Source organism: Aethalodelphis obliquidens, unplaced genomic scaffold (assembly GCF_003676395.1).
Source record: "Aethalodelphis obliquidens isolate GAN/ISIS:26980383/991018 unplaced genomic scaffold, ASM367639v1 scaffold43, whole genome shotgun sequence".
Lineage (NCBI taxonomy): Eukaryota > Metazoa > Chordata > Mammalia > Artiodactyla > Delphinidae > Aethalodelphis > Aethalodelphis obliquidens.
The window spans coordinates 8,233,807-8,302,217 of NW_020837987.1; the positions used below are offsets into that span (position 1 = coordinate 8,233,807).

General features: G+C 56.1%; 3 protein-coding genes and 1 long non-coding RNA gene across 8 annotated transcripts; 2 read left to right on the forward strand and 2 right to left on the reverse strand.

Annotated features, from left to right (window-relative positions):
- The first annotated feature begins 304 nt into the window (after window positions 1-304).
- Window positions 305-46,683, forward strand: PAK4 (p21 (RAC1) activated kinase 4). 4 transcript variants are annotated; one of them, XM_027079502.1, is made up of 11 exons: window positions 25,726-25,858; window positions 29,447-29,620; window positions 35,091-35,164; window positions 36,491-36,748; window positions 39,584-40,045; window positions 40,238-40,678; window positions 42,037-42,170; window positions 42,396-42,522; window positions 43,635-43,760; window positions 45,013-45,147; window positions 45,671-46,683. In XM_027079502.1, exons 4-11 carry the CDS (start codon window positions 36,545-36,547, stop codon window positions 45,824-45,826), a joined length of 1,785 nt encoding a protein of 594 aa, XP_026935303.1. In that variant the 5' UTR covers window positions 25,726-25,858; window positions 29,447-29,620; window positions 35,091-35,164; window positions 36,491-36,544; the 3' UTR covers window positions 45,827-46,683. The 4 variants fall into 4 exon arrangements, with proteins under 4 accessions (XP_026935301.1, XP_026935303.1, XP_026935304.1 ...); XM_027079503.1 differs by lacking the exon at window positions 29,447-29,620 and adding an exon at window positions 27,481-27,641 and having other exon boundaries at window positions 25,727-25,858; XM_027079500.1 differs by lacking the exons at window positions 25,726-25,858; window positions 29,447-29,620 and adding an exon at window positions 305-458.
- Window positions 22,570-25,550, reverse strand: LOC113605852 (uncharacterized). The gene is made up of 2 exons (XR_003427378.1): window positions 25,125-25,550; window positions 22,570-23,203 (listed from the first exon to the last, which is right to left on the reverse strand). It is a non-coding gene; the product is annotated as an uncharacterized LOC113605852 (long non-coding RNA).
- A 12,142-nt stretch (window positions 46,684-58,825) lies between the features above and the next one.
- Window positions 58,826-62,066, forward strand: NCCRP1 (NCCRP1, F-box associated domain containing). 2 transcript variants are annotated; one of them, XM_027079260.1, is made up of 6 exons: window positions 58,826-59,117; window positions 59,718-59,780; window positions 59,866-59,917; window positions 60,555-60,650; window positions 61,225-61,363; window positions 61,490-62,066. In XM_027079260.1, exons 1-6 carry the CDS (start codon window positions 58,826-58,828, stop codon window positions 61,628-61,630), a joined length of 783 nt encoding a protein of 260 aa, XP_026935061.1. In that variant the 3' UTR covers window positions 61,631-62,066. The 2 variants fall into 2 exon arrangements, with proteins under 2 accessions (XP_026935061.1, XP_026935060.1); XM_027079259.1 differs by having other exon boundaries at window positions 58,832-59,117; window positions 61,225-62,066.
- A 1,878-nt stretch (window positions 62,067-63,944) lies between these two features.
- Window positions 63,945-64,367, reverse strand: SYCN (syncollin). Its single transcript, XM_027080365.1, has one exon. The coding sequence runs from the start codon at window positions 64,365-64,367 to the stop codon at window positions 63,945-63,947; it is 423 nt and encodes a 140-aa protein (XP_026936166.1).
- Between the last annotated feature and the right edge of the window lie 4,044 nt (window positions 64,368-68,411).

The window sequence follows — 68,411 nt, forward strand, 5'->3', positions numbered from 1 at the left end:
CTGTTTCTGGCCATTATTACCATTACTGCCTTCCACCCACTAACTCCTTTTGAGGGAAGGTGGGAAGTTCTGTTACCAGAGGATAGCCATTTTCCCCTTTAAGAATCCAAGTGGGCTGGGAGCCAGCCTCTCCGCACCCTTTCCAAATTTTCCAATCCCTGCTTGGCATTTTCCGCCCGAAGGTCTCCGATTGGGCTATCAGCACCAATCAGAGGCTGGAGCGGCGCTGCCCGGAGCCCAGCTCCGCCCCTGAGCGGGCCCTGCCCCCGGCCCAGTCAGCCCCGTTGCTATGGGGACTGGTGGACGGCGAGGGGGGAAAGCCCCGGATGTTCGTTGGGGATGCAACATGGCGGCGGCAGTGGCCGTGGTGGCGGCGGCGCAAGAGAGCTGAGGGCGGCGTGAGGGAGCCGATTTCCGGGCCGAGCAGCTAGGCCGCGAGCGACTGCGGTGCCGAGCCGGTAGGATAAGTGGTCTGGCCACGGGATTGGGGTGCGCCGGGCGGTTGTAGAGCGTTTAGGCGAGTAGGGGGCGGGGCCGCTGGGGTCAAAGTTCACTTGTGGAGGGAAGGGTCGCGTCCGGGGGGGTCGTGGGTGTACGCTGAGCGGGAGGGAGGGAGGTGTATAGGAGGTCAGAGGTCAAACTAACGAAGGGGGCGTGGCGAAGGGGGCGCAAAATTCGAAATTTGAAGTGGGAGTTCGTTGGAGGGGCACGGGGTGGATGTCAAAAAAGGGGGGGTCAAATTAATAATTTGACGGGAGGATGTGCCTACGAGGGTCAGAGGTCACCACCGTGGGGGCGGCGGTTGGAGTTAAGGCAGCAGCCAGTGGAGCAAATGTAGGAGACTTAGGTTGGGGGGCATCTTTATGAGATCAAAGGTGGGGCGTGACCAAAGTGAGCAAAAATCAGAATCTGATGGCCCGACAGATGATGTTCCCAAGGGTCGAAAGTTAAAACCCAAGTGGGACATATTGCTGGAGAGGAGGGGTAGGACATTCAAGAAAGAAATCAAAGGTGCTTTCTGGTGGGGGAGAAGGAAGCCCCCCTCCCGCAGATAATGAAAAGAATTCCAAGCACTCATAAAGCACTATGTGTCAGACCCTGTTCTAAACTCTTTACACGTATTTAATCCTGACCACAACCTTATGGGCTTGGTGCCATTATTAAGAGGCCAAGTGATTTGCCCAGGGCCACCTCATGAGTACGTTTTGCAGCTGAGATTGGAACTCTGGAGTTCTGGGCCCAGAGTTCTATGCTCTGCTGCCTCTCAAATACTCATAATGTTAGTTAATACTTAATGAGGGCTGACACTGTGCTCAGCGCCTGGTCTTATTGTACTACAATCTAGATACACCCACTTTACAGCCACAAAAAGTGAGGCTCAAAGAGCTTCTGGTAAGTGATGGAGGCAGATTCCAGGCTGGATCTGAATGATTCCAGAGCTCCTGCCCCTGGTCGCCACACTGTAGATTGCCAGAGGTCTGTTCGTGGAAGCAGGGGGCTGGGCAAGGCTGGGCCGCTCCCTGGGCAGGAACAGATTGTCTGTTTGGCCTCGGTGGAAGGGTGTGATCTGGGAGGAGAGGGTCCCCTGGGCCGATGGGATGGGGTGTTTGTGGGTGGCCCGGAGTCCAAGTGAGTCTGGCAGGCTCCTGTCTGGGGAGGGTGTTGTTGGGTGGTACCCTGTACAAAGTTGGGTGTTCTTTGTCCTTAAAACCCCAACCTCTCCTCACGATCTTCAGTTACTGCCACCTCTTTTCCTCCTGCTCTCTCACGTCCCTCCCCGAGGTCCAACCACACTGGCCTGTTTGCTGTTCTTCAACTCTGTAGGCTTATGCCTGCCTCCAGGTCTTTGACCTTCGTGTTCCCTCTGCTTGGAATCCCTTCCCCACTTTGCACCCTCTCACTCACGAGCCACTCACTCACAGCCTGACCAGGACCACCCTGCCCCCAGACACTGTTTTGTGGTATTTTGGCCGTGCTGTGTGGCATGTGGGATGGTTCTCGGACCAGGGATCGAACCCAGACCTCTGCAGTGAAAGCACTGAATCCTAACCACTAGGCCACCAGGGAACTCCCAACCGCCCTCCACACACACTCTTTATCTCACTATTGTTCTCTCCCAGCCCTTCACTCGGTCTTTAACTTATTTATCAACACGCAGTTTCTTGTCTGCCTCCCACTAGAATGTGGGCCCCTCACGGGCAGGAATTTCTCCATGTTGTTCTTTCCCTGAATCCCCACTTGAATCACTGCCTGGTCCCTGGAGGGTGCTGGGTTGGTGGTGGTTGAATGTCGGGCGTGGTGCTGGGTGCTGAGTCTGCAGCAGCGGACAAGACACACGGGCCCCTGGCCCCTGAGGGCCCTCAGTGTCCCTTGGTGGGAGCTGACTGGAACCAGACCCCTAGCCAGTGATACATGGCTACATCTCTACCAGCAGTGACGTGGCCTGTGAGGACATGGTCAGAGGACCAGGAGAGTGCCCAGACCCTGGGCCTGGTACTCTGTCCCTTGGAAAGTCCCCTGGGTAATCTCTGAAGGATGAGTAGGAGGAATGGGAAAGGGTGCGCCAGGCAGAAGAAAAGGCGTGAGTGGAGGTCAGGGATGCAGAGTTGGGGGCTTGTCGGCAGCATGTAGCCTGTGTGAGACCCCTAGGGTTCCTGGCCTTGGAGGAGGGTGGGCAGTGGAGCAGGGGCAGATGAGTAGCTGCCCTGTGTGTGTGGAGCTCCGAGGCAGTACTGGGGAGTGGTTCAGAGAAAGGACGCTGGTGCAAGGATGCCTGGCTCACATTCATCACTCACAGGCTGTGTGACCGTGGGCAAGTCGCTTAACTTTTCTGGGCCTCAGTTTCCTCCTCTGCAAAATGGGCACAACAATAATGACTACTTCATAGAACTGCTGTGAGGATGCAGAGCATAAAGCGCTTGGCCCGAGGCCTAGCACACAGTAGGTGCTGTGTAAGCTCTGGTCTTGAGGCCGCTGCTGCTACCGCTACCTGAGGAGGGCCTCAGAGGTGGTGGCCGGGCCTCTCTCCACCTGCCTCCTGGCTTACTCTGGGAGCTGCCCCTCCCCCACCTGGCTCTGGCAGGGTCACTGGGTGGGTACAGGGCCAGGCAGCCCTATGAGGCCAGCCAGCCTCGGTCCCTCACGGCGGCAACTCGCTCAGCATCTCAGGGCTTAGCACAGATAATGGGGGAATTATAGGGCTTTGGCACTAGACATTCGGCCTCCTGCCCCATCACTTACCAGCCATGGGACCTTGAGCAAGTGATTTCTTATTTGCCAGTTTTGTTCCTGTGATACATTTTTAGACTAGGGAAAAAAGTAGAGCTCTCAATGTAGCAAAACACCCACGCTTCCAGTGTCCAGCCTGGGACAGAGCACACAGTGGATACAGTTAAAGGCCCCTCTTCTCTGCCCCGCCCTCCCTGCCTGTCCTCCCTCCCAGTGGTAGCCGCTGGGCTGGATTTGGTGTCCAGCCTTCCTCTGCAGGTTTGCCTACTGTTCCTGCCCTCGGATGGATTCACAAACAATAGAGTAATAGCTCTCAACCCTGGCTACATACTGCAGTCACCTGGAGAGCTTTCAAAAATACTGCTGCCCAGGCCCACCCTAGAAATTCTGGCTTGGGGTCCCTTGGTCTGGCGTGGGGCCAGCATCGGCACGTGGTTCTGATGGCCAGCCAGGGTTGCCCAGTGTTTTACAGTTTTACAGATCATATAAAGCGTACCACAGTAAACAGCCTGCTTCTTCTGCTCTGCGTTAGTTTGGCTTTTTCTCCATGTGGACGTGTGTCGGTCTAGAGCAGGTCATTCGTTTTCCCTTTCTGCGTTTTCTTTTTGTATTAGTGACACACAGGAGTTACCCATTCACCTTTCGGTGGCCATTTAGGTGGTTCCCACTGGGACTGTAACAAACAACACTGCAATGAACATTCTAGACATGTTTCCTTGTGTACCACGGCCAGAGTCTCTCTCAGGTATATGTCTCACAGTGGAAATGCTGGACCTTCCAAATTGCTTCCCTAAGCATTTGTACCAATGTGCTTCCCAGCAGTGCTTGAGGGTTCCCTTGCCTCCGTGTCTGCTTCGGGCAAGTCTGCGGCCCTTGCTGAAACGATTTACTCAGCCATGAGGTGGTAGGTTTCATGCCACCTGCCTGCCCCCCTCACCCTAGGCTGGAAACAGGGGCATGGTTCATGTGACGGGCTTAGCTGGGGCCTGACACCTGCTGAGCCCTCACACCCAGAGGAGAAGGCAGGCTGGGCTTTGACCTTCGCCGTCTAGGGTATCCAGGACAGTGGCTGAAACTTTGACCCAACTCTCCTTGGGGATCATCTCCCAGGGCTGACATTTGGGAAGGGAAACGGTACTGACTTAAACCTCCTCAGGAGGGAGGCAAAGAGGAAGGAGGTGCAGCTCGGAAAGGGATGGGCAAAGCCTTGATACACTGGTGTGTGTCAGATCTTTGGTCCCAGTGGTGACCAACACGGTCCAAGCCCTGCCCTCATGGGTTACAGGACAGTGAAGGAGATAGACCTGTCCCCAGACGGTGACAGCCCACAGTGGTTGGTCTGGGATAGGGATGCACAAGCAGAATGGTTAGGGCTGTGATGGGGGACGCACAGGGACTGTAGGAATCCGGAGGAGGCATCTGACCCAGCCTGGGGAGCCAGCACAAGGGCTTTCTGGAGAAGGAGACATCTGATTGATGAGAGGGAGCCAGGCCTGGGAAGAGTTGGAAAGAACAGAACAGGTAGTTGGTATGGAAAGTGCAAAGGCCCTGAGGTCCAGAGGAGCTTGGGATGTTCAGTTCCCACCAAGGAAGCCAGTGTGGCAGAGCTGGCAGTGAGGTCAAGGAGGTGGGGAGGTGTGGCAGATACAGCAGGGTGTGACAGGCTGGGGTGAGGAGTGTGGACTTCATTCTGTGTGTAATGGGAGTCATCGGAGGGCTTTAAGCAACATCTGCTTTGCCTTTTATAAAGATTGCTCAGGCTGCCATGTGGGGAACAGATCAGGGAGGGTGGGGGCCGGGAGACCTGAGGGGAGGCTGCCGGGATAGTCCAAGCAGAAGAGAGTGGGTAGCATGAGGGTGGCGGTGTTGGAGGGTCCCGTGTTCTGGCCAAGATTGTGAGTCCTTTAGCCGTATGGACTCATTTGATCTTCACAACAACCTATGAGGTAGGTACTGGTATCAACTCCTTTTTAGAGATGAGAGAATTGAGACCCAGAGAGATACGTGACCTGCCTAGGGTCACACAGCAGGCACGTGGCAGAGGCAGGACTTGAACTCCAGGCCTTCAGGCTCCAGTGCCCTGCAGTGTTTTGGAAGTGGTCTTGGTAAGACAAGGTACTTCCTGTTCTTCCAGGCTCCTGTTTAGATAGAAACTCTTCGGGGGCCTGTTCAGCCTGGGTGGTTTCTGGGCACTGGGTCCCTACTTCCCTCACGACCTCCCACAGCCCCCTTCCCTTTCGTGTCTACTGCCTCACCCCTCCTTGTCCTGCTGGCTCACAGTGAGCCAGACTTCCTGGCCAGACGCCGGTCGGGGTGTCCCCAGCAGCTGTTTCTCCCATCACCCAAGCCGGGCGGCCACAGATGCTGCCAGCAGGAAGCAGCCTCCTTCCAAGTCACAGCCAGGGAAATGGGACCCTTCCCGGCCCAGCCACCCATCCGGGGCTGGGGCTTATTGTCTGCCAGCAGCCTTGGCCCACAGGAACGCTGGTGGAGGTGGGCAGGGAGGGTCAGAAGGGGAGCTTTCCCGGGTCCCAGGGGAGCCAGCTACAGCAGATGTGTCAGAAGCCACCACTCACTGCAGCCTGTCTCACGGGGCCCTCTGGTCCTGCCCAATGGCACCTTCCCTGCCAGGGCCACGCATTCCGCTCACACGTCCCTCAGCCCGACCCTCTACTGGAAGAGCCAGAGCACCCCCGGGCCTCACCTTCCTCACCTGTTAAATGGGCTGTCGGGGGGATTGGAGGAGACCGTGCTGTCGAGTGCTTAGCACATTACCTGGTACATAGTAAGCTCGTGGTATGTGTGCCCCTCTGGGCTGCAGCCTCCTGTTCGCCTGCTCCCAGCCCCTCGTGACACCGTGCTAGCCGCCAGGTCCCTGAGTGCCAGGCGCCAGATGTGTGCTCTCTGAGCATCCCGCCGTGGCGCGGCCCGGAGCCCTGAGGAGGAGGTGTTATTAACCTCATTTCTCTTTTCCTGCATTTTAATTTTAAGAGGCCCATTTTTGCCCTGTCTGCATGTATTGCCTATTTGCAGTTGAGAAACCACGCACAGCGCAGAAGGGTATATACGGCGATAGGTCTCTCTCCCACCCCGCCTGTCTTCGGGCCCCTTCCCAGAGACAGCGTTGCTCCTGGTTTCTTTTCTTTCTTGGGGGTTTGTTCTGCACGTGTTCTCCCCCGCTTTTGTTTTTGCTCACGTGGAGCCGACTTCCCATGTTTGTATTCTGTCCTGCCCCTTGCATTTTTCACTCTTAAGTTCTGTGTCAGGATGTAGGGGGCTTCCTCGTGCTTTCTGTGGCTGTGTGAGGTTCCATGGCATGGTGTCCCCCCACACGCGTGTGAGCTGTGGGCACACCTCTGGAGGTGCTCGGGGGTCTGAGATGCGTGCCCCGGGAGCTCTGCTGGCAGTGTCCCAGCCTGCCTGAGAGCACGCTCCTGTTTGCACCCCACTCCCAGTGTCCGGTGGCGCCGTGGTCTCCTCACGTTCTCGCCACGTGGATGGGTGTTATCTGATACTTTGACCTCTGCCAGTCAGGCAGGTGCCACAGTAAGTGGTCCTTATTGTGGTTCTGATTTTTAAAAATTATTCTTGTTATTTATTTTATTTTAATTTTGGCCGTACCATGTGGGATCTCAGTTCCCCGACCATGCCCCCTGCCGGGGAAGCACAGAGTCTTAATCACTGGACCACCAGGGAAGTCCCCTGATTTTAATATGAGTAAAAGGGAGCATCTTTGTGTTTGTTGAAAGCCCTCTGGACTTCCTTTCCTGTCTATTTGTGATATTTTTGCTTTCCCTAAAAAGAGGAAACTGAGGCATAGGCTGGAAACCCCACAGTGAGTGAGTGGCAGGTTTGGGACTCAAATCCAGGCCTGCCTCGCTCCAGTCTGGAGCTCTTAACCTGTCGGGTGCAGTGGAGATTGAGGGCATAGACTCTGGAGCCAACTTCGCCACTCTTAGCTGTGTGATCCCGGACAAGTCAGTTCACCCCTCTGTGCCTCCGCGTCCTCATCTATAAAATGGGGATGGTAATGATACCTCCTTTACAGGGTTGTTTTGAGGATATAAATGCATACTCATCAGACAAAATGCATAGTAAGTGTTCAAAGACGGATAGCTGCCAGTATTAGTACTCACAGTATTACTCTATATTATTAGTATTAGCAGGCACTGTTTTGTGTGCTTTGAGTGAACGAACTTGTCACATCCTCCTAGCAACCCCAAGATGTAGACGTTCTTGTTTTTTTGGTGGTGGTTGTTTTTTGTTAGCGGCATGTGGGATCTTAGTTCCCGGGCTCCCTGCAGTAGAAGCCCAGAGTCTTACCCACTGGACCACCAGCGAAGTCCTAGATGTAGATGTTCTTATTATCCCACTTTTAAGGGGAGGAAATGGAGAACCTGGGAGACCAGCCTGGTGTCAGAGCCAGCAGGGCTGGGGTTTGGCCCCGGGCTCCCCCTGCCACCCGCTAACTGAGCGGAGGGATTAGAAGGCTCCTGCCTTCCCAGCTGGCTGCAGGGGAGCTCTGGAGGGCACACCTTGGCAGGTGGGGACGCCGGGCAGGGGCCCCACATAGAGAGCCTCCCTCCTGGGCCCTCTGCTCCCACTCCAGCGCTCTAGCCCGGCCCTGGAAACTCTGATAAAGCGGCATTGTGTGGCAGTTTCGGGCTTGCTTCCCCTGGCGGCTTTCAGCCACTCCCACACATGGGGAAGCCGCCTGAGCCTCCTCCCCCCTCCCCCGCCCCTCCTGCCAGCCCTGCACGCGAGTGCTGGGAATGGGGAGGAAGTAGGGCATTGCGGGAGGGCTGGGCTCCTACTGTCCCCAGGTGAGGACAACCCCCCAAGTCCCGTGCGCAGGTACACGCTCTCTTTCTCTCGCTTTCTTTCTCCCTAGGGACCCCTCCTCTGCTGCCTGCAGCCACTTCCCCAGCTCCCTTCCTCCAAATCTGGCCCCAGATTATTTGTGTATTTATGTACCTTGCTGATTCCACCTCTTTAAACCTTCCACAGTGGTGAAGGGTAACATGCCTATAGAAAAGTGCATCAGTGCCCATGTCAGTTTAACAGGTAATTATAAGGTGAGCAGCATTTTCACCACACCTAGGCGAAGACTGCGAACACAGCACCCCAGGAGCCTCCCATGCCCTCTTGACCACAACCCCAGTAGAGGCCACCTCCCTGACCTTGGGGGTCACCAGGCCCCCGCTTTTCCAGAGGTTTTACTAGGTGTGCATCCTGAGTTATAGCCTGCCACCTCGCCTGCCTGGGGACTTCACATAAAGGGACTCCTGCAGCACATCCTCGTCTGGGTCTGCCCTCCCTCATCCTTGGTCTGTGAGGCACAGCCATGTGGTTGTGGGTGTGAGTGGTTCATTCGCCCTCGTTGCTGGGCAGCCTGCTAATCATAACTTACTTCTCCGCCCCTGCTGCGCGGGGGTGACTGTGCTCTTTCAACACATCTGCTGGGACCTGTGTGCATGCACTTCTCCAGGGATCACATCCGGGCTGCGGTGCTCAGCTCAGAGGGTCGAGTCTCACCCCCTTAGCAGAGCCTGCCACGCAGCTGTCCAGAGTGGCCGTAACTGCGCGCCCACCCAGCAGCGCTGCTCGTCCTCCCTGCACTGGGTCTCTCAGACTTTGTAACTGACCTTGGAACACTTTATATTCTCTTCTCCTACAGAAGTAACATGTGTGCTTCTTATCGCTGAGATGAGTCCTCTTGTCCTTTTCTCCTCCCCGGGCTCCTATCCAGGCCAGCTCTTACCCATCCCACCTATGGGAGTCCCATGCTTACTCCTTGATAAGCCCTGTGCTGGGGCCCCGGGTGCCAGGACCCGGAGGTGAACACAGCAGGCTCCCTCGCTGGGCTCAGTCTGGCAGGCGACCCAGACCTTGACCAAAGAGTGATGCGGAGACAGGTAAAATAGACCAGACTCCCAAGCCCCATCTCCTCCCAGCAACCCTGCCTCGTTCACGGGCACCCCATCCGTCCTCTCCGTGGGACCGGGAATCTGGCGTCATCCTGGCCCCTCTTGTCCTCATCCTCCACATCCACGATGTCAAGAAAGCCGGCTGGCGCTTCCCTGGTGGTGCAGTGGTTGAGAGTCCGCCTGCCGATGCAGGGGACGCGGGTTCGTGCCCTGGTCCGGGAAGATCCCACATGCCGCGGCTGGCCCCGTGAGCCATGGCCGCTGGGCCTGCGCGTCCGGAACCTGTGCTCTGCAATGGGAGAGGCCACAGCAGTGAGAGGCCCGCGTACTGAAAAAAAAAGCCGGCTGTTCTGCCTCAGATTAGACCCCAGCGCCTCCCACTCCTTGTTGTCTCCGCCGTTCCAGCCGCCCTCCACTCCTGCCTGGGCCATGTGGCCGCCTCCTCACTCCCCCGCTGCCCCCACAGTTTGTCCCCGTGCCCAGCCAGGGGTTCCCTGCCCTGCTGGGCGCCCTCCCGTGGCTTCATCTCTTTTGGGAACGCCTCCAAGGCCCCACAAGATCCTGGCCCAGGTTCCCTGCTCGCCTTCACTCCTCTCCTGCCGCCCTATTCCTGGAACATTCCAGGCTGGTCCTGCCTCAGGCCCTCTGTTCATGCTGCTCCCTTGTGTTTGCAGTACCTCGCATCCCTGCATCCAGGAAGATCTCCCTGACTCCTGTCTACAGTAGTGCCGTCACTCTCTCTCCCCACCTTCCCCTGCTTGGTTCTCCTGGTCCACTCACCGTCACTACTGATCCTTAGTTATGACTGTGGGCGTGTGGGTTAGTGTTCCCTCGGCCCGCCCCCCCCCCCCGCCCCGCCCCGAATGACTTAGCTTCAAGGCGGTGGGGGGGTATTCTTGCGTCCCTTGTTGTATCTCAGGGCTTGACTTGTAGTAGTCGCTCAGTAAACACTGGTGGGCCGAATGAACGAACAAGCCATAATAAGCGGAGAGTGTCATTGCCAGCGTGTATGATGTGGGGGGTGTCCCTCCCCCACCCGCCCGCCCCACCCCCAATGTGAGAATTACAGGGCAGGCTTTCCTAAGGAGGAATTGCTGCTTGAAGGATGAGCTCAGGGAGGAGGAGGGTGACTGTCGAGGCTGAGGGAGCTGCCTGTGCAGAGGTTCCAGGCGGGAGAGCGCGGGGAGCCTTCCAGGAGCTGAAGGAAGACTGGCATTCTCCCACGGCTCTGGATTCGAATCTCGGCAGCCACTCGGGCCTCTTCGTGTCTCAGCTTCTTCCTCTAGAACTGAGGTTCCTCTGCGTGTCCTGGGGCTTGTGTAAGGTTCTGCTCCTAACATACGTATCCTAGTGCCTGGCATAGAAATGTGAATGTGATTGGTTTATTACCCTATTTTCCAACAAATACTCTGGAGCGCCTGGCCCTTTGTGGCCTCCGGGGACACAGTGGTAGATAAACAGACCCAGTTGCTACCCAGATGGAGCCTGTCTCTTGGACTCTTAGCCTTCTAGCCACACCTCCGACCTCCCGGGTCAGAGGCAGGAGAAGGCCTGAAAAGACCTTGGGCCTGGGGAGTCCTCATTCCTGAGGCTGATTAACAGGGAGAACTAATCGCGGGTTTGCACGTGCCAGGCCCAGTGCCCGCACACAACTCCCACGCTGTTTCTACTCAGTCCTTCCTGGAAGGATTCAACCCATTTCAGAGATGAGGACGGTGAGGGTGGCACCAGTAGTGAGTAACCTGATGTGGTGGTATCTCCTCGGGGTGTTGGAGCAGCTTTTCACGTGCTCCTCAGACATCTGGAGCGCCCCTCCTGTGAATGGCCCACTCGGGTCACTTGCCTCTGTTTCCTCTGGCTGTCTGTACTTTTTTTAACCACTAGACCGCCAGGGAATTCCCTGTCTGCATTTTTATTTTGAATTTCTGTGAGTTAAATTCTAGATTCTGGTCAAGAACATGTGTTTCCTAGATGGTACTCCTGCCTTCTCTCAGTCCATGGCCTGTCTTTTCACTTTTTTTAATGTTTATTATTTATTCACCTGGCTGCATCAGATCTTACTTGCAGCGCACGGGCTCTTCATTGCAGCACTCAGGCTTCTCTCTAGTTGTGGCGCATGGGCTCTCTAGTTGAGGCCACGGGCTCAGTAGTTGTGGCTTAGTTGTCCTGCAGCATGTGGGATCTTAGTTCCCTGACCAGGGGTCGAACCCACGTCCCCTGCATTGGAAGGCAGATTCTTAACCACTGGACCGCCAGGGAAGTCCATTCACTTTTTTTATTGTGTCTTTTGATGAACAGAAGCCTTTAATTTTAATGCAGTCAGTTATCACCCATTTCCTTTATAGTTTTATAGTTCTGCTTTTCACGTTTAGTTTTCCTTTGTGCTAGAATTGGAGTGTGTGCGTGTGGTGTGAGATAGGCACCCAGTTTCACATTGTCCATCTGGATCCTCAGTCATCCGTGTGCCATTTATTACAAACCAGCATTTCTCCCCTGCCACCTGTGTCATAAATTATCTCTCTGTATAAGTGGGCCTGTTTCTGGGTACTTTCTTCCTTTCTTATGCTTGGTTTGCCTATTCCTGGGTCAGTACCCCACTGTCCTAATTTCTGTAGTTGATAGTAAGTCTCGCTGGTGTGGAGAGCAAGCCCTTCCACATGTCCTTCTTCCCGAGTGTCTCGGCTATTTGACTTTTCATAATTCCATTTAGAGATGAGACAAGCATCTTGCCGCACACACAGACGTGACATGGAGTCTCCCAGTCCATGAACGTGGTCTGTCTCTCCATTTATGTATGTCTTCTCTGATGTCTTTCAGCAAAGTATCGCACGTCTCCAGCCTGGGCCTTGCCCGCCGCTTGCTGGATTTATTCCAAGGCGCTTTGTGCTGTGGCAGGGGGAGCCTGCGGCCTCCTCTCCCACGAGGCGCCGTGTTCACTGGGCTTGGCTCTGCTGGGTGAGGCTCTCACAGCAGAGGCAGGAGCCCACCTCCCCCCTTCCCTGCTTTCTCCCTGGCACCGCCCCTGGGCCCTGGCAGAGGGCAGGCAGGGTGCCAGAGAGGAGGTTGTAATTTTCCTGAATGATTTCAAGGGCTAATTAAAGGTTTTCCTTGACTAATCAGCTTACAGTTTAATTATCGGGAAACAGGCTCAGGGATGCAGGAAGCAGCAGTGCTGGGGTCTCCTTACAGCGTGGCGTGAAGGAGCCAGGGTCCAGCCCTTACCCCGTAGCCATGGCAGGATCTGGGGGTACCCCGGCACCCCCAGGAGGCCAGCTGCGGTTCTCCATCCCTGGGAGAGAACGGGGTGGAGTGCAGCAGATGCCGGTGAGGTCAGAGTGGGTCCCTGCCCTGCTTAAAATCCTTCTATGGTTCCCACTGCTGGGGCGGTGGGGGACCTAGTCCCGCCTCTGGTCAGCAAGGCCCTGCCCCCCTCCCTTGCCAGCTGCACTGCAGCCTCGCTGGCCTTTTTTTAGTGCTCTCACCTCATTTATTCTTTGGGTCCTGGCCTAAAGGTCACCACCTCTGGGAAGCCTTCTCAGGCCACTCCTGCCTCCAGAGCAGGTGATAAACTCTGCCAGCCACAGGCTGGCTGTCAGTGTCACTCCCTCCACCACTGATAAGCGCTTCACCCCTGGGCTGCGCCCTGTGGTCCAGCATTGGGGTTGCGGAGGACCCAAGAGGAGAAGGGGTTCAGGATGGGCGCTCTGAGGAGAGGGCTGGGCGCGGGCTTCAGGCCCGGAGGACTGAGTGATTGCTGAGGCCTTCCCGGGGGCGGTGGTTGGCAATCTGGCCAGTGACCTGACCAGGGAAGGGCTCTTGGGAGTTTGTGAAAGGGGCGGGGACCTGGAGATGGCCGTGCCAGGCCTGGCTTCATTCCTTGCATTCTTCTGCAGGCCCCAGACTCCCGGTGGCTACGGTGGGGGAGGGTGGGCAGGCAGAGAGGGGGGCCTCCTGGGCACTCACCCTGCCCCGCCCTTTCCCTTTCAGCCCCTAAGGCCTACACCCCCATCAGTCTGTCTCACTTTACACCACCCCTCGAGGACGCAGGCCTGGGACTGTGTGTCCAGGCCCCCCACCCCTAATCCCGTGCTCACCTCTGGCCACACATTAGGGTTACCTGGTGCAGGCATCCATGCGGGGGTCCAAGGTCAGACCATTTGAATCCGAATCTCTGGCTGTGAGGCCTGAGCATTGGGTTTTGTGCGGTTTTTTCAAGCTCCCTTGGTGACTCTAGTGCAGTTCTGAACCGAGATGAGAGCCACTGGCTTGCAGAATGATAGGAAACATATATTAGCTTTTGCGATTTCCGGGGTTTGGGCACTTTCCTGGGTTTCTGACATGGCGTGATTAAGTCATGTCACCTCCATAAGCACACTGTAGGAAGATATGATTATTATTCCCATGTTACTGTCAAGGGAGCTGAGGCCCAAAGAAGGCGTCCGTGCCTGGTGGTGCAGCCTCTGTTGCTGTCCTGTCTTCCCATCCCTGGGCCCTCCAGACCTCTGTCTGAGCAGCTATCTCTCTGTCCCCGCCCCGCTCCTGTCTTTCTCTACCTGTGTCTCTGCCTCCTATCTCTCTCCCTCTTTCCCTCAATTTCTGCTTCCCTCCTCCCCTGAAGAGGCTTCCTTAGCTTCCCTGTTTAGAGCCAGGATCCTGCTGAAGCCACAGAGGGGAGATGGTTTCTACAGGCCCAGGACAAGAACAGGAAGGAGGGCTTCCCTCCTTCCACAGGCTCCCCCTGCCACACACACTCCAGCCTCCTTGCTTCTCCTGGCACCTGGCGTGGGAGAGGGTGGGAGGCAGGGCACCCATCCCACTGATGGTCAGGGGCCGGGGGTACTGGGGCTGGCTCTGCAACCTTGCAGGGAGGACCATCCAGAGGGGTGGAGCCTAACAAGTCCCGTGGGCCCCAGATCTGGTGTTGTCATCTGTTGCTGGTTGCCATTTCAGGCTCCCGTGGGGTGGCTCCTGGTTTAATTTCAGGAAAGGTTTGTGCTAATATGTGAATATTGCATTGCAGGAGCCGTTATTGTTTGATGGGAACAAGGGGGACCAAGAGTCCAGTGCCCCTGTGTGTCCCCACTCACCAAGGGCTCCCTGGCCTCCTCTCCCTGACCCCTTCCCAGCAAGGGCTGGGCATGCAGCTCCCCCGCCAGCCTCACCCACCCCCAACAGAGCTTCCTCTGTGACCTGAGGCCAGGCCCTGAGCCCTGGCTATCTCTGCACTGGTTCCCATTTGGAGCCAGAGGAGAAGGATTCTTGTTGCTTCCCAGGGTAGCTGGGAGAATTGAGTCAGCGTGTGTGTAACACTCAGCACAGGGCTGTCATCATTATGTCATTCTGGTTACTGTTGCCGTGATTACTGTTACAGTTATTAGAGGCAGGATATGTGTTTGGATTTAGTAATTAAGGTTCACGGGGTGAGCGATCCTTAATTCTTCACCTTTATGACTAGGTCACATTTCCTTTTGCAAAACATTTAAAACCTTTGTATAATGGAAGTGTCCACACATGCTCTGAAGAGTGGTCTGATGCCCTCCCCACGTCCCCGTCCCCAGCTTCAGCGGTTATCAGTCACCACCAGGCTTTTTCATCTGTGCCCCATCCCCACCTCCCTGATTCTTTTGAAGCACTTCTCAAACATCATAGACTTCAGCCATAAGTATCTCAGATTTTTTTTGCCTATGAGAGATAAGGAATCCTTAAAACACACAGGCACACACATACACACACACACAATACCATTGTCACAGGAGAAAAAGAACCAGTACTTCCTTAATATCCTCACATTTCCCCAGCTGTCTTATCATCCTTTTTCATGTGTTTGTTTGACTTGGCATCCAGACAGGGTCTGCTTTGCGTTCGGTTGATAGGCCCCTGAAGGCTTCTGTAGTCCATAGGGTTTCCCCTGGCGGCTCTTTCCTGTGCTTGCTTATTGGGTCGTCAAAAACCCTGGTCCTCTCTCCTCTGGAAGTTTCCACACTCTGGATCTCACTGATGCATCTTTGTGGTGTCATTTCACATGTTCCTCTGTCCCCTGTACTTCCTGTATATTGGGCCTTAGGCCTAGAGGCGCTACTGGATTCAGGTTCCCTTATTTCATAGGCGGTGCTCTGTGGGACCATCAGGCCAACATTTGTGTCTGAGTGACTATTTTAAAATAAATTTAATTAAGTTTTTTTTTTAAGTGAGTGGATTGAAAAAAAAGTTCTTAAGTCACTCCTAGTAAGGCTGGTACCCAGCTACAGCAGAGTGGAGCGGGAGGAAGCCAAAGGCCTGACTTGCAGAATGGCCGGGGCCTGGGAGCAAAGGGCTGTGTGTGAGCCCCTGGCTTCCAGTGAACTATTGTCATAAGTGCACAGCTTTGGGCTCCTGCTTTGCTGGGACCAGAGGCGCCCAGCTGAGAACCGTCCCTGACCCCCAGCCCCACCCCCATCCTTCAGCCTGGCCTGGCGGTTAAGCTTTAGGGACTCCTGCCCCAGTTCTGCGCTTGGCCAGCAGGGCCACCCTGGGAAGCTTTCCCATCCCCCACGGGCTTCCTCCTCCGTAACATGATGCTGGTAGGGGGACCACACCTCCCTTGGAGGGCTGTGGTCAAGAGGCCTGGGCGCCGGGAGCTGCTGTTCTTCTGCATTTAGTGTAGACTCTCTTTGACCTCAGCCAGGCCACTCTCCCCTTCCACCCTTCCTCCCTTCCTGCCACGCCAGCCTCCTTGGCCAGCCTCCTCCGGCATTCTGGAATGTGCCAGGCAGACTTCAGTCCTCGGGCCTTTGCAGTTGTGGTTCCTTCCACCCTGAAAACTCTTCCCTGGATCCGCACGTGGCTCCCTCACTCCCCTGCTCTTGCCCAAATGCCGCCCCCTCAGAGACACCCCTCCCCCCACTGTCCCCTCTCCCACTCGTTACGGACTTTTTTGTTTACTTGTGTGTTGTCTTAACTCCGTCTCACTCACTAGGATGTCATCTCTGGGAAGGAGGGACTATCTTACTCACTGCTGTATCCCCAGTGCTTAAAACAATGCCTGGCACATACTGAGTGCATAATAAAGAATTGTTGAGTGCGGGACCGAATAAGAGCCTTGAACGGGACGAATAAGAGCCTGAACGTGGTTAAGTGAGTGCACTCTGGCCTGGGTCACACCTGCCATGGAATCCTGGCTCTAATACATGCTGTGTGACCTTGGGCCAGCACCTCCCCTCCCTGAGCCCCACTTTCCTCCTCTGCAACATGGAGGCATTCACAGCACCCTGCTCACCGCCTCGTCTTGCACTAGTGTGGTGCGCGCACGTAAGGCTCTGTAGCTGGCCTCGCTGGTGTCCTCTGTCTCCAGCGCAGGGCACAGGTGAGCCACCTAGGGCTGTCCCCACCATGGGGACCCTACCAAATCTTAACTAACTCCTTCCACTCTGGGTGACCGGCTGTGGCACCCCAGGGTAGGGACGCCGTGGATAGATACTTCCCCGTGGCCAGAAAGGCTCCACAGGGAGTGTGATCCACGCAGGACACCAGAGTGCTGGGCATGTGCAGAGACCTGGGTGTTGGGGCTGAGGCTGAGTCTGGCTGCTTCCAGGCCTTTGTCTCCTTTGCAGGAAACAGCCCAAGAGCTGCAAGGGGCCAAGGGGGGCTACTGCTCTGATCGCGGCAGCAGTTACAGCCTTGGGAGTGTGTGAGTGTGAGAGAGAGAGAGAGATGGACAGAGAGCGAAAGAGACTGTCTGCGGACACCTGCAGGTATGGAGGAAGCTTCCAGCTGTCAGAATTGCTACCCCTGGTGTTTCCTGCACCAGAGTGTAAAATATGACACGTGTACAGAAAACTGCGTGAGACCTCCCTGTTCAGTCTAGTGAATAATCATAAAGCACACGCCCTTCTAACGACCACCAGATCAAGAAGACAAGCGTTGCCAGCACCCTAGAAGCCCCCTCCTTCGTGTGCTCTTTCCAGGTTTATCAAATAAATTCAGCCCTCTTTTCTTCCTTTTTTTTTTTTTTTTTTTTTTTTTCTGTTCTCGGGGCCCTCTCCTTTGTGGCCTCTCCCGTTGCGGAGCACAGGCTCCGGACGCGCAGGCTCAGCGGCCATGGCTCATGGGCCCAGCCGCTCCGCGGCACGTGGGATCTTCCCGGACTGGGGCACGAACCCGCGTCCCCTGCATCGGCAGGCGGACTCTCAACCACTGCGCCACCAGGGAAGCCCTCTTTTCTTCCTTTTAATTGTTGCCTGTTCGTTTGTGAATCATGAAAGATTACAGTTGCCCTCAAGAGATCAGAGAATCACCTGATGGACTCCCTTGGGCCTGTTGCCCAGCTAAGAGAGAAAAAACGCTTGCCGTGGTTAAAGTCCCCTGGGTCCCCTCCCGCAGGTACTCACTGTGCTTCCTTGTTGCTTCCATAAATAGTATCCCATATTGTTCTGCAGGTTTTAACACTGTATGTAAATGGCTCCAGACCGCCAGCACTCAGCTGCAGCTTGTTCTCAATAGGGTGGCTAAGTGAAGTCGCATGCTCCCCAGCATGGGTCAGATGGAAGCCTCTCCCCATAGCCAGATGAAAGCATCCCTGCCCCGGTGGAGCCGCAGGAGGGTGCTCTGGGGCTCCTCTCGGCTTGCCACCCCCTGCTCCAGCCGGGTGTGACGCCTCTGCCTCAAATGAAGGTGGGTAGTCCCTGTCCAGAGACGGCACTGCCAGCTTCCCAGGTTGACAATTGGGATTCAGCTGTAGGCCCATGACCTGTAAGGGGCCTTCCCTGACACTTGTAAGGTGTGAAGGGGGTTCTGGTACCATCCCAGATCTGTCACTTCCACGGAGGGGCCTTCCCTGGAGAAGGGTGAGACCCCCCCATACACATGGGAATGGATTGGGGGCTGGGTGCAGGGAGGGTCTCTTCTCTTCCCCTGCCTCCTCTGCCCCTCTGCTTCCCCTGTTAGCCAGTCTCATCCAGCCTTTCATGGAGAAGCCCTGTGGGGTGGAGATGACTATCAAAGGCTCTGGATCTGAAGGCCTGGGTTTGCTACCCAGCTCCGCCACCTACTAGCTGGGTGACCTTGGGCTTGTGGCTCCACTCCAGCCCCCCTCGGCCTCAATTTCCCCATTTGTAAAATGAGATTGTTACCAAGGTTATTTTATCCATGTAAAGCACTCAAAAGAGAGCTAGCACATAGAAACCTCTTAACAAGTGTTAGCTGAGAGTATTATTGTCATTATTGTCCCTCACTCTTTCACTGTGTGCCTCCTCTGAGTCCAGCCCTGTGCTGGCTGATGCCTGGGACAGGATGGTGACCTGTCTGCCCGAGGCCCTGCCCTCATGTCCAGTGATGGGAGACAGACACAGCACTAAGCAGTGACAGCCCAGAGTGACCCTGAGGAAAGCACAGGCCCGAGGGTCATGGCTTTGGTGGAGGAGGCCCCCCCCGAGAACTTGAAGCAAGCCCTGGCTCCATCCTAGGAAATCAGGGAAGGCTTCCTGGAGGAGGAGACATCTGCGCTGAGGGCTGTAAAAGGAGTAGGAGTTAGTGTGTGGAAAGCTGTGCATTCCAAGGAGAATGAATCGCATCTTCTAAGGTGGGAAAGGGTCTGGCATTTTCAGTAAATTATTAATATATTTTTTAAATTATTAATATTTTTAATTAAGCTTTTTATTGTGAGATCATTGTAGATTAACTTGGACGTGTAAGAAATAACACAGAGAGAGCCCCTGTACCCTTTACCCAGTTCCCCCAATAATAACATCTTGCGAAATTATGGTTAGTACAAGACCACAACCAGGATATTGACACAGATACAGTCAAGATATAGAACATTCCAGCACAAGGATCCCCCCGATGCCTTTTTATAGCCACATCCCCTCCCTGGCCTGTCCCTAACTCCTGGCAAGCACTCATCTATCTGTTCCCCATTCTTATTATTCTGTCATCTCAGCGTTACGTAAATGGGATCATACTGTACGTCCCCTTTTGGTGTTGGCTTTTTTTCACTCAGCACAGTTCTCTGGAGATTCATCCAGGTTGTTGCCTGTGTCAATAGTTCATTCCTTTTTCTTGCTCAGCAGTGGACGTGCCATAGTTTATTGAACCATTCACCCATTGAGGGGCATCTGGGTTGTTTCCAGTTTGGGGCTATTAGAAATAAAGCTGCTATAAACAGTCTCATACAGGTTTTTGTGTGAATGTAAATTTTCGGTTTTCTGGGACAGATACCCATAAGTGCAATTGCTGGAAAGTAAGGTAGATGCATGTTTAAAGGAACTGCCAGACTGTTTTCCAGAATGACTGTTCCATTCTGCATTCCCACCAGCAGTGTATGAGCGATCAGTTTTTCTGTGTCCTCACCAGCATTTGGTGTTATCACTATTTTTTATTTTGGCCGTTCTAATAGGCATGTAATGATAACTCATTGTGCCTTTCATTTGCATTTCTCTAATGGCTAATGATGTTGAACATCCTTTCATGAGCTTATCTGCCATCTGTGTATCCCCTTTGGTGAAATGTCTCATGTCTCCTGCCCATTTTCTAATTGGATTGTTTGGGGTTTTTTTTACTGTTGAGTATGGAGAGTTCTTTATCACTTCTAGATATTAATCACTTGTCAGATATGTGCTTGCAAATATTTTCTCCCAATCTGTGGCTTTTTATCCTCTTCACGTGGACTTTTGCAGAGCAGAAGTTTTTAATTTTGATGAGGTCTGCTTTATTAATTTTTCCTTTTACGGGTCATGCTTTTGGTATCAAGTCTGAGGACTCTGTGCTTAGCCCTAGATCCTGACGATTTGTTTGTTTTCTAAAAGTTTTATAGTTTCACATTTTATATTTAAGCCTGTGATCCATTACGAATGAAGGTTTGTGCAAGTGTGAGGTTTAGATGAAGGTTCATTTTTTAGCATAGGGATGTCTGATTGTTCCTGTACCATTTGTTGAAAATGCTGTCTTTCCTCCGTTGAATTGCTTATGCTTCTTTGTCAAAAATAAGTTACCACAGTGAGATACCACTTCACACCTACCAGGATGGCTATTATCAAAAGAAGAAAGGAAAATAACATGTATTGGTGAGGATGCAGAGAAATTGGAGCCCTTATGGATTGCTGGTGGGGATGTAAAATGGTGCGGCTGCCGTGGGAAACAGTTTGGTGGTTTCTCAAAAGGTTAAATATAGAACTACCATATGACCCAGCAATTCGACTGCTAGGTACACATCCAAAAGAATTGAAAGCAGAGACTTGAACAGATATTTGTATACTTTAATGTTCATAGATGCATTATTAACAATACCTCAAAAGTGGAAACGATCCAAGTGTCTATCAACAGATGAATGAATAAACAAAATTTGGTGCATACACACAAGGGAATATTATTCAGCCATAAAAAGGAATGAAGTTTTAATTTATGCTACAAGGTGGGTGGACCTTGGAAACATGCTTAGTGAAACAAGCCAGACATAGGAGAAATATTGTGAGATTCCACTTACGTATTCCACCTAGCGTAGGCAGATTCATAGAGAAGGAAAGTAGAATAGAGGTTACCTGAGGCTGGGGGGAAGGAGGGAGTGGGGAGCTATTGTTTAATGGGTACAGGATCTTTTTTGGGGATAATGAAAAAGTTTGAGGCATAGGCCTTGAAGGTGGTTCCACAACATTGTGAATGTATTTAATGCCACTGAAGTGTACACTTTACAAATGGTTAAAAGATAAATATTATGTATATTTTACCACAGTGAAAAAAATCAATGTTTTAAAAACCAGTTGGGGGCTTCCCTGGTGGCGCAGTGGTTGAGGGTCCGCCTGCCGATGCAGGGGACACGGGTTCGTGCCCCGGTCCGGGAAGATCCCACATGCCACGGAGCGGCTGGGCCTGTGGGCCATGGCTGCTGGGCCTGCGCGTCCGGAGAGGCCACAGCAGTGAGAGGCCTGCGTACCGCAAAAAAAAAAAAAAAAAAAAAAAAAACCAGTTGGGTATATTTGTAAGGGTCTGTCTCTGGGTTCTCTATTCCGTTCACCGGGCTCTGTGTTTATCCCCACTGTCTTGATTACTGTGTTTATCCCCACTGTCTTGATTGCTGTGTCTGTACAGCTGGTCTTAAACTATCGGGGAAACTACTGGGGAAAGTGGTCTTCCCGTTTTGTTCACCTTTTTCACAACTGAGTTCTTCTAGGGCCTGGGCCTGGCATTTTTGGAGCCCCTCTCGCACTCCCTTTTGTAGAAGATGGCACCAGGACTTACCTACTTTCAAAGTCACCCTTGACACCTGCCTTGCCCTCAGCCCCCCGTATCTGACTCATCAACAAATGAGTTGCTTTTTTGGGGGCAGACATAGCTCTGGTCTGTGCCCCTCTCTCCGTGTCCAGCCATACTGGCTGCTTTCATCAGTCTCCTGGAACACTGCTTCCGTCTCATCACTTGTCCGCACACCCTCTCAGGCCCCCTTGATCCCATCCTCCACAGACAAGGCAGCCAGAGTTACATCTCCCAAATACCAGCCCGTCCTCAGCGCCTGCCTCTGCTCCCCCGCCTCCCTGGTGGCCTGGCTCCTGCCCTGCTCCAGCCTGGCTCCCCCACACTCTCAGCCCTCCAGCCACCTGTCTCCGCTGGAATTTCACACTTCATCAGGCGATGCTGGACTGCAGGCCCCAGCGGGCAGGGGCCATGCTGCCCCGTCACACCAGCTGGGACTGGACTTGGTGCATGCGCATTGGATTTCTATTGACAAACTCCATGAATGTGGGAAGGAGCCCATGGTTGGGGGTGGTGGTGGGGAGATGAGGTTGGAGACGTGGGGATAGCTGGGGTGGGTTTACAGAGGTCTCCCTGACCCTTACAGAAAAACAGGCAAAGGCTTTTTTTTTTTTTTCCGGCCATACCACATGGCATGTGCGATCTCCCCAACCAGGGATCAGACCCGCGCCCCCTGCACTGGAAGCACGGACCCAGAAAGTTCCAAAATAAAACTTTTTTTTTTTTTGGCCATGCCGCGCAGCATGCAGGAGGCAAAGGCTTTGAAGAGACACTTAGCAGAAAAGGAATTGTGGTGCTTTTATAAATATGAAAGGATGCACAATTACTAAGTACAAAAACGCAAATGAAAATTAGGCCGAGAGGGGCCAGACTTCACCTGTCTGACTGCGGAAGATGGGAGAGTTTGACAACACCCTGGGCATGAGGCCGAGGGAGGGGCTGAGAACGGGCGACTTGGCAGTGCTGAGCTTTGCCCGGCAATCCCACTTGTAGGCATTTGGCCCACAGACATGCTGGCACACCTGTGAAATGACATCTGCACACGGTTATCGTTGCTGCACCGTTTGTAAGAGCAAATGCCTGGAAACCACTGACCTGGCCCCATGGGGACTGGCTCAAGACATCGTGGCCCTTCCACACAGCTGCTAAAGCAACAAGGCTGTGCTTTGCAGAGATGGAAGCATGGAAAGATCACTAGACATATATATATTTTTTATTTAAAATCCTAATTTTAAATTATTAGCCTACCTAAGGCATAAATGTATAGTATGATCAGTTACTTTAAAGGGAAAACCCACGTAACCCCCGCCTCCATTTGAAGACACAGATGGTTCCAGCCCCCCAGAAGCCCGTCCCAAGCCCTCTTGCCCCCCGGAGGCAGCTTCTCCCCTGATTTTTGAGGCAGTCGCTGCCTTGCTTTTCTCTTTGGTTTTGCTACCTCTGTATGCTTCCCTAAAGAGCATATTTCATTTTGTCTGGTTTTAAACTATTTCTGAACAAAGTCCTAGGATGTATCGGGTTTTGTTTTGCTTCTTCTGTTTAATATTGTTTTTGATGTCCATCCAACGTAGCTGTGGGTCATTCATTCTCACTGTTGTTTGCTGTTCCACGGAGCTGGTAGATCACAGTTCATCATCCATCTCCTGTAGACGAGCGTTTGTGTTGTTTCCAGTCCCTCGCCGATTCAGACTGTGCTGTGTGAACCTTCTCATGTGTGTCCCTGGGTGTAGACGTGGGAGAGCACTTGCCAGGTCCCCAGTGTGTCTTCACCTCGACTGGATACTGCCAAATTCCTCCTGGTGCCAACGGCGCAGAGGGGCCGAGGAATGCTGTTGGCAAAAGCATCGTACGTGTGGTGCGCTGCCATTTCTGGCTGTTTTAAAAGTGCGTAAGCATCTCTGTGTGCGCGCGTGTGCACACACACGTGCATAAGCTCTCTCAGAAAGAAAACAAAGAAACTCCAGTAGAGGTGGCTCCAGGGCTGAGCTGGGGTGGGGCAGGGCAGGAGGGCATCGTCCTGTCCCTGTTTTCCCTTTGGTGCCATTGGCTTTTGAACTATGTTCCATATTATAAAGGGACAGAGACTGAGACAGAGTGAAGGAAAGGAAAGGGAGGGGATAGATGAAGCCTAAATGTGGCAGAATGTTAATAGTTGAGAATCCCAACGATGGATTTTATGGGGGTTCATTGGTTTAGTCTCTAGCTTGGGGTGTGTTTATAAAGTTTCGTAATGAAGATCTGTTCCGGTGTGAGAGGCTCTTGAACCGACCTCTCCTTGCCCCTGAGGCCTGTCCCAGGAGGATCCCTTGTTTCCAGTGAGACGTCCTCCTGGAGGAGGGGTGCTCCCTCCTTCCTCCCCCCTCCCCGGTCCCTTCCCTTGGGACCTAGTTTCCCTGGCTGGTCAGAACTGCCCAGTCCTGACCGCCTCCTTCACCAGAGCCCAAACCAGCCGGTCTGGTTTGGGGAGCCCGCCCCATTTGGCTCTCCTCTGGGTGGCTGCCTGACAGGTGCTCCACCCTGATGGGGGAGGGGGCGGCCTGGGATCTGGGGCGTGGGGGGGGGAGCGGGAGGGGCCAGACCTGCCCTGCCGTGGCCCCAGGCCTGGCCGGGAGCCCCTGGCTTAGTGAGCAGGTGGTAGACAGAAGGGGGTAGGTGGGATTTCCAGGCCCTTGGAGCCAGTCAGTCCTCCTGGTCCCCGTGGTAAAGTCCTGGAGGAGTCGGTCTGGGGCAGAAGCTGTGGTAGGGTGCCGGAGCAGGGGAGTGGGAAGGACCCAGGCACCTCTGTCCACCTGCCGCCCGGGCCACCTGCTCGCTCACTGTTCTCCCTGGGCTGCCCGTCAGCCGAGTACCCGCCCAGGGCCCAGGACCCTGCTTGAATCTGATCATTGCTGCCGCTCACACGACCACCACCCCCCACCCAAGTCAGGGGGCAGTCCTACTCTTCTGTCCGCCCCCAGGGCAGGCAGTTTGGTCGGGTTTGTTCACTGCTGAATTGCCAGGGCCTCCGACAGGCTTGCCTGGTATGTGCCAGGAGTGGGGCGAATGTGTGAACCAATGGGGGAGACAGGTCAGGGACGGTGACAGCCTGAGGGTCAGCGCGGGGATGGAGCCCGGGGTGTCAGGGAAGGCTTCCTGCAGGAGGGGCTGCAGTAAAGGGATGAACTGGGCAGCCCCGGCCCCTGCCCCCCACAGGGGAGACAGAAAGAAACAGATTTCGTGCCAGGAGCTGTGCCCCGGGCCAAGGAAGGCTTCTCAGAGAAAGTGAGATCTGAAGCGGGGAGAAGGTGTGAGGCAGAGGTGGGGTGCCCGTTCTAGATTCCCTTTCTCTGAGCGTCCTTTTCTCCTGTTCTGCGATAGGGGTTCTGGGCCCCCTAGCCTCCTGCTCAGAGTGGCTGGTCTAGGACACAGGCACTGGGACAGACGGCCCACTTGGGCAAGTCACTCGGCCTCTCCAGGCTTCAGTTTCCTCTGTTGTAAAATGGGCCTGATAAAGTACCTGCCCATTTAGGGCAGTGGTGAGCTAAAATGACTTAATGTGTGTCGATGCTGAGAGGAGGACCTGGCCCAGAGGAAGTTCTCTGGAAAGTTGGGCCACTTATTTTCAGAAAGGTTAGTTACATCCTGGCAAGACAGCCAGCATAGCGACACAGGAGTCCCAGCCGTCCCCACCTTTCCCTCTCCACATTCCCGCCATCCAGCCCCACTCTCACGCCTAGGTATTTCCGTGGCATGGGGGTGGCGGCTGTTTACCGTGATCTCCCCTGGTGAGGCCGCAAGTCTCGGGTTCATCCTGATGGGTGAGTGGGGCAGAGCAGCAGGGGCCCCCTTCGTTGCACCCTCTGGGGCTCTTACTGGCATCGCAGCCTGGGTGTGCAGGGAGAGGGGGACACAGCAAGCCCCGGATCTCCAGCCACCCTCCCCGTCAAAGAGGCCACTCATCCCCCATCTCTGTGTCCTGCACCACAGCCCCAGCCAGTGTTTCACACCTGGCTGCCCCGCCAGCCACTCTCGGGCACTCAGCCCCATGCTGAGCCACTGTTTCTGGCCCCTGGCACCTGGCCTGGCATAGGGAGTGAGATGGGGGTGTGCGTGTGTGGTGGGAGACTGACCCTGCCAAAGCAGGGGCTGTGGTTGGGTCCCCTGCTCCTGTGTCCCTGCCCAGCCCTCCCTCCGCTGGGACAGTTGTGGGCCCCACGGCTCAGGCTTTCCAGGCTCAGCCCCGCCTCCCTCCGGCCCTCCCTTCACCCTCCACCCTTCCCCTCCCCCTCCCATGGGCTGGAGCCACAGCCAAGCTCAACTCCTGCCAGGGCAGGGCCGCGTCACCAGCCGCTGCCAGGGAGGCCAGGGCGCAGAGCCCAGCCAGCTCACCTCCGTGGGCAGGGGAACCCCTTGATCCCAGCTCCCTGATCTTTCAGCTGGAAGCCTCTGTCTGCCGGCCTGCCCCACTGCGGGTGGCCCAGGACAGAGGGAAGAGGATGGTGGAGGTGAGCTGGCCCAGGCCTTGGGGAGGAGCGGAGGAGGGGGAGGGCTGCCTGGGTGTGCAGGAGGGCAGTCCGGACACAGGGCCACCTGAGCCAGCGTAAGCACGTGCGCCAGGGGCCACACCTGTCTTGGGGCCAGGGGCGGGGTGGCTGTGTGTGTGCCCGTGTGGGCGGTGGCAGGCGTCTATCTGCTGGGGCTTAGCCCACACCTCGGCGCGGGTCCCCCCGAGCATGTCTGTGGGAGCGCATTCCTGGGGTCTGGTCTGCATGGAGGTGTTTCCAAGGGGTTGTGCCTCCCTGGGCCACTGGTGACCCTGGGGCTGGCTGTGGGCATGCCTGGGTCTGTGTGCGGGTCTCATGGTGTAACTCTGTCTCAGGAGCGCTCCTGGGTGTGTGGAGGGTCTTGGGGTCTGCCTTCCTAGTGAGTCCAGCCATACAGAGCATTTGTGGGGCTGTGTGTGTGAGCATGTGGCTGTGTTTCTAGGTGGTGCCTAAAGTCCGTATCATTGTGTTATTTGGCTCCCGCAGGATCCTTGTATGTGACTCTGGGTCTCTCTGGAGTCCCTCCATCTCAGGGGTGAACGGGTCTTTACGTTGTTTGTGGAAGGGCCCCGGGTCCTTGACTTCTTGGGGTCCCAGCCGTGGGTCCCCAGTGTTGCGGCCCTTTCGTTCTGAGAACTTCCTCTGAGCCAGGCCCCTCTTAAGACTGCTTTCCCCACCTTCTCCCATGACACCTCCCAGTTGCCTCCGGCCCACTTACTGAGGCTCGGGGTGGGATGTTCCCTCCTGTGCCCAGGCCCCTGTACAGCTGCCAGCAGGGTACCCGGGTAGTGTGGGGCAAGCGGCTGCTCCGTCTCGGGCTGCTTGGGGACTTTTCCATGCAACCAGTGTGTGTGTTCTCGTGTTTCTGTGGTTGTGTGGCTGGATGTCTGTTTTGCATGTCTGTGTCAGTCTCTGAGGACAGCTGTGCACTGTGGAGCGACTTCATTTGCTTCTGTGTCTTGGGGGTGTGTGTGTGTGTATGGCGGGGAAGGGCTTAGGTTGGAGGGGCCTGGGAGGCCACTGGAACCTCTTTTCTACCTGTTGCCCCCTCCCTCCTTCCTGCCCCACCTCAGGGGAGGAATGAATGAAGTCGAATCTGATTTCCCCAGTCCCTGGGGGCTCGCCCACACTCTCAGGTTTGTTGTGGCATCCATCCCCACCCTGGGCACCTCTGGGGGGTGAGGGACACCAGCAGTGCCCTTTGTGTCTGTGCTCTATTGAGCCTGGCCAGGCGGGGAGGGGGCACCTGAGCCTGGGGCTGCCACAGGAGCCGCCTGGCCTCCCTGGGGGCTTAGAGCACCTCGGGGTAAAGGAAGCGCCATCTGTGCATTCAGCCACTCTCTGAGCTGTGCCTCGCCCTGTGCTGGGCAGGGCCGGGGACACAGGGTGGCTAAGAGGGCCCCAGGCCCTGTCCTTTGGGAGGGCAGGGGTCATCAGAGCATGATGGGGGCCCATTATGCTCCCCCATCCCAGCCCTGGAGAAGGACGGTCTTAAACAGAGGTAGTCAGACTGGCACATTTGCTCTGGGAGACCGTGCTCAGCATCCTCTGTCCTTTACTTGTTCCTTCCTTTATTCGTTCAGCAGTAGCAGCAGCAGTGCCAGTAATGATAACAGCAGCTAGGCTGTAGCAGTGAGGGCCCACTCGGCGGCAGGCGCTGTTCTGAGCGCTTGGCGTGGGTCATCTGGTTCGCTCGTCCAAACACTCCCAGGAGATAGGGACCATCGTTACCCCCAGTTTGCAGGTGAGGACACGGAGGCCCAGAGTCACTTGCTCACGGGCACACAGCTTGGCAGTGGTGGAGCGGGCACGAGCCTGGGCCATCTGCTCTTACTCGTCGGCTGCCTTCCGAGTCCTTGTCCGGCACTCAGTGCAGAGGCCTGCTGAGGGGAGGATGGCGCTTACGTGGCCAGAACACGAGAGCAGGCTGCTCGTCACTTCCCACATGCGACTCCAGGCCCTGCTCCCCAAGGCTCGGGTGGCCCTCGATCTGTGTCTTTTCATGGGCTTTCACCCATCGTGGGGAGCGCGGATCTCTGGCGGCACACCCCCTGTATGATGTTCTTCTTGCTTCTGGCCAAAATGTACCACCACTTCCTCCAGTTCCCAGCCTAGGCCGTGTGGTGGGGAGGGCCTGGGGAAGTGGGCTCACAGCCGGGCGCTCCTTGTGTTTGGAACACACACCAGGTTATTCACTGAATAGCTGGATTCAGTCTCTAAAGAGGCTCAGTTCCGTCACAGGCATCAAGGTCAGATTTCCAGGCAGTGTGGACAGGCCTTGGGGACTCCTGGCCGCCCTCTGCCCCACCACCCTTCCCTGCACCTCCTCAGGGTCCAGCCTCATCGCTTTGGCGATGACATCACTCATTCGTTGCACAGATATTTACCAGGTACCTGCTGTGTGCCAGGCCCTGCTCTAGCTGCCAGGGGTACGACAAGAATGAGACAGACAAAGGTATATAATGCCAGATGATAATAAATGCCACAGAGAAGTATAAAGCAGGGGTGCAAATTTTGTCAGGGGGTCAGGGAAGGCCTCCCAGAGGAGGTTTTCTTTGCACTGAGACCTGAAGATCAAGAAAGGGGAGCCATGCAGCTCTGGGCAGAGGGAACAATGGGTGCAAAGGCCCTGAGGCTGGAACAAGCTTGATGTGTCCAAGACTGCAAAGGAGGAGGCCAGCGTGGCTGGGGTGAAGTGCAGGGAGGAGATGGGGTCCCTTGGTGGCAGGGCCCAACTGGGCAGGGCCTTGCTAAGTCACGGTAGGGAGTTTCATCCAGGTGGGGAGCCCTGCAGAGTTTTGTTTAACATTTCTTCAGATTCCCTGCTAACCACAGCAGCCTTTCTGATCTTGGTTTTGGTCATCGGAAGCAGAGTTGTCTCTGTTCATGTTCCTGTCCCATAAACCTCTGAGGTCCTTTGTCTGGAGTAGAAGCTTTGGCTGGAGCCAGGGCTGCTGGGAAGCGGGAGGCTTAAGGGGGCAGTGACAGGCCTTCTCCGTGGGTCAGTCGACGCTTTTGTGCCCTGGCGCTGGGCAGCCCTGGGCAGTGACTTCTCCTCTCTGGGCCTCAGTTTCCTAGTTTGGGAAATAGGAGGGAAGAGGACTCTCCACCCACACACCCAAGAACAACTGGGAGGGTTCACCGTGGCCTGGTCTGCATGCCTGGTGCAGGCATAGGCCAGAGTCAGCGCTGAAACACGTGTGTCCCCTCCATCCACCCAGCAGCCACTGAGGGGAGACCTGGGATCCAGCCTGTAACCAACCAGAGCATTGCTCCTGCCTGCGCCGAGCCACCGACTTAGCAGGGAGACAGCAGACACAATCATAACCATACAACATGTTAGGTGATGCTAAGGGCTGGGAGAGAATGGACTGGATGCCAGGATGCCAGGCTCTGGGGGATGCAGCGACGGGCAAGACCAGACCAAGCCCCTGCCCCCGTGGAGCTCACGCTCCAGCTGTTGCAAAAGGTGGTGTCAGTCCTCAGCAATCCTGCCGTCTCAATCTCTACAGGGTGCCCAGAACCTGCCTATTCCTTCCGCCTCCACAGGCTCCACGTGGTCCCGTCCACCCTCTTCTCCTGCTGGACTGTCGCATCCTCCTCCTCCCAGGTGTCCCTGCTCCTGCCCTGCTCCCACACGCAGCCACCGGGAGCCTGTGAACACCTGAGTCTGGCCACATCCCTCCCCTGCTCAGAACCTTCCTGTTGCTCCGTCTCACTCAGGTAAAAGCCAGAGTCCTGGGGATTTCCATGGTGATCCAGTGGTTAAGACTTTGCCTTCCAATGCAGAGGGTGCAGGTTTGATCCCTGGTCGATCCCTGGTCAGGGAGCTAAGATCTCACATGGCTCACAGCCAAAAAACCAAAACGTAAAACAGAAGGAATATTGTGACAAATTCAATAAAGACTTTAAAAATGGTCCACATAGGGCTTCTCTGGTGGCGCAGTGGTTGAGAGTCCGCCTGCCAATGCAGGGGACACAGGTTTGTGCCCCGGTCCAGGAAGGTCCCACATGCCGTGGAGCGGCTGGGCCCATGAGCCATGGCCGCTGAGCCATGGCCGCTGAGCCTGCGCGTCCAGAGCCTGTGCTCCGTGACGGGAGAGGCCCCAATAGTGAGAGGCCTGTGTACCGCAAAAAAAAAAAAAAATGGTCCACATAAAAAAATTTTTAAAAAGCCAGAGTCCTACGCACGGCCCACAAGTGCCTACACAATCTGCCCTTCTCTCTCACCTCACTCACCCGGCCCCAGCCACTCGGCCTCCTCTCTGCTCTTCGGCCACATCAAGCACGTTCCTGCCTCAGGACATTTGCACTGGCTGTTCCCACTGCCTGGGTGCTCCTCCAGCTACCCACAGGGCTCCCTCTCCTCTCTCCACTCGGGTCCCTGCTCAAGCGTCACCTCCTCAGCAAGGCCCTCCCTGACCACTTCACTGAAAATTCCCACCTCCCCTCACCCTCCACACCCTCCTGATCCCTGCTGTATTTTTCTCCTCAGCACTTACCACCTGACTTACTAGCTATTTTTCTGATTTATCTCATTTATTGACTGTCTCCTTTCCCCTAGGATGTGAGCTCTGCAAGGGCAGGGATATTCCTGACGCTCCTGGCGCCTCTGCCCCAGGCCTGGCAGAGATCAGTCCTCGGTAGACATTGATGATTGGATGGAGGGGTGGGGGGCTGAGTGTGATGGATCATTTGTGGGTAGAGTAGGTGTTTGCCAAGGAGGGGCTTGAGCACATGTCAGTCCCAAAGCGTGAGGCAGGGTCTGGGGACAAGGTGCCAGAGGGTTCCTTGGTGGAACTAGGCTCAGGGCAGGAGGAGAATGGGGGGTGGGGGTGGGGGACACGCAGGTGGGCCGCAAGAACTGAGCAAAGGTGTGAAGGAGGAATGGTGTGGGGTTTCGGGGGGCAGCGAGAGCCTGCCATGGGCTGCCACGTTAAGACTCCCCCTCCATCATCAGAGCACCGCCCAGGGAGGTAGGCGGTAAACTGAGGCAGGGAGGGGGCTTCTGGAGCTGGTGGGTGGAGATCACGGCAGAAGGGTGGGCGGGAACCAGCGGTGGAAGCGCTGAGCGCAGGCTGGGACCAGTGAGCCCTTCCTCATCGCCCCCTTCCTGCTTTAGTTTCATTTTGGTGACGAGGAAGGGGTGGCCGTGGCCCCTGCCGCATCCTCTGCTCTGCCCCTGCGCCCTGGGGCCCTGGCTGAGTCAGCTCCCTCCACTGCCGGGGTGATGGGGGGACAGCTTTATTCAGGGCTGCTGGAGCAGGTGGAGGGCAGGAGGGAAGGAGCCCTCTACACGCGCACGCACACACACTCCCTTGACCGTGTTGTCACACCAGCAGATCTGGCTCTTCCACGTGCGCTGACTTCCTTGGTGGGGAGGGCGGTGCCATTTTCGTGTCATGAAAGGTCTGATGGTGGAACGTGTGAGCGTGGGGGTGACTGGGAAATTGGAAGCTTTTGCTAGGACAGGTCGGAAACTGCCCGTCCCGCATGTGAAATAATTCAAAAGACTTTTTTTTTTAATTGAAATAAACATTTTAGAGTAGGATGGAAATGTGCCTGCATTTGAGGGATCAAGCACTGGGCTTCGGAGGCATCTATGCCCCGGCTGGTGGCTGCAGGCTGCACCCTGTGCTCCTTTGTGCCGTGTCGCTGGGGTCACTGCTTCACCCTCTGCCTCTGAGTTCCAGGCGTTTCTCTGCCAGAGTTTCACAGGTACTGCCTGGGCAGAGTCTGAGGTGTCTGAGCAGGGGTGTAGCATAGCGGGTACAGGCGAATGTGTTCGTTCACCAGGTGTTCCTTGAGTGCCTGCCACGCAGTGTTGTAGGCATTGGGGTACAGTGGGGAGCAAGACAGAGGACAGGCCCTGCCCTGGTGGAGCTGACATTCTAGTGGAAGAAGCAGACACTGAAGAAGCTCACGCACGCAAACACATACACGCACAGTATATGGTGAACGCAGTGAGGAAACATAAAACAAGGAAAGGGGCAGAGAGGGTGGAAGGGCAGGAACAGGGACATGCGTGTGCAGACGTGGGTGGAGGGAAGGAGGGAGGGAGCCATATGGAGGTCACTGAGAAGAGAGTTCCAGCACGGGGTGGGGGGGGGGTTGTAAGCTGCCAGTGCAAAGGCCCTGAGGTGGGGGCATGTCTGACGTTTGAAGAACAGTGAAGAGGCCAGAGTGGCTGGGGCAGAGTGAGCGAGGGGCCGAGTGCGAGGAGAGCTGACGGGCAGATCTCTCAGGACCTCGTGGGCCACGGGGAGGAGTTTAAGGATGTTGACTCTGTAGTGGATCAGACTGTCTTCCAGGCCCACCTCTGCTTGGTGACCTTAGCGAGAGATTTCACCTTTGTGAGCCTCAGTTTCCACATCTGCAAAATGGGAGTGAAATAGCCCCTCCACCTAAGTGCCGGGGAGCCGGTGAGCTCAGCATTGGCATCTGCGCAGGGTCGTGGGCCCCCCATGGTGGTGGTGCTGGTGGTGGTGGTAGGGGTGTGAGTACTGGGGCTAGCCTCAGTAAACCGCATTTGGGGTGGGGACTGGTGCTTGGACAGCTTTTCTGCTGCAGACCGACAGGCCAAAGGCCCGTGGAAAGGGCGAGTAATTCCTTATTCCTGGGTGGGGGGTGGCGGTGGTTGGAGCCCCACTTTGTGCTGCCTCCCACACTACCGCTGGGGGCCTGGGCAGGTTGGAGGAGCTGGGGACCCTCACCCCCAGCTGGGGTCAGGACAGGAGAGGAAGAGCAAGGTCTGGGTGTGGATAGAGAGGGTGGAGAAGGAGGGAGGAAGGGTTGGAGGCCAGGACCATGATGGTAATGACAAAAACAGAAGCACCACCGCAGGACAGGTGGGTAAGAGCCTGGACTTCGGTCCCCGACTGCCTGGGTTCAAATTCTAGGTGCCCTGAATAAAGGATTTCCCCTCTCTGAGCCTCAGTCTCCCCACCCGTGAACTGGGGATGATGAGCGTGTCTGTCTCACAGGTTAGCGGTGAGGATGGAATGCGATTAGACACAGGACACCAAGCAGACCCGGGCACACACGAGTCTCCAAGGACGCACCTGCCGTAACTCTGAGAACTGGCGGGGCCCGGGCTCTGTGTTAGACAGGGCTGGAGTCTTGTGTCCACTCTGCTTCCCAAGCTGTGTGACCTGGGCAAGTGGGGTGCCCTCTCTGTGCCTTGTCTTCCTTGTCTGTAACACAAAGCCCAAAACGGCCCCTTTGTCTGGGGTCGGGCGTGCAGATTAAACGAGGGACTCCAGGTCAAGTGCTTAGGAGAGGGGCCGGCACAGTAGGTGCTCCCTAAGTGTTGGCTGCTGCTGTGATAGTGACCGACATTTACCGCGCGCTTCCTTGCTGTGTGCGCTTGGCCTTGGGGCCATCAGTGCCTGGGTTCTCTGTGACTCCTTATAAGAACTCCAGGAAGCAGGTACTGTCATGGTCCTCTTTTAACAGAAGAGGAGACTGAGGCACAGAGCAGCTGAGCTGCTAGCCCAGGGCCATGCAGTGAGCTCCCACGGTGGGTCAGCTCACCCACACTTCACAGGCAGAGAGCTGGGCTCTTGGCCCTGAGCTGTCTGACCCCTAAATTCTGGGCTTGCCTGAGAACCCCAGCACCTACTCTTTGCCCGCCTCCTCTGCTGCTGGCACAGGCCCCTTTATATGTAGCAGCTCCTCTCCCTTCCGTGGCCCCCATAAAGTCAGGAGCTTGGGGACTTGGTGGGAAGGGGGGTTTCTGGTCGGGGGAGCCGGCAGTGCTTGGAGCTGCCCCAGGGTGGGGCTCCCGCCTGATCATTATAAACACGGTTGGTTCCTCTGTTTGTCCTGCCCTCCATGCAGCGCCCAGAGGGAAGGGCTGGCCCCGGGCAAATATCCGGAGGTGTGCCCCTCTGTCCCCTTCCCCTTCGGGTCACACAGGCAGCTGGGGGCGGGGCTGGGGGCGGGGTGCAGAGGTGGCTTGGGGGTTTGCGGCAGGGCTTCTGGGTCGGCTGCCCTGTCTTCCAGGCTGCCTCCTGCCCACCCCGTCTGGATCCTGAGCCCCTCCCTCTCCTGGGTTTAGTGAGGGGTCCTGTGGCTAACCCTATTCGTGCAGAGAGCTTGGAGCTGACTTGGGGCCCGCAGATCCTGGGCTGGGGGGCGGAGGATGGGTAGGCAGAGTGAGAGAGGCCAAGGTGAGGAGTGAGGCTGGGCCCAGGGCCAAATGGGGGCAAATCTGGGAAGGCAGTGAGGAGGTGGTGGGACATGGTATACACATCTGGAGGGATGGAGTGGAGTGGGGAAGATGGGGGAAGGTCAGCGGGTAGGGATGAGGCTAGGAGCTGGAACTGGGAGAGAGTCGAGGGCAGAGAAGCCTGGAGAGAGGACAGGGTAGGTCAGGGCCTCTGGCAGGTGGGCCAGGAATGGAGGCCTGGGCGGGCGGGATAGGCAGCGTTCCGGGGGCTGGAATGCGGGACTGCTGCTGAAGGGGCTCCTGGCTTGCAGGGTAGAGAACGGGCTGGGGCAGAGGGCCCCTCACCCTGGCCAGGCCTGTTCCACCCCAGAGCAGGCAGGGAAACTGGACCCCTGGGGGAGCCCTGGCTCTGGTCACCTGCTGGCCGAGAGGCCCAGGCCAGTTGAGGCAGGTTGGCTGCTGGGTCCCCACCCGCCTCCCACAGGGCGGCTCCTGCTGCCAAACCGGTTCCCCTGGATCACTGCCCACTGATGGCCCTACCTCTGGCCTGGGGATGGCAGCCTCTTCGTCCTTACCTCACAGAGCTGCTCCGCGAAAGGATCCGGGAGTGGAACCAGGGGCTGCAGGGGCCGCATCCCAGACACACGCAAGCATCCTTGCTAGGTCACGAGACTCACTGAGCTTGGGGCCGACCCTGTGCTGGGCACTGTGCCAGGCTCTGGGGAGCCAGCCATAAACCAGACAGAAATCCCCACCCAGTGCATTTCCCCTAGTTCTTTGGGTCTTCGTTCACACGGGCCCTCTTCTGGGAAACCTCCCTTATCCCCAGCCTGCCATCCCTCCAGGCTGGGTCTGGCACTCTGTGACCCCAGCGCCGACCACTCTGGGCTGTCAGGGGCTGTCTCAGTCACCGCAGTATCCCTAGCACCAACCAGCGCAAGGCTGGACACAAAGGAGTGAGTTGTTGCTGAATGAATGAACGAACGAATAATGGACAAATGATGTTTTCTTCCCACTTTACAGATGAGTAACCCGAAGCCCCAAGAGGAGACGTCTCGTGCCCAAGGGCACTTCTAGCACAGCCAGCATCAAACCAGGTCTGTGGGACTCAGGGCCCATGTGCGGGCTGGGGGGCAACACCTGGGCCCCCTTCCCCAGACATGGCTAGGAGTCATCCTAATCATCAGAAGGGCAAATGCCGCCGGGGCCCTCCCTCCGTGTCCCAGCCCTGCACCCAGCTCTGCTCGTATTAACTCATTAATCCTCCCAGCAGCCCTGTGGGGGCTGATCCAGCGCACAGACAGGTTAGGTCACTTGCCCAAGGTCACACGTAGTAGGCGACAGAGAGAGATTTGCACTCTGGCCATCTGGCTCCCCACCCATCATTTCTCTGGTCCCCCTATGGGACACCACCATCACACATGTCCTCTTCGGCCCCTTTGGTTTTTAAATCAGCTCTCATTGAGCATTTACTCTGTGCCGGTGCTGTTCTGAGTACAGGACTGGAGACCACAGGCCCTAAAGACAGGGACTGTTTGGTCTGTTAGTATCTGTTATGAAGTGGTTCTTTCCCCGCTCTGATCTTGGTGAGGAACTTCCCTCCTCTGAGCCTCAGTCTCCTCATCTGTAAAGTGGGCATATAGCAGTAAGGCTGCCTAGGGGTCACGCATAGGACAGGGGCTTGGTAACCATTTGTTGAACAAGTAACCAAAGGTATGTGGTGCTTCCAGCCCAGAGTGCAGGCTGGAAAAGCAGGGATAGTGTCAGCTGGCCTTCAGGAACCAGTCACTGAGCACATACTGTGTGCTGGGCGTGGCTGAGACAAGGGAGTGGGATGCCAGGAAACTGGGCAGGTGAGACCTGGCCTGGGGCATGAAAGTCTAGTGATGGGGGTTTTAAACACTGAACTAGTAAACACAAGACTGAGCAGCAGAATTTCCAGAAGTTAAACATGCTATGAAATGTGATGGAAGGACAGTGGGGAATGGGGACTCCTTTTCTTGGGGTGTTCAGGAAAGGAGTCACCAATGACTGTGAAGGAAGGGAGGGAGGGGACCATGTGTGTGGATACTGGGGAAGAGTATTCCCCACAGAGGGAACAGCCAGTGCAAGTCCCTGAGGTTTGGAAGCCAGTGTGAGTGAGAGGGAGAGATGAGAGCAGAGAAGTGATGGGGCAGGTCGTGTGGGGCGGGCCACGGGAAGACTGAGCTTCTCGCCTGAGTGAGGTGGAACCACAGGTGGGCTCTGAGCAAGGGGCCTGACTCGGGTGTTCACGGGCTCCCTTGGGCTGCATGTGGGGGACAGACTGGGAAGGGGCGGGGGGGAGTGGGGAGACCAGGGAGGAGAGGAGGATGGATGGGACCAGGGCGGGGCCAGAGGATCGAGGAGAATAGCACGTTCTGGCGAGCCGTCCCCTCCCACAGGCCTGCCGGCAGGAGCCCAACTCTGCACCCTCACCACGCTGAGAGCCTGGCGCCATGTTTGGGAAGAAGAAGAAGCGGGTTGAGATCTCGGCACCGTCTAACTTCGAGCACCGCGTGCACACGGGCTTCGACCAGCACGAGCAGAAGTTCACGGGGCTGCCCCGCCAGTGGCAGAGCCTGATCGAGGAGTCAGCTCGCCGGCCCAAGCCCCTCATCGACCCCGCCTGCATCACCTCCATCCAGCCTGGGGCCCCCAAGGTATGCTGGTGCCCACCACCGCCTCTCCTGACCCACGCCAACCCCCTTGGGGTGACCCCAGCCCTCAACCCCACACTTGACCCTGCGGCCAACACCTCCCCCTCCCTTGCTGAGCTCCACACAGACACGCCCCAGTCCTCACCTTTCACTCACCCCTCCACCCACTGATCCCTCACTTGGCCTCAACGCTGATGCCCCCCTTACCTTGCTGAGAACCCTACACTGACCTTGACCCTCCGACAGTCCCCCACACCAGCCCCAAGTCGTGCTCCTGTCCTTGGAGGCTCACGCCCTGAGCTCTGTGCTCCGGTCCCCAGCACCACAGACTTGTCCTGGGCCTTCACCGGGCCCTCATCTCAGGACGAGGGACAGACTCGTTCCCTCATGGCGACTGCCCCAAGTGCTCAGGGCTGGGCTGGGGGAGCCCAGAGGGGGCTCCTGACCAGCCCCAGGGTCCAGGCCAGCTTCTTGGAGTCGGTGACACCGGAGCTGAGCCCTGAGGGCCGAGGACGAGGAGGAGTCATTGGGGCAAATGGTGGAGAGGCAGGGCTTTTAGTAGAGGAAACGGCCCACATGAAGCATTGGGGGTTTTTGGTTTGGGTTTTTTCCCTGCCATCTGAGCAAAAGGGCAGAGTTGGGATTTGAATCAAGGTCCGTTTCCAAGGCCCATGTTCTTAACTCCTTTCCTGTCTCCGTGATCCCAGTGCCGGGCGTGGCCTATGGTGAGGCTGGTCTGGGGGCAGGGGCTGCGGCACCCCGCAGCCTGCGAAGCCGGCCTCGGAGCACGGACTTTATCCGAAGGGCAGTGGGAACCAGGAAGGGCCATGGGCCAGGGAACGCAACCCGGGTTGTTCGGAGGGGTGGAGATGGGCCGGCTGGTCAGCAGACTCAGCGCCAGGGGGCAGGCCCAGGGCTGACTCATCCTGCCCCGCCCCGGGCCAGCGGGGCGCGGAAGCTCTCCCCCAGGGTCTCCAGCTGGCAGCCCACTGAGGCGTTCATGTGCCCCAGGCAGGGGGCTTTTGGATACTTTGAATTCTCTGCCACTGCCTAAAAAAGCAAGAGGCTTCACATCCAAATCTCTATTTCTGGCTTCTCCTGACAGATCGGCTGGGGCCACTGGAGGGGCAGCTGCCACCGCAGGCGGGGTGCCAGCTCTTCTGGGCCCGCAGGCCCCACCCAGCCCACCTCAGTTCCATCCCCTACCCGGCCCTGTGGCTGCTTGTCTGCTGGTTATGCCCGCACTAGGGCGCTTCCTAAAATCTAGCCCCTGCTTGGCCTGCCAGCCACGAGCCCTACCTGGGACTGTGTCTGCCAGGAGGAAGGGGCACCTTAAGCCACACAAAGGTGCCACACGGGCTGGCACTCTCCTGGGGCCCCTGTGGGCGCTTGTGTTTGCTGCCCTCGGCTGAGAAACTCCCTAGTCCTCCCAGACCCTCCCCCAACCCCCAGGGACTTCTCGACCTCTTATTCCAGCACCAAAGCCTGACCAGGTGTCTCCCTTGCTTCGCTGGGCCCCTGGGCAAGGCCAGGCCTCTAGGCTGGCAGCCAAGCCCAGGAGAGGCCGGGGGCAGGGGCTGGCCCCACAGGGGTACGGCGGCCTGTAGGAGGGTTTTGTGGGATCTGTGTTTTCTGCACATTTGAAGTGGTTCTGGCTTTAGGATGTCTGGCAGCCTGTGTCCCTGCCTGCCAGTGATTGACGGCACAGGGCTGAGGGGCATGGGCTCTGCTCCCCTCAGCCTCCTCCCAGCCTGCCTGCCTTACTCACTCACGGGTTCAGCAAATACTTATTGAGCACCTTCTGCATACCAGCCAGAACAGAAACAGACAGGAGGAAGCCATGGCCTCCCTCACGATCATTGTACTGGGGGAGCAGGCCATGGACAGCTGTACGCATGCTTTACGTCAGCTGGTTTTAAGTACTCTAGAGAACAGGAAAGCAGGGGAGGGGGATAGGGAGTGTTAGGGGCTGCCGTTTCAGACCACGGGGCGGTCAGCGAAAGCCTCCAGCAAAGACCTGAAAGGGGGGTGTGTTGGGGAGGGGAGCTCAGGGCAAACTTGGGGGAAGACGTTCCAGGCAGTGTGAACAGCCAGTGCCTGAGGTTGGAGTGTGTCCGGTGTGTTTTAGGAGCAGTTAGGAGGCCCATGTGCCTGGAGCTGAGTCGGGGGCAGGGGGAACCCTGGAGGCTGTGACCTGGATCAGGATGGTGGCCATGGCGGGTGAGGGTGGGTTCAGGACAGGCTTTACACAGGCATTCGCATTTGCCAGCCTTGCTCCTGGGGCACTCCTGCACCTCTGCTTCGGGCCCAAACCTTTCTGACTCTCCCGTTAACCCACCCTCAGCCTCCAGAGGAACAGAGAGCGTGGTTTGGAGTTAAGAGCCCTGGCAGACTGCAGGGGAGGAACTGCCAGGCTGGGCCCCGGCCCCAGCATCCTGTAATTTGCAGCTCTCCAGGGCTGATTATGGAGTGGCATAGTCTCTGCCCTTCTTCCCCTGCACCCCACAGGGCAGGGACCGCCCCCCCGTCCGGAGAGCAAGAAAAAGACGGGTGCAGCCCACGGGGGGTGGGCGACAGCCTGTCGGATGGGCAGGCTTTCCTCCCGCTCCCCTCCTGCCACCCAAGGCTAGGTGCTGGGGGAGGGGCAGCAGGGGCCTCCCTGCTCCTGCCCGCCCCCCCTGCTGCCCCGCCCTGTCATCACCCATGGCATTTCTTCATTCCGTCTCTGTCTTGTCTCTGTGTGTGTGTTGTGTTGTCCTGTCCTCGTGTGTCGGATACACGTCCTGTGTCCCCCTCCTCCTTGCCCGGCCCCCACCCCGCCATTGCCCCGGACCCCAGACCATCGTGCGGGGCAGCAAAGGCGCCAAGGATGGGGCCCTCACGCTGCTGCTCGACGAGTTTGAGAACATGTCGGTGACGCGCTCCAACTCCCTGCGGAGAGACAGCCCGCCGCCACCCGCCCGTGCCCGCCAGGAAAACGGGATGCCCGTGGAGCAGGCCACCACGGCCAGAGGGGGCCCAGAGAAGGCGGGCGGTCAAGGCCGGGTCGCCGGTCGCAGCGAGGCGGGTGGCAGCAGTGGAGACAGGCGGCGGGTGGGGCCGGACAAGAGGCCCAAGTCTTCCAGGGAGGGCTCAGGGGGGCCCCAGGAGTCCTCCCGGGACAAGCGGCCCCTCTCTGGGCCTGACGTCGGCACCCCCCACCAGCCTGCCGGTCTGGCCAGCGGGGCGAAAGTGGCAGCTGGCCGGCCCTTTAACACGTACCCGCGGGCCGACACGGACCACCCATCCCGGGGCGCCCAGGTAACTCCTCCCCCTGCCCCAGGACCGCCCCATTGTCCCCTTGCCCGGAGCTTCCCCGTTGCCACCCACCGACTCCAACCTGTGCCCAGCCCACCGTCCATCTGCATCCTGACCACCATGTGTCTGTCCCACAGCCGGGGTCCCCGTCCCTCTGGCCCCTCCACTGACAGCCGCCTCTCTTTTCTGTTGCAGGGGGAGCCTCACAACGTGGCCCCCAATGGGCCATCGGTGGGGGGCCTGGCCGTTCCCCAGTCCTCCTCTGCCTCCCGGCCCCCCGCTCGAGCCCACGGCCCCCCCAGCCCTGGAGTGCTGGGCCCCCATGCCTCCGAGCCCCAGCTGGCCCCTCCAGCCCGCACCCTCGCCGCCCCCCCTGCGCCCCCCGCCCCCGGACCCCCCGGACCCCGCTCGCCACAGCGGGAACCCCAGCGAGTGTCCCACGAGCAGTTCCGGGCTGCCCTGCAACTGGTGGTGGACCCCGGCGACCCTCGCTCCTACCTGGACAACTTCATCAAGATCGGCGAGGGCTCCACGGGCATCGTGTGCATCGCCACCGTGCGCAGCTCGGGCCGGCTGGTGGCCGTCAAGAAGATGGACCTGCGCAAGCAGCAGAGGCGCGAGCTGCTCTTCAATGAGGTGGGCCTGCTGCCCCGCCCCCGCCTTCACCTCTCCTCCTGGGGCTCCTCCGCCCCATGGCTTTTGAGGGCACATAGGGGTGAGGAGGGGAAAGGGCCTTCGGGGATGGGGTTCCCCAGGGCTGGGTCCTGGGCCCGGCTCCTGTCCTCACTCGTCACACCTCCTCAGGCTGTCTCCTCTGTCCCCACGATACCCATGGCCACGGCTGTCCTGTTCCTGGCCAGGCCCCGAGCCCCAGCTCCAGGCTCCCTTAATCCCCCTGAGCCCCACCCTCTGCGTGCCTTCCAGGCCCCTCATACCCACCAAGTCCCATGCTGGCCCCGAAGCGTGTACTCCAAACCTGCCTCTCCTGGTTCCCTGTCTCAGAGAGGCCCCGCCACTCGGCCGGAGCTCTGGACCTCCCTGGCCCCCACCCCGGCTTGTCAGTCCTGAGCCTGTCACTCCTTCCCCCATCCCCGTTCCTGTCCCCACGTAGCCCATTTGCTGCTCGGCCCTGCCCCCTGGGCATTCCGCACACCACAGCCAAAGGGCTGCCACACACCCCTTTACTGCCCCTTGCAGCGCCCCCTGGTGCCCACAGGGCAAAGGCCTGGCCTCTTGGCCGCGCATCTGAGATCCGCCCCCATCTAGGCCTCGCTTCTGTCTGACCTCAGGCTTTGGCCCTTGGGAGGCTCACTACCAGTGAGCATGTTGCAAAGGCAGACCCCTGGCTCCTTCCCGAGAGGAATCTGTGTTGGGAGCAGCCCCCGGCCTCTGATGCAGGAATCCCAGGAGGACGTCAGGTCCAGGGTCGTCCGACTCTAGCTCTTGCCTCCTGACCTCTCCACACTCCTCAGCTTTGCCCCGTGTAATGTGGCCCCTGTGAGCATCGTGTTCCCCCAGCTCCGTGAGGCTTTGCCTTGCTAGGCCTTCCTGCCCCTGAAATCTCTTCCCCCACCCCCCCCCCCCCCCCCGCCTTTTATCTGACCTGCCTAGTACCTGCTTGGCCTTCTGGTCTCAGCCCTGTGCTTAGACGCCCTCGTTCCAGCTCCCTCTCCCGACACCAGCCTGGCCATCAGAGCCACTCGCGGCCCAGCTCAGGGCTGGTCAGAGACCAGCATCAGAAGTGTGGGGTGTGTGCGGGGCGGGAGCACCCCTGGAATAGAGTGCAGACGTCAGGCCCACGCTGCCTTTGAGGTCTCTTGACTTTGGCTGTGGGAGGACAGCCCAGGGGGACCCCGATGAGCAGGAGTGACGGGTGGAAGCAGACCCGCAGTGTGGCAGGGTCCACACCCAGGCTGAGAGGGAGGGGGGAGGGCTCCGGTGGCAGGGACTGGCCGTCCTCCCTCCGCTGCGCCAACCCGGCCTCCCATGCCCAGGTGGTGATCATGAGGGACTACCAGCATGAGAACGTGGTGGAGATGTACAACAGCTACCTGGTCGGGGACGAGCTCTGGGTGGTGATGGAGTTCCTGGAGGGAGGCGCCCTCACCGACATCGTCACCCACACCAGGTACTGCTGGACAGCTGGGCCCTGTGACAGCCAGCCTGCTGTCTCCCCCGGCTCCCCAGGGTGGACCTGGGCCCCCTCAGACCTCTCCCACGATAGGACTGGCCCCCTCCAGACCCCTTGGGGTGGGGCCATGTCCCCCTCAAAGCCCAGGGTAGTGTTGTGTCCCCCTTAAACCCCAGGGCGGGGCCCTGTCTGTCCCCGTCATTCACCCACCCACCCCCGCAGGATGAACGAGGAGCAGATCGCCGCCGTGTGCCTGGCCGTGCTGCAGGCCTTGTCCGTGCTCCACGCCCAGGGGGTCATCCACCGGGACATCAAGAGCGACTCCATCTTGCTGACCCACGATGGCAGGGTGAGGAACGGGGTGGCTTGGCCTTCCCCCGCCTCTGCCCAGCTCTCCCTCTGCTGGTAGGGTGTGCTCTGATCCCCGAGTGCAGTCACGTGAGGAGCAGTAAGTTCCTTCGTTCCTTGGGCAGCAGTCCAGAGTCGGGTCCACGTGAGTGCGGCCTCTGCCCCTGCGGTCAGGGGCTCAGGCTGGTGGGGCTCTGCCGTCAGCACGGGCCGTTGAGAACTGTAGGCTAGCCCTGGGCCCAGAGAGGGGAGACTCCATTTGGGTGGCCTGCCTCTCGGCCACGTGAGAACCTGCTCCTAGCCTGGCATCCAGGCGTGGGCTGTGGACTCCAGTCCCGTCTCCCATCTTCTGGACTGAAGTTCTGAGTCTGAGGTCCATGGGTGGTCCACAGTGACCAGAACCTGCATTTATATTCCAAGAGTGAACATGATTTTCAGTGGGAGGGGGCCCCTGACTTTCACCAAATTCTTGTTGGTGATTTGCCCGCCCTCCCCCAGGAACGTTACGCCAGTCAGCAGAGGCGGGGGGTGGGGGGAAGGCTCAGTGTCACCGGGAGTCTCAGCTGGGGTCCACGAACACCTAAAGGTGTCTGCAGATGTGTCTGGGGGACATGTGTCAGCATGCTCTCTGGGGGTGGGAGGGTCCACAGACATCCTCGAGAGTCCAGATAGGGCCCACAGTTCCAGCAAAGGTATAAATCCTTGGTCTGGGGACGTAGCTGTTGCAGAGGCAGGCTGTGTCCCCTTGTACCCCCCTTGGACACCTGCCAGCTGAAGGTGTGCTTCCTGCCGGGAAGCAGGGGCCCAGGGCACAGCATTGGGAGCCAGCCCCAGTCTGAGTCCCCGCCCAGCCTTTGGTACCCCTGGGACTCGGGCCACTTCCCCCGAGAGCCCCAGCGCAGACCCTGTCACGGAGGCAGATGGTGCGATCTTGGGCAGGTGACACGGCTGAGGGCCCCAGCCAGGAGACGGCAGAGCTCCCCAGAGGCTCTGACCTCTGGGCAGCATCGTGGAGACCCAGCGCGTCCGAGGCCAAGGAATCAATTAGGTAGATGCCTCTGCTCACCCTGCCCCACCAGCACCTCTGACCCTACTGCCTACGTCCTGCTGCAGGTGAAGCTGTCGGACTTTGGGTTCTGTGCCCAGGTGAGCAAGGAGGTGCCCCGGAGGAAGTCCCTGGTCGGCACGCCCTACTGGATGGCCCCGGAGCTCATCTCCCGCCTCCCCTACGGGCCAGAGGTGAGCCAGAGGTGGCCGGCCGTGCCGCTCGGCACTGGTTTACGCTGTGACAGTCCGGAACAGCCAGAGTGCTGGGGGTGAGGGGGCTCAGTCCCTGGGGACAGTCTGGGGGAGAAGTAGGCATGGCTGCGTGCACTCATTGCTGACTGGGCTCTAGTTTGGAGCCAGGCCAGTGCTTAGCTGGGAACAGAATGCTGAGCAGAAGTGGCCCTGGCCCTGGCCCTGCCTGTCAGCCTGGGGCAGAGGCCACAAACTGGCTGACGTGCTCTGAAGATGCTCTTGCGAGCATTTTAAAAAGAGCTCTCACGTGAAAGTCTGCATTTTATCCTCTGTCAGAAAACCAAGAGCTCTGGCCATGTGGAGGCCAAATTCCCGCACAGCAACAGTCAGCAGGCGCTGAGGGGCTGCTCCACGTTAGCAAGTGCAGGGGCGCCTTCGTCTTGGCCGTAGTCCCCACCCAGCTCTATTGCCTGCACTGACCTGCTTCACTCCCTGCCGTTACCTGCCTGGTCTTTGAGCTGTGGCCTGTGGCCCTGAGGATTTCTCCAGTCAACAAGGCTTGACCCAGGGCCTGGCCAAGGTGCCCTTGGAAGCATATCTTGGGGGAACCTCAGGCAGGAGTGGGATCACACTGGGAGGGGAGGCTGGGAGGAGATTCTGAGGGACCATCTCAATCAGGACTGCCTGTGAGTGACAAAACTATCTCAAACGGATTTAGCAAAATGGAAAGCTGTGGGTCCCTAGAATTACCCCCCTGTAGTCTTCACTCAGGCAGGTGCTCCCCTGGTCAGCACAGACATGACCCTGGCAACTCCAGAACACATCACATGAGCCCTACTGTTTTCCTGAATATTTTGGTTGAAGTCTCAGGGTTGACTGTGACTGGCTCAGCTTGGGTCCTGTGCCCGTTCCTGAACCAATTACTGTGTCCGGACTCTTGCCGATTAGGCTACCTGGTCATGCTCCATGGACTGAAGTAGGGGAGAGGGAGTTCTCCAGAGGAACCCGGGGGAAGGAGGGGGGTTAGCAAAAAAGAAGGGGATAGATGCTGGGTGGGCAGAACCCTTCAGAGGGCTCCCTGGGTGAGGAGTGCATAGGGTCCGGCAGGCTAGGTATCAGCGAGGGTGTTCAGGGCCCAAGGATTCGAGGAGCGAAGAGGCAAAGACAGAACCAGGGCCATCCCTCTGTGGGTGTCCCTCGAGCACTGGCCATGCCTGCACAGCTCAGCCCTGCTGCCCCGTCCCCACCGTAGGTGGACATCTGGTCTCTGGGGGTGATGGTGATCGAGATGGTGGATGGGGAGCCCCCCTACTTCAATGAGCCACCCCTCAAAGCCATGAAGATGATCCGGGACAACCTGCCACCCCGACTGAAGAACCTGCACAAGGTGGGCCCCTCCCGCAGGCGGCAGGCAGGTGGGGGTGGGGGGACAGGGCTCCACCCAGCCCCGAACCCAAGCAGAGCGCTGGGTGCGGGCAGCACTGGGGTATGGATGGCTCCCTCCCGAGGTGGCGCTTACTGTGCGCTGGGTCACCCCCGTGTCCCCCAGGCCTCGAGTGTCTGTGTAAACTCTGTGCCCTCACCACCCCACATCCCAGAAGTTGTGCTTAGGCTGGCCTGGCTAGACGCACACAGCATAGCCAGGTCCAGGAGAGGGGCCCTCGTGGTGAAGGAATTGCCTGGTGAGAAAGGGGTGCCTCCAGGGCCCAGCTGCTGCCAGGGTCCTGCCGAACCTTGGAAATGGGGAGGGAATGAGCCCCTGGGGCCAAGCTCCTGGGACCTCTTTGCCCCCTCCCTAGGCAGTAGATGTTGTCAGCCCATTTGACAGAGGACGAGACTGAGGCCCCACAGCGAGTGAGCAGTGGAGCTGGCTCTCAGACCTCCTGACCCTCTCGCCCGCCTCCTGACAGGTGTCGCCATCCCTGAAGGGCTTCCTGGACCGCCTGCTGGTGCGTGACCCGGCACAGCGGGCCACGGCGGCTGAGCTGCTCAAGCACCCATTCCTGGCCAAAGCGGGCCCGCCCGCCAGCATCGTGCCCCTCATGCGCCAGAACCGCACCAGATGAGGCCCAGCGCCCTGACCCTGAACCAAAGAGCCCCTTGGGTCACCCCTGCCCTGCCAGAGGCCAGTGGAGGGCCGGCCCCTGCCCCTCCCAGCCCAGGAGACACTCTGTATGGCTCTGCCCTCCTTGCTGGGGGGTGTGCGGGACCCTACTACTGAACTGCCGTTTTGATTTTGGGACTTTTAAAAAAGCGCAGGGACTTGTGGGAGCACACGAGGCTCCCAGGACCCGCCAACCCTCTGGGACAGGCCCGCCCCAGTGTTGTCCTGTCTCCAGGAAGGACGGGCGGCCTTCCCATCACTGGAAACCTGCAGTGGGGGCCGCCAGGGGTGGAGACAACACTACGAAAGAGGTGTGTGTGCGTGTGTGTGTGTGTGCGCGTGCGCACGCGTGTGTGTGTGTGTGTGTGTACACGCATGTGTGCATGTAGAAGGTCCAGCTCCTCTGTCCTCCAGCCTGCGAGTGCGTGTCTCTGAGACCTCGCCTGATCCACAGCCCCTCCCCCCTGAGCCATTGCGGGGGTCGATCATGAATGTCTGAAGAGTGGCCTTTTTTCCCTTTGCCCCACACCCCTCTCTGTGGCTGGATGCGGAGACAGGGGTCAGGGCTTCCCACCTACCCCCAGCCTCTGCAGAACATGACTACTGCACCTGGAACAGCCTCCTCTTTTCTAGAAGTCTATTTATATTGTCATTTTATAACACTCTAGCCCCCATCTGGGGACGGATGGTCCCTGTCCCGCGGGGTGGCACCGGGGACAGGACCACTGCTTGAAGAATCGGGTTCCTGCCCCCTGAGCGCAGCCCCGCCCGCCCCTCCCTCAACTTAGTTTTACAATTAAACCAGTTTCTTGTTTTGTGTGTGTGCAGTGTGCATAGAGACCCCCCCACCCCCGTCCAGGCCGTCTTGGGGGGAGAATTGATGGGGAGGGGCTCTAGGGTTGGGAGGGAGGCCTGGCTGACCCCAGGATTCCAGCCCAGTTCAGGGCCAGGGCCGTGTCTGTGGGTGGGCGGGAGTTCCTGGTCCAAGCAGCCGGTTACAGGGCTGGATTGATGCCCCCCAGGCCTGGAAGCAGCCAGTTTACCAGTCCATGTGCCATGATGACCAGTTTGCCAAATCTGCAGTTTGCTGGAAACCTATTTTAAAGGTTGTCTGGAGTGCTTTCAGTGGGTAGGAACTGATCCTTGGTGAGCTGATGTTAGGAAACCGGTCAACAGGCAGATGGGCTGCTGGGGCGTCGGCTAAGACGGATGGACCAGGAGCTGCCAGCCTCAGAAATATTCCATTGGCCGTGTCCTGCCCTCCAGGCTGAGGCCGGGTCTCAGGGAGAGGAGAGAATCCGGCCGACAGGAGACGGCGCTGCTTCTGCGTTTTGGGCAGTGACTGCCCCAGGCCAGTGTGGGCCCGGCGTATGTCCTTCCCAGCACCCTGGGAGGTGTCGGGGCAGCAGCGGCCTCCTGGGGACACTGAGAGACCAAGGAGGGGACCCCCTTCCCAGAGCCCTCCAGGCGTCACCGGCACCAGGGACCTCAGTCTGGTTTGTGGGCTGGAAGTGTGTGGAGAGGAGCCAGAGAATCCGACCTAGTCCTGCCTCGCCCCCACTGTCAGCCCCTACCCCACAGCACCCCTCTCCACAGGCCCTGAGTCCCCCAGGGATCCGGGCACTGTTTCTGTGTCAGCCTGGCCAAGTACACACATGATCTAGATGGATAAACACAGAGATTTAAAGCATAGTACAGGACGTCCCTGGTGGCACAGTGGTTAAGAATCTGCCTGCCGATGCAAGGGACACGGGTTCGAGCCCTGGTCCGGGAAGATCCCACATGCCGCGGAGCAACTAAGCCGGTGCACCACGACTACTGAGCCTGCGCTCTAGAGCCCTTGCTCTGCAGCAGGAGAAGCCATCGCAGTGTGAAGCCTCATTCTGATGCCCCCTCAAGTGTGAGAACCACTGAGATCTACAGTTGCTCTCAATAAGAGGCCAAGGAGTGGGGGACTCAGTCCTGCCCAGTCAGCAAGGTCCCAGCTTCCTTCCATCTTGCTGCTCCTCCATCCTAGGATTGTTACCTCTCCCACGTGAATAGGAGGGCATACCCCTTCCTTTTAAAGGGCAGTGACCCCAAAGCTTTCACCATTGCCTCTTTGGCCTGAGCTTAGTCACGTGGCCACACCCAGCAGCAAAGGAGGTTGGGAAATGTAGTCTTTATTCTGGATGGCTGTGTGTCTAATTAAAACTTCTATTACTGGGACTTCCCTGGCGGTCCAGTGGTTAAGACTCCACGCTCCCAATGCAGGGGACACGAGTTCGATCCCTGGTTGGGGAACTAAGATCCCACATGCTGCATGGAAAAGCCAAAAAACAAAAAAACGCTTCTGTAGAATCGTGATCCGCCATCCCTGCTAGTCACTACATTCGCCAGGCTTCACCCCAGAGAACCCAGAGGCAGGCCCAAGTGTACGCAGGAGCAAATTGAAGGGGGGAAATAGATTGTTTAATAATAGTGTTGAAGAAATTGGTTCATTTTATTAAGAAAAAGAAAACTGAATCCCTACCAAATACAATGAAAGGGAACCCGAGATCAGTGCTGTGCAGGGCAGTAGCCACTAGCCACATGTGCCTATTTACTTTTAAATTAAATGAAATAAAATTAAGCATTCGGTCCCACAGTTGCACTAGCCACATTTCACACGTTCAATTGCTACTTCTGGCCAGCGGCTGAGGATTAAACAGTAGAAATACGAAAACCTTCTATTATCTCAGTTCTGTTTTGACAGTGTTTTTCCCTAGCTGGATTAAATATCACCGTGGGGACTTCCCTCGTGGTCCAGTGGTCAAGAATCCGCCTTCCAATGCAGGGGACGTGGGTTTGTTCCGTGGTCGGGGAACTAAGATCCCACATGCCACAGGGCAACTAAGCCTGCACGCCGCAACTTAAGATCCCGTATGCTGCAACGAAGATCCCGCGTGCCGCAACTAAGACCCGACGCAGCAAAATAAATAAATAAATAAATATTTAAAAAAAAAAAAAACACCGTGAAAGGTAAACTATAAAGTTGATAGAGGAAAATAATTGATGAGCTAGGGGCAGAGAAGGACTTCTGAAAACTCCCCCAAAGAAACAAATTTTGAAGAAAAAAATCAAGTTGATTATACCAAATTAAAAGGCCAACAGGGATGTGCACAGGTGCTCAAACCAATTAGTAATCAGAGAAAAGCAAATTCAGCGATGAGCTGTCATATTAACAGTACGAATCTGGTAAAAATGAAAGTCTGGCTTAGTCAGATGAAGTGCTGCACGTACGTATCTCGCAGTAATTCCGCTCCTGGGTGACTTCCCAAAGAAATTCTCCCTCAGGACCATGCAGTATTCATGCAGGATCTGAGGGCACAAGGCAAGGGCTCCTGTGAAGCCATCAGGAGCCAGGGACCAAGTGTGCCCATGGGAATGGGGAGCCAAGCCAACCAAGTCTGTAAATCAAAAAATTGTGGACATAAAAGAATAGTCCTCATTTGGCAAGACCAAAAAAAGAGACTCATTTACGGAACAGAATGGCTCACAGGGAGGAGAATGGAAGAAGGAGTGGGCTAAAGGGAAAGAATGAATGAATGAGAGAGTGGTCTTGGGAGGAATAAAGGCCTTGAAGGCCATGCTGAAGGTCTGTTCTGTGAGCAAAGGGCAACCCCCTTTGGTGCGGATTGGAGTCTGGTCACAGGTATATAAAATGAGAATTATCCAGGCAATTATAACATGCAGCCAGGATTGAGAAGGGCAGTTTATCTGCCACAGTAAGTCACTGGTGACCTCAAACTCGTGCCTGCCTCCTGCCAACGCCCCACAACGAGAAGGGCCCAGGAATCATCTCACACCTTCCCCCATTTCACAGATGTGGAGACTGAGGTCCATGGAGGGGAAGGGCCTGCCCAGGGTCACACATCCTACGAGGGCCAGGCCTGAAGTCCTGGGTCCCTCACTGGCTTTCTGAGCCAGGCCTCAGGCTGGGCGGTGGGGCTGCAACAGTGAGCAGGACAGATCTGGTCCAGGAGGCTCCAACTCTGATGCCCCAGGGCCAGGCAGGTGACACTGGGGACTGGGGAAGTGGCCACACACACACCCCTTCGAAGGTCAGTCACTTCTCAGGGCTCCTTGGCCTTGCGGGGGTTTGGTCCAATGATGCAAAATGTTCTGATTTTCCTCAAGAGATCCTCATTTTCATGTGAAAGCTTTTGAACTCAAAGGTAGGCAACTTATGAAAAACATTTAACAATATCATGTGGGCCAAGCAAAATCAGGGAATAGTTAACATTCATCAAAGCCTTACTGTGTCCAGCGCTTTGCTGAGCTCCTAGTTTTACCTCATTTAATCCTGTAGTGGGTTAGTGTCCCCTCCCCACCCCACCCCCCAAAAAAACCAGACGTGTCCCCGTGGAACCTGTAACTGTGACCTTATTTGGAAAAAGGGTCTTTGCAGATGTGACTAAGGACCTTGAGGTGAGGTCATCCTGGCTTATCTGGGGGGGCCCTGAATCCAGTGACGAATATCCTTATAAAAGAAAAGCAGAGGTAGACTAGAGACACCCAGAGAAGACCTTGTGAAGACAGGCAGAGATTGGAGTCCTGGGGCCACGAGCAAAACCGCACTGGGAGCCCCTAGAAGCAGGAAGAGGCAAAGAAGTCTTCTCCCTCTAAAGCTCTAGACGGAGCGAGTCCTTGCTGACACCTTGATTTCAGACTTCGGCTTCTAGAACTGTGAGAGAATACATTTCTGCTGTTTTAAGCAACCCAGTGTGTGACAGTTCATTATGGCAGCCCCAGGAAACTAACACAACCCTCCTAGCAGCCCTCCGAGGAAGTACCTTCCTTGTCCCATTTTATAGCTGGGAGACTGAGGAACAGAGACTCGAAGTCACCAGCCTGAGGTCACACAGCAAGAAAGTGGTAGAGGCAGGGTTCAAAGCCACCACCATGCCACAGCCTCCTGAAGACTGAGCAGGACCTCCCTTTCCAACCGCACCTGAGGGACCACAGGTCTCAACAGGAAAGGGTCAACCTCTGTCTTCCAGGGCCGCCGGTCAACTCAACTAGGCCAGACCCCAAAAAAGGAGACTCCGGAAGAAAGATGGCCACTCCAGGAGAAGACTGAGAGGTATTAGGCCTGGGGGGGGACAAAATGGGGCAGCAAATAGGGTCCTGGCCTGTCATTTGGGGAGGTCAGGACCCCTCACAGCCTTTCCCTGGATGACCAAAGCCATCTACAGAAGTTTGGGGACCACTGGATTAAACAGAGTTAAACTCTCTCTCCCTTTCTTCCTCCATCCCTCTCTTCCCCACAGCTTTATCCCCGACTTTCTGTCTCCCTCTGTCTTTCTTATTCTATCATTTAATCTTATTTAGTGTTTGAACAGGTAACTGAAGCCCATGGTACAAAATATAGAAGATTCCAAAGGGAATAAATTGCAAAGTCAACCTCCCTTCCTCTGCATCCCCAGCTTCTCGGTCCCCGTCCCCAGGACCAGCCACTGATGCAAGTTTCTTGTATCTGCTTTCAGAAATGTATGCATACACCAGGAAATACCTACATGCATATACTGATATATGTTCCACTTTGCGCAAATGTTAGCATACTGTACACATCCTTCTACACCTTGTTTTTTTGTGACCTAACAATGTATTCTACTGGTTGATCCCAGTCAGTACATAAAAAGCAGCCTCGCTCCTGTTAATGGCTGGGTAGTATTCCGTGACGCATATGAACCTTGATTCACTGAAACAGCCTCTGTTGATGGACATTCAGGACGTTCAGCCTGCAGCTGTTTGCTGTTCTAAACAACGCCACAGGAGAGACCTTGCACGGACTTTCTATTTGGCAAATTTATCTGGTGTGCGTACGCCTCGCCTCCCCTGCCTGCCCCGGACTCCCACCTGCCCTCTGTCCCAGGTAATGCCTTGTGGGTATCTCTGACTCTCTGGATCCTTCCCTGGATCTGATCAACTCCATCCCAGTCCCTATAAGCATCTCTCCTTTTGTCTGTCTGCTTCAGCCTCTCTAGAGCTCTCTGCCTCTCTTTCCTTCTGTCTTCATCTTCATCACTCTGTCTGGATGTCTCTTTGTTTTCCTCCTTACCAGCGTCCCTCCTCCGTCTCCCCTCCTCCCACCCCTTCTCATTTCCTTCCTTCTACCCCAACTCATCCCCACCTCTCTGTCGCCCCCTACAGGGTGAAGCTGGCTCAACACATATCCCCACCTCAGAGCCCAGTGGTTTATATTTGGGGGACGTGGCACCCAACCTAGCACACCTTTCTCCCACCCTCACCCCACGCCTGACCTGGCTGGGCTCTCCCATCCCCTGCAGCCCTGGTGGAGAAGCCGCCATCTGCTCCTCCAAGCCCTGATGCCCGCCCTCAAGGACATTCTTTCTCTGCACCAGCAGGATTGGGCCCTGGGACGCGCCGATGCACCTGGGGGTGATACTGGTTTTGCAGCAGGAGCCGTGGGAGCTAGACTTGCGCAGGTTGGATGTGGTTCTTGGGCTGGACAGAGCCTCTTCCTCCTGTTTGGGACCGGCCTTCTTGCCCTCCCTGCTCAGCAAATAGAGCAACCAGTCAGTGTCAACCCTGAGCTGAGGACAAATAATAAACAAACCCACTCAAGGCCCTGCCCTGGTGAGGTTGACATTCTTACCGGGTGACACAGTTCATGACCAAGTGAACATACCCATGTACTCACAGGTATTTACAAACAACACTCAGTTCAAGAAAGAAAGAACAGGGTGTGGCAGGGGGTGGGAAATTGACCTGGTGGGGGAGAGCCCAAGATGCTTTATAGGAACCAATAGGGAACAATCACCGAGATGTATTGTTAGGTAGAATAAAGCAGGAAGGGTGTGTGCCTTGTGAAGAGATGACATTTGAATGGAGAGGAAGGCATCCACTGGAGGCGTGGAGTGGAAGGCCTTGTAGGCAGAAGGGGCAGCATGTGCAAAGGTCCTGAGGTGGGAAGGAAGTTGGAGGGTCAAGGCCCAGCAAAAATGTGGGACTCACAGTGGGTGAAGAGGAAAGCATGGGTCACCTCAAGTAGCACTGTGGGGAGGAGAAGATAGCCCCATTTTATAGACTAAGCTTTGGAAAGAAGGAAAGTCCTTTGCCCAAGGACACATGGAGTAAGGGTGAGGACTGTTGAGTTCAGGCAGCCTTCTGCTTCTCACCACCAAGATCCCAGATCTGCAGCAGCATCACCTCTCAGGTGGGCACAAGGGTGTGGAGCCCAGAAGCCTGCATTTAACAAGCCCTCCAGAGGATTCCAACACACGATCTTTTTTTTTGTTTTTCCTGTTCTAACACACAAACTTGAGAACCACTGAACCAGGCTCTCCTGCCTCCCCCAATTTTGCTCTTGCCCTATGAGGAATCCCTGTCCATTGTGGGTTGACTGATGGTCCCCCCAAAAGATATGTTCACATCCTAATCCCCGGAACCTGTGAGTGCCACCTTTTTTTGGAAAGAGGGTCTTTGTAGCTATAATTAGTTTGGGGACCTTGAGATGATATCATCCTGGATTATCCGGAAGAGCCCTAAATTCAATAAGTGTCCTTATAAGAGTGAGAAAGAGGGAAATTTGAGAGCAAAGGAGGCAATGTGACCACGGAGGCAGAGACTGGAGTGATTTGACCACAAACCAAGGAATGCCGGCTGCCACCAGGAGCTGGGAGAGGCGAGGAAGTCTTCTCTCCTAGAGCCTCTGGAGTGAGTGCTGCCTGCCAACTTGATTTCAGACTTTTGGCTTCTAGAACCATGAGAGAATACATTTCTGTTGTTTAAGCCACCAAGCATGTGCTAATTTGTCACAGCAGCCCTAGGAGATGAATCCACTGTCTGATGGGGCAGACCGAGCAGCAGACTCCAGCCTGACTTCCCACCTCAGGCAGAAGACTCAGCCCACCCAGGCTTCCCTGTCACCGTGCCCAGCACTGGCTTCATCCTGTCATTTTCCCGAGAGCTCTGAGTCTTCTTAGGAGTGGAATTCGGAGCTGCTGGGATGTAAAGAGAGGGGCAGGGGTGGGGTTGAGGTGCACTGGGACCAACTGGATGACTTAGAAATGGGGCTGCAAACTAGAATCTGATCTGGGGGGGGTGTCTGAGGAGCCAGGAGGGGTTTCAGGGAGAGCAGAGCCATGGTCAGATGACTGGTGAAAAGGATCATGATGCTGGGAGTTGGACACTAGCGTGAGGAGCTTGGACCCTAACCTGGGCCACCCTCCCCTCCCTGGGGATACAGACTCTGGGGCCAGACAGCGGGGGTTCAAATCCCAGCTCTGCCACTTTCTGGCTGTGTGACCTTGGGCAGGACACATCACCTCTCTGTGCCTCAGTTTCTTCATCTGTGAAATAGGTTTAATGATAATACCTACCTTAGAGGGTGCATTTGGTTAACAGACATAGAGCACATAGTGCCAGGCACACAGTAAGTGCTCCATTATTGCTACTGTTTGTTTGTTTTGTTTTGTGGCTTGTGGGATCTTTGTTTCCCAACCAGGGATTGAACCCCGGCCCTCGGCAGTGAGAGCTCAGAGTCCTAACCACTGGACCGCCAGGGAATTCCCATCACCCCTTTAGATGTCCAGTACTGACACCTGAGATAAAATACTTGATTTCGTGCCCACTCTTCGCCCTCGATCTGTTCTGACCTCGTTTTCCCCTCTCTGCAAATGGTGCCACCTTCTTCTGCCCATTTCTCAACCCTCAAGTCTAATCAAGCCTTTCCTCTTTGTCAGATCAGCAAAGATATTAAACCTGTCCTCGACCAGTCACTCTATGGCCCCACCCTGGTCCTGCCCACCCCCATCTCCTTCCTCATTGTTTCCTTGCCCCCTCCCTGCCCTCACTCAGCCAGAGATCAATTCATCACTTGCCAGCCAAAAACTTCCCCATAGTTTCACTTTGCATTTATTACACTTAGATAAATCCTACAGAGCTGCGCACCCCATCCTCTCTCTGATCTCATCTCCCCTGCATTCCCTCCATTCCAACCACACTGGCCTCCCTCCTGTTCCCCAAATGCACCATGCCTGGTCCCACCTCAGGGCTTTTGCACTTGCTGCTCCCTCTTCTTCAGGTCTCTGCTCAAATGTCACCTCCTCCGAGAAGCCCTCCCTGACCACCTCAGCTAAAACAGGCTTCCCACCCGCTGCTCTTCCCTGTCATCACAACCTTTTTTCACCATCAAAGCATTTCATGCTGCTTGTCAATTAGTTACTTGTTGAACAGTTGAAGCCTGTCCCTCCTCCCACGAGGAAGCCCCATGGGGACAGGAATCTGTCTGTTCTTTCACCATTATATCCGCAATGCAGAGGCCTTGGCCACTGTGGATGTTTAATAAGTATTTGTTAAAAGAACAAAAGGTAGAAAGGGCAATGGGAAGTTACGGATCCTTGTTTTCTTCATATATATTTTTTGTTCACACAAATAGTAGCCTATGAGGCCCACTATTCTAGATCTGGCCTTTTTCACTCAATAGACTTGTTGCTATTTCCTTGTTTGTACGTGGAGAGAGTTACCATATCCCTTCTGCTTTGTTTCTTATTGAGGTATAATTTACACACAAGAAAATACACCCATTTTAAAGGTACAGTTTGATGAGTTTTGGCAAATGTATACACCCGTATAACTACCACTACAATTAAGATAGAACTTTTGGGAACTTGCCTGGTGGTCCAGTGGTTACGACTCCGCGCCTCCACTGCAGGGGGCATGGGTTCGATCCCTGGTTGGGGAACCAAGATCCCTCATGACCTGAGGTGACACCAAAAAAAATTAAAAATAAAAAAAATAAATACACACAAAAGAAAGACAGAGCTTTTTTTCTCACTCCAGAAAGTCCACGCCCCTGCCCCGCAGCCCAGGAAACCACCAACCTGTTTCTCTGATTCTAGATTCCTGTTGCCTTGTCCAGAATTTTCTAGAAACGGAATCACACAGTACGTGCTCATTTCTGCAGGGCTTTTGTCAGTCTGTGTGAGGATTTTTAGGTTCATCCGTGTGGCTGCACGTTTGGCTAGTCATTCCGTTTTCTTACTGAGAGCATCCCACAGTGTGGACATGGCACGGCTGGTTTATCCACTCGCCTGTCGACGGGCACTTTGGTGGGCTTGCCCTGGGGTCATCATGGGAAAGCTGCATTGGGTGTGGGTCTTTTGGTGGCCACGGCTAAATCCCTAGGAGTGGGATGGCTGGGTTGTAGCGTGGGAGCATGTCTGGTTTTATGAGAGATTGCCAATTTGTTTTCCAAAGTGGTCACACCATCGCTCGTACTTTTTAATGTTTCGTGACACATGAGAGGTGGCTGTGGGGAGGCCTGCTGTGTTGGTCATCCAGGCCTTGGCCCTTTTGAAAAACAGCCTTTCAGAGCTTGAGTCCCCACACTGGGAACTTTACCGCTCAGAAGGCGGAGAAAGGAGACGTTTGAGATCTAATGTTGAAGACATTTGGCTTTGTATGGCCCTGGTTGTGTCCCTGGATCCCTCAGATTTAAGTAAAAATGTTTCTCATAGTATGGAATGATGGGGTGGGTGCTTCTAAACTTTTAGATTCTGGGGCCCAGAGGGACTGAATTAGACTCCTGGGAGTGGGGCTTGAAAACACACATATAAAATAAGCTCCCTGGGTGAAACTAATGCACCCTAAAGCTTGGGAACCACTGAGTATGGGGATATGGGTGAGAGGGAAGGGCATTCTGGGTGGAAAGAACTTTCTGAGCGAAGTCCCTAAGACGGGAGAGAACAGGGAGCAGAAATCCAGGGTCTCTAATGCTGGCAAAGAGCTGGGGTTTTTCTCCAGCACTGGGGAGCCATGGCAGGTTTAAGTGGGGGAGCGACTGCTTGGGTTTAAGCTTTCATAAGACCCCTCTGGCTGTGGCGTGTGTGTGTGTGTGTGTGTGTGTGTGTAAGAGAAGGGGGTGAGGACCCCAGGAGGGAGATAATGTGGACACCATGGCAGGAGGGGGGCAGACAGAGGAGGGGTGTTGATCCCCATTCTATAGACTTGCTGCGCTTTTTTTTAGGTTTCTGGCTCCGAGCCACTCCCTGCCCTGGATTCTGACCAGGGGACAGCTCTGAGTCCACTAGACAGACACTCCTCCTTCTCGCTCTGTCCTTTCCTCCTCCCCCTCCCCCTCTTTTCCCCCTCCCCCTCTTTTCCCCCTCCCCTCCCCTCCCCTCCCCCTCTTTTCCCCTCCCCCTCCCCCTCCTCCAATGAAGACAGGTGGGCAGCCAGCCAGACAAGGCTGTGGGTTTGTGCGCTTGTGGTGGCCAAGGGAGTATTTCTGGTTGTGCGTGTGTTGTGGGCTCTGCGAGTGTTTGGGACTCTCCTGGAGACTTCCAGGTGCAGCGGGGCTATTGCACATTCGTTGGTTTGCCCGCTTCCATGGGTCCTCCCTCCTCCCAGGGCCCTGGCTAATTCCCAAGTTTCCCAGGATAGGTCACTTCACCTCTCTTGCCTCAGTTCCCCAATCTGTCAATGGAGGTACTATTACCAGTTCCCACCTCCCAGGGTTGTAAGATTTAATGAGTTAAAGACAGACAATAAATGTAACCATTTTCTCCTGTCTGTTTCTGTGTTGAGCCAGTGTTTCTCTCTAGGGGCAGTTTGAATCTGAATCCCTGTGTATCTCACTGAGATTCTGTGTCCAGCTTGCCACACACCAGCTGTGCAACCTTGGGTGAGTTACTAGACCTCTCTGAGTCTCAGTTTCCTCAAGCATCATCATTCCGGTGTGAGCTCAATTCTGTATGTCTGCAGTATGTGTCTCTCAGGGTCTTGTGGGAATCTGAGGCAGGAGGCACCCATGGAAGCATATGGAGTTATCTGGGGCAGTATGGGACCAGGCCTGTGAGGTGGGACTCTGTTTCCTCATCCGTGAAATGGGGATAACAACAGTTCCCCACTCAGGGTTGGTGTGCAGGCGGATGCTGGAGCGCTTGGGCCGACATGCAGCTCCACACACGTTCTCTATTCTTTCTTTTACCTGTAAAATGCCCACAAATAGTAACACCTACGTCGTTAGAGGATGAAATGAACTTGTAAGCGCTTAGGACAGCACCTAGCAAGCAGAAATCTCTCACTGTGGCACTTGTTACTGGTAACCTGTGTGGGACTCTGAGCCTGTGCTTACCGGGGCCGGGTGTGGGATGTGGCACGGGCAGAAAGTGGCTGTGGGTGTCTGGCCCTACAGGTTCCTCTGCCACCCCACTTCCTCTGCACCCCGACCTCCTACCCCTACCATCACTCCAGCCCTCACTCCAAACTCCCTATGACCTCCGAGGGAGGAAGCTTTGGCAGCTGTGCCACCTGCCCCAGCCCCAGGAAGGGATGCAAGGCACCCTGATACCCAGAAGGGGTTGCTGCTTCCCTCTCTGGTGCTATCTCAGTGTCTCCCTGATGTTCCCCATCTCTGTGACTCCCCATCTCAGGCTCCAGGTCTCTCTCTGACCTCCACTGCACCCCCACTATGTTTCCAGAACAGGAAATGTCAGGTCCCAAGGTTGTGTCCCATGTCAGGGCAGAGGATGAACTGGCAGAGGACCTACCCTCCCAGCCCCCACCCCTTACTGCCTAGCTGACGGGGATGGGAAGAGGGGGGCTTCATTAATTAACCTCTAATCCTGCCATGTGGGATCTTAAAGAGGTGGATGTGCCCCGGAGCCCTGGCATTAGCACCTTGGTCCCACCCCTCTCCCAGGGCTGGTGTCTGGGTCCTCAACTGGCCCTGGGGAAACTGGGGCAGGAGGCTTGGGAAACGGAGCAGGGCCGGGACCCGGACTTCTACAGTCTGGGAAAAGGAGGCGCTGTGACCTGGACTGCTGGATCTGAGGGAGTCGGGCCTGGGGCTCCAGAGCCTTCCCCCAACACACCCTTCGCTTAAATGCCAGCCGAGGCGCTCCGCCCTCTCCCGCCCTGGGTTAACACCGAGCCCTGCAGAGGAGCCGGGACAGTCGCCCAGACCCGACGGATGGAGGAGGTGCGGGAAGGACCAGCGCTCGGTGGCGGGATGCAGGAACCCTCGAGCACCCAGGAGCTGCCGTCGCCGCCCCCGCCCCCGTCGCCGCCGTCGCCCGCGGCCCCCGAGACCCCCGGGCTCCCGGTGCCTGAGCAGCCGACCGAGGGCTATGCACAGCAGCTGCTGCTACAGGAATGGGCGCCGCCGGGAGGGAGCCTGGAGCTGCCCCCGCGCCTCACCTGGAAGCTTCTCTTCCTGCAGCGGCCGCTCTACCGCAACCTGCTCCGCTCTCCCAACCCCGAAGGTGCGGGACAGAAGTCCGCGCGGAGCTGGAGACGTCTCCGCCTTCTTTCCCCAGGCTCACTCACCCAGACCGTCTGTCTCTTCTTTCCGTCTGTTTGCTTGTCTCTCTACTCTGTTTCTCCGTCGTTGTCTATTAGTGTGCCTCTGTCTTTTTATTCCTCTACATCCCTCTCTGTCCCTTTTTGTCATTGTGCCTCTCTCTGTCTCCTTGTGTCTCTTTGTCCCACCTGCGTCTCTGTTTCTTTCTACGTCATGTGTCTCCGTCTATCTCTCCCTGTGTCTCTTTGTCTCACCCCGTATCTCTCCCTCCCTCCCTCGGCCCATATTCTATCTCTTTTTCTTGGTGCCTCTCTCTCTGTCCCTCTGTCTCTGTCTCACCACAACGCCCTCCCTCTCCAAGCATTGTCCCTCTGCCCCCAGGACATTCTCAGGGCTCTCCCAGGGCCATGACTCACCACTCACCCCTGCCTGGCTGGTCTGGTCTGGCAGGCAGGGCACTGATTCCTGCTCTTCCAACCTGCCCTGGGGTTAGAAAGTGGGGAGCATTCGGAAGCGGGGCAGCTTCAGCGCGCCTGAGGCTCTGCTTCCCTGCGCATTTCAGGCATCAACATTTATGAGCCAGCGCCCCCTACTGGTCCCACACAGCAACCCCTGGAGACTCTGGGTAAGCGCTTTGTGGCTAGCCCGGTGCTGAGGGGCTGGCCCTGGAGAATGGGCACATTCTAATCCTTTGCTCGTCCACCCGCCAGGTAATTTCCGAGGCTGGCACATTAAGACGGAGAAGCTCCAGCAGGGCCTCAGGTGAGTGGCCGGGACCCACGGTGGCCTGCCTGTGATTCCTTGTTCCGGCCTTCCTCGCTGTGGGACCTGGAGAAACAGTCTGCCTTTCTGGGCCCTAGTCTTCTGCTCCGTAAACAGGGTTAGTCATAAGAGCATGCCCATAAAACACACGCCTGGCTCGCTGGGAGTAGCCTGCACATAGTAGGTGTTAAATAGCAGTTACTATTGTTCCTATGCTCAGCCTCTTTCCGTAGGAGGGGGAGGGTCACCCAGGCCACCAGCTATCCGCCATTAAACCAGGCCCTGCTTCTGAACGGTGGGTGGGATGGTGCACCTCAGAAGCTCAGAGTCACAGGCACCTGGGTTGGGATCCCAGCTCTGCCACTTCTTTGCTGCTCGATCTTGACACGTCACTTCCCTTTGTGGGCCTCGTTTTCCCCATCTGCAACACGGGGCTCAGGATGCATTACCTTCAGAGGAGTTCATGGGAACTGAGGCCGTGAAGTAGGCTGAGTGAGCTCTCAGTGCCCTTATGCCGGTACCCTTGACATCACTTCCAGGGTGCAATGATCAGGGTGCCCTGCTTGCTGGGGCCAGGCTGGCCTGGGAGAATCCCGGCAGATGGCAGACCCCGCCTCCCCCGTGCTGTCTCTCACAGCTGGACCGTGAAGCAGCAGAGTGTGGACCTTCTGGCGGAGGGCTTGTGGGAGGAGCTGCTCGACGTTGAGCAGCCAAACATCACGGTCATGGACTGGTATGTGCCTCTGCACCACCGGCCTGCCCAGCCAGGTCGCACACAGGTGCTCCCCGAAGCGCCAGCCTCACGCCATCCTCCCAGAGACCCTCCTGCCGCTGCAGGACCCAGCCCTGCCCACCTCTGTGGCCCCTTCTCTCTGAGTCCGTTCTTGCAGTGTGCCAGCCCAGAGGCTGTTCCTTCTTCCTCGGATGTGGCCACCCTCTTTTCTTGAGGCGAAGTCCCCCGTCTCCTTCAGGAGTCGGTACATGTGGCTCCACCAGGAAGCCTTCCCCTGGCCGCCCCCAGGTTGTGTCAGATGCGTTACCCTCCGGGGCCCTGGATTTCCCCCATCTCGGCCCTGACCATTCCTGCTTGTCACTGCCTGGTGACATGTCCGCCTCCCCCACCGGACCGTGAATCCCATGAGGGTGGGGGGTGGGGTTGTCTTGGTCCCTGCTGTTGCGCTAGCACCCCCAGCCCCGGTGCACAAAGTGGGTGCCAGGGAGTGTGTGTTGACAGGCGGCTGAGCCAGGGTTTGGGGCTGGGAGGTAGGGGCAGTGGAGGCAGCTGAAGGCCTGGCCCCCACCCCCAGGTATGAGGACAGCCGACTGGACGTGTGTGTGTATGAGCTGCACGTCTGGCTGCTGGCAGCTGACCGCCGCACAGTCGTCGCCCAGCACCACGTGGCCCCCCGGACCTCTGGGAGAGGCCCCCCTGGCCACTGGGTCCAGGTGAGACTCCCTACCCCATCTGCCACCCGCACACGTGCTTTCGCATCCCAAGACCTCACAGAGGGAGGAGAGCAGGGTTTATGGGTCCCTCATAAGAACTTCTTCCTGACCCTGGTGCTGCCCCAGGTGTCCCACGTATTCCGCCAGTACGGCCCTGGCGTCCGCTTTGTCCACTTCCTGCACAAGACCAAGAACCGGATGGAGCACGGTGGGCTGCTGCGGACGAGGGTGACCGACTCCTCTGTGTCTGTGCAGTTCAGGGAGTGATTGGCTGGCTCCGGGCCCATTCTGACCCCTTGTCATATCCATCCACCCCTTGACACCTCCCTGAGCCCTTAGCATCTTCTTGCTCCTTTATCACTTCTGACGTCTTAGCGTCTCTCTGACCCCGTAGCAGCTCCCTGACCCTTAGAAGTCCCTAACCCTTGGCCCCTCCTTGACCCTTAAGCTTACCGTGTTCCCTGAGCACCTCCCTGCTCCCTCTAGACCTTCACGACCCCTCAGCTGCTCTTGGATCACGTACCACCTCCTATGCCCCCGTAATCCTGCCTGACCCTCGGTTTCTCATTTGACATCTTCACACATCTTTGAATGTCTGACTCTCTGGCATTTTCCATGAGGGCAGTGGCCACTTCTTCCTGAGTCAGTGCTTGACAGATAGTAGGGGCTCAATAAATCTTTGCTGACTGAATGAATAAATACATGTGCCCAAGGATGCTGATTATTTCCGTGGTGTTTGATCCTTAGAACTTCACCAAGGGACTTCCCTGGCGGTCCAGTGTTTAAGACTCTGCGCTTCCACTGCAGGGGGCGCAGGTTCGAGCCCTGGTAGGGGAACTAAGATACCACATACCCGTGCGTGGTGGCCAGAAAAAGAAAAAAACTTCACTGTGTTCATTTCCCACTTTCCAACTTGCACATCCTCTAATCCTTGATCCTCCAGTACCTCCGTTGACCTCTGATCTCTTCACATATCCCCAATTTATGGCCTCGTAGCCTCTCCACTTACCTCTTCTCCCATGTCTCTTAACTCAGAATCCCCCCAGATTCCCCTCCTCCTCCAATCCCAAGTTATCATCCCCCAGAGCTGTCCCCCTACTTCTTCTCCCCCCAAGACCCCTCATTTCTCATCCCTCACTCTTCCAGAGCGCCCAAACCCAGGTACCCATCAAGGGCCCTGCTCCTTGGGAGTAGTAAATTGCAAATTCGAATTTTCAAAAATACACAAATTAGAACTAAAGTGTTCTCCATGTGTTGGGTAGAGGGGCACTGAAAGCACTTCACAACCCATAAGTCCTGGGCTGTGACCAGATTGCAAAACGGACCCTGGCCCTAGCCTGGAGCAGGGTCCTTGAAGGCCTCCTACTGTCCTATTCATAAATCCTGAGGGAGTCTGGAGGTCCCGGCACGCCTGAACAGCTGGGGGGCATTCAGAGAAGGGCTAGCCATCAAAAAGTGTGGGAAGCATTTCAATGTTTAACAATCAACCGGCAGTACCATGGCATGTCACCCAGATGTCCTGTGTGTGGGGGGGTGTCCACACCTAAACCCATGTCGGAATCTATGGGTGTGTCCCCATCCACGGCATTGTCCCAAGTATGGGCTGACCCAGGCCTGACCACCCTGCTCTCTCCTCCATCCTGACCCGCATCTGCATGGGCTTGGGTCCCAGGCAGCAATAGATGGCAGACAGGGACAAGTTCATAACAGTTGTATTACAGGGAAGGAAGGGTGGTGGAGGCAGGCGGTGAGCTCTCTTCTGGGTCTTGCGGACTTCAGCAGACCCCACGGACAAGGCCAGGTGAGGGGCTCAGCGCTTTGCGGGGGATGGAGATGAGGGATTGCTAAGGTATCAGTAGCACCTGCCACAGAATCAAAGATTATTACCAGGGGGTGCCAGGTGGGAGGGATTCTAGAAGCCTGAAATGGGGTGGGGGTCCCGGGCTGGACTCCAAGTTCAGGAGCTAGACATCCTGGCCTGGAAGTTTGGGGCTGGAGGCTCTTGGAGTTCTTGGGGTTAGAGGGACAGGTGGGGTGGTTTTAGAGGGTGCCCTGGCTACATTTAGGGCCCCCGGGTCTGTGAGCTTGGATATGTGAGTCCAGGGTGGGCTCAGGGGCCTCCAAGTTGGGTCTGGGGGCTTCAGAACCTTAACAGGGGCTCTGGAACTGGTTTCTGGGGCCAAGGCTGATCTAGAGGGTCTAGGGGGGTGGAGCATGAGGGCTAGATAGGGTAAATCCTAGAATGAGGTCTGGGGTCTTGAGGTCTGGGTCAGGTTTAGAATCTGGGAGTCCCAGAGTTGGGTCTGAGAGCTCTGGGATCTGAGGTTGGAGAGGGTGCTCCCAGAATGGAGGCTGGATTACTGGGTCAGCTTCTGAGCCTGGGAATCCCAGAGTTGGGTCAGGGAGATCCAAGGGGCATGGGCTTGGGGGAGGGGGCGTGGGTGAGAAGGGGGACCTCCTGGACTGGTTCTAAGGATGCCCAATTTGGGTCAGAGGCTCAGTGGTCTGGATGATGGGGCTGGAGCCCGGGTGCTCTGTTGGGAACTAAGCAGGTGGATGTGCGGACTGGAGGGCCGAGTCCCTAGGCGCGCGGGCCAGCGGGCAGGCACCTGCAGTAGAGCGCGGAGATGGAGTTGGACCAGTCCCCGAAGATGCCGAGGCGGTACTCTTCCAGGCGCGGGTAGGTGCCGGAGGAGAATTTGCGCGTCTTGCCGCCCTTGCCGCGAGAGGACCACACGACGAGCTCGCAGCGCGGGGCCACCACGGCGGACGAGATGGCGTTGTTCCAGCCAGAGGGCAGGTAGGGCAGGTCGGTGCCCGGCTCCACCGACAGCTCGGCGCCGCCGCAGCAGTTTTCGTAGTAGGAGTCGCTCTTTTCGTAGAGCTTGGCGCACGTGCGCGTCCCGTCGGGTTTCTTGAGGCTGGCGGGCTCCGGGCAGTTGCCTCGGACGCCGGGGACGGCCGCCAGGGCCACGGCCAGCAGCAGTGAGCACAGAGGGGACATGTTGACACTGCAGGGCAGCGCCCTCCCGCGCTTTTATGCTCCTGACCCGTGGGAAGGGAAAAGCTGCGAGATAAGGACTTAGGGAGGGAAGAGGAGGGCGCTTAGGAGTGGGGAGTCTTCCCAACCTAGGTCGGAAACCCACAACAGATGAATACAAGACGGACTTATTTGTATAAAACTCAGCAGCTTAAGATTTAATGTGGCAAATGACAGGACCAGTGGCTTGTAATACAGAAGGTAGCATAGAGTTAATAGTTATAGGGAGGGGCTTCCCTGGTGGCTCAGTGGTTGAGGGTCCGCCTGCCGATGCAGGGGACACGGGTTCGTGCCCCAGTCCGGAAAGATCCCACATGCCGTGGAGCAGCTGGGCCCGTGAGCCATGGCCGCTGAGCCTGCACGCCCGGAGGCCGTGCTCCGCAATGGGAGAGGCCACAGCAGTGAGAGGCCCGCGCACCGCAAAAAAAAAAAAAAAAAAAAAAAAAAAGTTATAAGGAGGAGAAGCTCTTAAAAACTGACAAGGAATGGACAACCCCCTTCCAAATACCAAGAGACCCAAAGAGGGGGAGGGGAGCTGGGCCTCCACGCTGGGCAGGTCCCCTTCCCGGGAGGCAGGCCCTTGGGAATAGAACAGCTGGAGATAAGGAGAGAGAGACCCTGGAGGGGAAGGAAGAGGGGGGAGAGGGGAGATGGGGAGGGGGACCCCCTCCACCTCCCCAGGAGCAGGAGATCTTCCTAACCAATCTTAAGATATTAGACATATTTGCATAACAAAAACCATTGCAAGGCAATGTACAAAAGGCTTGGGGAAAATTCTGCAACACTTGGGACGGCGTAGAATTAGTAGCTATAATATATAAAGAGGGCTTATAAATTGACAAGAAGATATCAAACAACCCCGCCCCCAGTCCCCACTCCAAGAAAGACAAGCCAAGGAGGGGGAGAGAGAAGGAAGAAGAGGCTGCCTCCCCCCCACTCCACTGCCCGGCATTCCCACTCCCAAGGAGCTAGGAGATTCTCTTAACCAAGATTGGAAATCTTGCATCTATAATACAAACAAAGGACCTTTTGAACTGTACAAAACTTAAACCTTTTGTAGAGCAACAAACAAACAAATAAAAACCTAATCTGGGGGAAAATAGACAATTTTTGTTAACATGACTGCTTACTAATCAGCAAGCTGAAATGGCACAAGCCAAAGGCAAAGTTAAGGAGCTGCACAAGAAGGTTAGGGAGGCTGGGACCTCAGGGAGAGACAGGGCCCCTGGCATCTGGGAGTCTGGCCAAGGCCCTTCAGAGGCTCTTTGGAGTTCCTGGCCTCCCACCAGACAGGAACAGGGTCAGGTGTGTGGATGAGCTGGTCAGACAGACAGTGGTTCAAGTCTGTGGCTCTGTGGGTGAGTCCAAGTCTGGGCCTCAGTTTCCTCATCTGTAAAATGGGTGATATTTCTTCCTACACTATAGGATTGTTGTGAAGAGTACAAGGGATAATAGAAAGTATGGGGGCTAAAGGAACAGCTTATGGAGCCAGGCTGCCTGGAGCCAGATCCCAGCTCCTCCACGAGCTTTCACACATGATGCCACCTCAGGGCCTCATGGAGACAAGGACGGTATCCACCTCAGGACGCTGATATAAGGAGTAAATGAATTAATCCACATAACAGTACTTAGAGTAGGGCCCTTGCTAAATGCCATATGAGCACTTGCCATATTCTTGTGAAAGCCTTTAGCACGGTGCCTGGCACACATTAAAGGCTCAATAAACACACACCAGCACAACGCGACACCGACAACAATCTGCTATTATGCACGGCCACCCAGCTAACACTGCTCCCTCCTGGTCCCCCAGATGCCGTCTTCCGCCTTGACCAGGGTAATGCAATGGTCACGAGCCAAAGGCCGGAAACACTTGGAACTAGGTACAAATTTTGACTCTGTCACCTTGCTGAATGACCTCGGGCAAGTGAACTCACCTCTCTGAACTTTTCTTCCTACCTTCAATGGGATAATAGAAAATGATAATTAAAAATTACTATGGGGCTTCCCTGGTGGCACAGTGGTTGAGAGTCCGCCTGCCGATGCAGGGGACACGGGTTCGTGCCCCGGTCCGGGAAGATCCCACATGCCGTGGAGCGGCTGCGCCCGTGAGCCGTGGCCGCTGAGCCTGCGCGTCCGGAGCCTGTGCTCCGCAACGGGAGAGGCCACAACGGTGAGAGGCCCGCGTACCGAAAAAAAAAAAAAAAAAATTACTATGTAATTGATAAATAATAGAATATTATTCAAAAACATTAGGAACAATTCATATAATTATTTATAAATACTTAATTGTGATATTGGATAAATACAGCAGTATAAATATAAATATAGTTATGTTTGTAAATGACAGTATAAATATAAAAACAGTATAACTATAAAACATGAAGTACAGTGCCTGGCACATGGTATATGCACAATTAACAGGAGCTATTAGAACTATACATTTTTTTTTTTTTTGGCCGCACCGCATGGCATGCTGGATCTTAGTTCCTTGAACCAGGGATCGAACCCACACCCCCTGCAGTGGAAGCTCAGAGTATTAACCACTGGACTGACTGCCAGGGAAGTCCCTAGAACTATTCTTATAATGATTCTGAGACCCTAGACTCTGGCCTGGCCCTGCCTCAGACCAAATCTGGATCCTTCTCCCTCCTTTCCGCTCATGACTGTGAAATCTTATCTCCAGCTGCTAACTTCCCAGCGGGCCTCCTTAACCTCAGGGACACAGAGTCCCCACCCTCCCAGCTCTGCAAGGGCCACCGGACTTGGGGATGGACACAATCCCCCAGAGCCCCAGCCACCCAGGAGGGCCATGAGCTTCAGACACAGAGAGCAACATGGAATGGTGACCCTGACACGGAGGCAGACCAGGGACAGGAACGCAGGACCCAGTGAGTCACAGCACACAGCCAGCGTCAGAGAGAACCCACAGAGATCTGGTGCACGGGCACAGCATCCCCAGTCCAGAGACACACACATGGGTTCGGGGGGGTAGGGGTACCCCTTCACACAGTCAGCCACTGATGGTCACTGATTCTCACTGGTGGATCCTAGAGGATTACAGGCATCAAGTGTAGGCACATGCTTGATACCACAGTGCCAGAGAAACACGGTCCCAGACAATATCCTTCCAACAGAATCACACGCCCACCATCATCAACAGAACCCCAGTTCTCAACTGCTCCCACCCTACGCCCCATGAAATCTCAAAATCACAAAACTCCATGCACACATCAAACATGCCCATGTGAGCACCCATCAGGCATCTTCCCCCAGAAACAGTTTCCTCGCTATGGATAACATAGTGGACAAATAGTAGAAAAATAAACATCTCCTTATTGCACATTTTTTTTTCTTCAAATGGAAGAATGTCCTGCCCTTGAGAAACCCATGAGCCCTTCAGAAAGTTAGATGGTAAATCAATAATTCGAACACAATGTGAAAAGAGCTATTACAGGTGCGTTGCAAAGGACTCTGGGAATGCAGTGGGAAGAACAGCAGGTTTTTTTAAAAACCATCCACCGATGTATTTTGATTCGTACCATGTGGGGAAAAAAATCCCCTTTTTAGATCTCACATCTTGATTTGACATTTCTCATCAGACCATAAAAAAAGGAGGTGGGTATACACTTGAAAGTGCCACTAGAAGAAAAAAGAAAGTTTTTGTCTCAATCAGGGTAGAACCTGAACATAAATCCCATTATAGGTGACACATAATTTAAATGAAAATGCTAAATCCGTGCATAAATACAGGAAAATATTCAGATCAGTACTTAAATTTACACTGGATCATTGGAATGAATTACTCTTCTGTAATGACAGGTCACTGACTGGGATCATTTCTATATAATTCTCAAGGGCTAATACCACCCTCCAAAGCAGCCCTGACTCTGTAGTTTGGAAACAGTGGTTCTCAAAGCATGGTCTCTGGACTAACATCATCAGTATCCCCTGGGAACTTGTGAGAAATGCAGATTCTCAGCCCCACCCCAGTTCTATGAATCAGAAACT

Coding starts and splice junctions, on each gene's coding strand:
- PAK4 (XM_027079500.1), top strand. CDS start 36,545: ATGTTTGGGAAGAAGAAGAAGCGGGTTGAGATCTCGGCACCGTCTAAC. Junction 36,749..39,583: donor TCCAGCCTGGGGCCCCCAAG/GTATGCTGGTGC, acceptor CCCGGACCCCAG/ACCATCGTGCGGGGCAGCAA. Junction 45,148..45,670: donor GACTGAAGAACCTGCACAAG/GTGGGCCCCTCC, acceptor GCCTCCTGACAG/GTGTCGCCATCCCTGAAGGG.
- NCCRP1 (XM_027079259.1), top strand. CDS start 58,865: ATGCAGGAACCCTCGAGCACCCAGGAGCTGCCGTCGCCGCCCCCGCCC. Junction 59,118..59,717: donor CCGCTCTCCCAACCCCGAAG/GTGCGGGACAGA, acceptor TGCGCATTTCAG/GCATCAACATTTATGAGCCA. Junction 59,918..60,554: donor AAGCTCCAGCAGGGCCTCAG/GTGAGTGGCCGG, acceptor TGTCTCTCACAG/CTGGACCGTGAAGCAGCAGA.
- SYCN (XM_027080365.1), bottom strand. CDS start 64,367: ATGTCCCCTCTGTGCTCACTGCTGCTGGCCGTGGCCCTGGCGGCCGTC.